Here is a 72,089-nt window from a genome sequence, read left to right as displayed (position 1 = left end):
TCTCTCTCTCTCTCTCTCTCTCTCTCTCTCTCTCTCTCTCTCCTTTGTCTTTATAAGGACCCCCCTCCCCTTGCAATTCAACTTCTTGTTTTTTGTCCCCTACCTTCAATACAGTTCCATCTCACTCTTCCCCCCTCTTTGTCTCTCTCCACGCCTCTCTCTCTAACACAATATCACATACTCTATCTCACCATTCTATCCTAGGCTTTTCCCCTCTCTCTCTCTCTCTCTCTCTCTCTCTCTCTCTCTCTCTTCCCACCTTCCTCCCTCTCTCTATCTCCTCCTTCCTCCCCCCTCTCTATGTCTCTCTCCCTCTCCCTTGCTCTCGCTCTCTCTCCCTGTATCTGCCTCTCACTCTCTCTCTATCTCTCACTCTCTTTCCCAATGTCATCTCTTCCTTCCCCCCTCTCTCTTTCCCCCAATGTCATCTCTTCCTTCCCGCCCCTCTCTCTCTCTCTCTCTCTCTCTCTCTCTCTCTCTCTCACAATTGGTATTTCATTGGCAGGAAATTGAGGAAGTGATATATCAGTAAGAAGTAACCCTAAGCCCCTCTATCATGGCCAAATCTGATTTCAAAAGACAAGATCATGTCACCCTTTACGAGGGCGATGAAAGGATTGCAGAAGGTTTAGTCCAACAAGCGTTCCCTCACCGAGCTTGCTCCTTGGACGAGTGGGAGTTCTTATCACCATTGTGCATCAGAGGGTTGTGAAGACCTGTGGCAAAGGCAAAACTAAGATTGACGTTGAGGAAAACACAATTGTGCAATGGCCAATTGAACAAACAGTAAGCATATCCTCTCTTGATTTTTGTTACAATTGCTCTATCTCCCCCTCTTATCCTATTTCGGATCATTGTTTGCAAGAAAGAGAGTGATGACCAGCTGAGTCTCCCGAGAACTCTGACTTGCCTCCACAATCTACAACAAAACATGCTATTGTCGCCGGCAACATGCAATCACAAGGGGAGAGTCGCCCTTTAAGAGTGAGAGGAAGAGTAACACAAACGTGATCATTGACTTTTGTCAAGCTACAAGCAAACGTTGCAATTGCATGTGGGGAAGGAGTGACATCAGGAGAAGGTGGACACACTTCAATGATGCAAGCAAGGAAGGGCAAGAGAAAGCTCGTACTATCAGAGAGTGATACTAATGAGGAAAGCAATGACCATCAAGGCATCGAGTCCTTTAGTGCACAACAAGGGTGTGGATGTACGCAACCCAAGAATAATCGAACACAAAGAATCGAAAAGAAGTGCATGATATATGCCATTGAAACAACTAGCAAGACCGCTCTCACAGTCACTTGCGATAAACGTATTGTGCAAGCATGCATAGAAGACCAATTGGAAATGTTGATTGTGAATGCTTGTAAGAGATGGCAGCATGATTTAGATTATGGTTTTTATTTATTTACATTGATTGGACATTAATTACTTCATCATCTCATTCAGATGTGGAAATCCACCCCTTTGCCACCCATCCCATTATGTCATTTGGTTTCCATGCCTACAATTAGACAAGTCACATCGAGGTGCAAGCAACTCTCGGAACCTTTTTTAGCAACGGGTATGTTAGAGGGATGGGTATATTCATAGTGTCATTAGAGACTCCACGACACCAATGCAAGGAAGTTGATGATATGATTAGAACTGAGTGGGATCCCCATTGGCTAAAGAAGCATGAGGACTTCGAGGCAGAAATCAGTGGCACCGATTGGGCCTTTTTGTCAAATTGCATGTTTTATGTTTGGGATGGTAACCATCGGCTCACAGCATGGATGAATGAGATATGCACATGTGAGTGGCCCTAAACTATAGGACCTTAACATTCTACAATGTGTTTATTTCTTACATCATCCTTAACATAATTGACTATTTGCAACATCCTTTCCAAATAATGCGAGGCAACATGTGCACATTGACTGTCGCCTTGTTGTGAAAGTGACAAGTGTGGCAGAGGGTGAGATTTTGTCAGCTATTTCTCGTACAGGCAGGTATGAAATGGACCATATTCATGAGATCCTAATATAGAATGTACATAGGCTGGCACAAAAGGGGGTTGTCCATACCTCGTATCTAGACCTTGTTTGTGAAGCAAGGATGCTAGGGTAGGCTGACCACGCAACTATTTTTGACAAGCTAACTGATGAGGCAAAGGCATGAGTGCAAGCGCACAGAAAGCCAGCGCCCATTCCCGCATGGTACAAGGCACCATTGATTGCACTGGCCCACGTTATGTGGAAGGTAGGTAGTTCTTCAAGCTATCGTAACAATGTTTTTCCTGATGCATTTTTTCCTAATGCAATGATGTTGTCCCTAATTACCGAGTGCAAAACGAGTATGATATGGTAGTGTGATCGATCGAATAGAAATGGACACAGCTCTTCGACTCTGAGTTTAGAACCAAGTGGGGTGAGGCATACTATAGTTTCAATGCAAAGGTCATCAAGAAAACTCGACGTTTGCTAAGAGTTGCACACCCCAGTCTCGGAGAGAAGTGGTATTACTAAGTTGCTACCTCTTTGTGCTTTCTGTCTATATGTACTTATACTACATTTGTCCAAATTAACAATGTTTTTGTCAATGCAGAACTGTTTCATGCTTGGAGTGGGGCTCCAACACAGGGGGTCTATTGAACGAGGAGAGAGTATACACATTGGTACCTCAAAGCTAAATGAGGCAAATCGCGTAAGGATATTGAAGGCCATGGAGAGTTCTGACAAGAAAAATTCGAACGTTGATGGGCATGCCTGAACATAGGTTATTCTTGTTCATCTAAATTATGTGCATCATAAGTTTGACAAATTAGTATTAAACAACATATCTTTGATTCAAGCAAATGGAAATGCACCATTTCGAAGTTGCGTAAGACAAGAGACCTTTTGTGCCATGTTGCAAGACGACAAAAAGAGATTGCTTTTGAGTTGGGAGGACTACTATAACATTCGAGTGGAACATGATTTGTTCTTCCAATACACCCAGGAGATAAAGAGAAAGCATAGAGAGAAAGTGTTTCACACTGTCTTCCATGATTTCAAGCTAGACAAAGATATAGAGTCACAGAAGTCAATGAAGTTGGCAGCATGGAGGCTTCTGTATAGGTAGTTCACAATATCCTTCTTTAGTAGCATGTCTGCGGTGCTATCTTGCCAATCCATTCAAGATTTGTAATGGTGACTTTGCAAGTCAAGTTCATGTATGGGCAGATGGAGAGGAGGGCTATACAAACTCTACCATGAGAGTGTGAGGACTGGGCAAACGTGCAAGAGGATCAGTGCATGTATGAGGATTACTAGATAGAGCAATAGTGGGACGAGGAGGTATATCGAAGATGCCCTATTTTCCTCAACTATCCAAAAGGTGAATACCCCTCCAATGAGAAAAGTTTGTACCAAAAATACTCAAGGAAAAAACAAACACAAGAGACACAAGGATCCAGAGGCATGGTAAGTGAAATGAGTTGCATTCTTAGGAGATATTGCACTTTGTTGTCTCCTAATGAAGAGACTATGATGGGTTCATAGGAAACTGATACTAGTAGTGTGGTTACTATAAAAAGAAAACACAAGAGCAAGTGCACATCCAATATCATTGAAGAGAGGCCAAGCAAAGATCAATCCTCACACCAATTAATTTGGTTTCTCCACACCTAAAAGGTTTGATGTTTTGAACTACTATAGCCAAGACATCTCCTATGTCCCTCCTGTAAAAATATCTTTTTGAATATGAATCGTAACCACCAAACCATGTAAGCCCCTTTGTTGATACCACTGAAGAGCAGATCACAATGGAAGGCATCACCAAGGAGGTCCGTGACATTGGCATGGATAGAAGGATACAACAAGTTCTTCTAGATCTTGCGATGGAGAGTGTTACCTTACACACCGCTATAGAGAGATGCACGACAATGACAAGAAGTAGTGAGGCATCACATGGAATTGACACATGTATTATAGAGCACCAAGATGGTAAGCTTACTTTTGTACAAAACTCATGATGTGAAGGCACGTAATTCTTGTTCATCACCAAAGTAACATCAACAATATTTTTTAACATCCAGAGGGTAGAAGAATTGAGTGTCTTAGATTTGAGGTCACATCGGATGTGGCACGTGCGCAGATAGGTAAAGAAACAATGCTCGTGAATTCCACACATGTCATGATTGGATGATGTTAGATCTTTAAAATATTCTATCATTATTTGATGTTAATAGTGATGTGTGTCCTTGTGTAGGGAAGGAAAGAATGCAAGAACATGGACTAGCAGTGCTAGGGGACGTGGCAGCTACCGGTAAACAAGCATGACTCGTGGTTTTTTTTTCTCACAACACAATGCCAATAAGAATGGTTTGTATTTTTGCAAAGGGGGATACAATTTATTATTTTCAACCTATAATGCTGGAGGATGTGCCAGCCACAAACACTAGTGAACTAACGTGTCTCAATAATACTATCTACAATAACATTTTGAACAAAAAATATGTTGCTAATTATGAATTCATCATACAAAGGGCCAGTCATGTGGAATTCCACTTGCAAGACATCGTCTCCCACAAAGCTACAATGGTGCAAGATGTTCCAACCACACATGCAGGTAAACAAACATGTAAGAAGAATATTATCTATCATTAACATTCAATAAGAAGAATATGTTACTAATCGAGGAGTCAATGTGCAGAGGTCCACAACATTGAAAGCCCTATGGAAGACCCCTTGCAAGTCGTTGTCTCCCATGCCGCTATGATGGCGAAGGTGGAGTGGCGTACTGTTCTTTGCAACCCATTTGAGATCGGACATGCATTGTGAAATGATCAGCCAAGTGAGGCATTCCCTCGATTGGTAGAGGCATTGGAGGAGGTCAACCAAAACAAGATGGTCAAGCTTGACGAAGAAACCACAAACACAGCATGCAATATAATGGTGGTTCATCTCCCTAAAGATAGTGCTATGCATGGAGTGGGGGATGGAATTCCATCATGGAACTCCCATACTGAGGCAGAGTCAATCAATGCCATGTATCTAACTGATCGTGTTCTCAAGGATGCAGGGATGTTACTGTTCCTTGCCCCAACACACTCCATGGTAGAGCTTATCGAGTAGGTTGTGGAGGATGGACACCGATGGATGGAGTCAAGGCAGAAGTGTTGGGCCTTACGCATGGCATAGGTTATTCATTGCGAGACACCTGTATGTGTCATTAGAGATAGAGAGGTAAGAGTTTTAAAGTCATGATATGCTCATGTTATATATTGTTTATGTATCATACTTGTTGGCTCCATTTAGTGAGTATAATTACTAAAATTAGTATTTCAATCTTTAAATGCAGGTACATGTGCTATATATTCTAGTGTACATGGGTTTAGATATCGCTTATAATGGAATCATCCCTCTAGAGTTCACGAAAGTTGACATTACTGCGAATGAGTGGGTGCAAGATACATCATGATCCCCAATGAGAGGTCAATATGAGATCCAATGTTGTTAAACGATTGTTGATATGTTTTGTAAACATTTAGTAGATTCCTAATACGTTATATGACTACCAAATACTATAGGTGGCATGCAATGTGGTAGGGCTTTTTGGAGCTCGTTCTTGCAAATGTACACAAAAGAAGGGGACACCATTTTAGATTGCAATGCAAGATGTGGTGACTTTGCATCGATAGCGCTAAATTCCAAAAGACTAATTGCATGTTTGTATTGCTTTGCCGAAGATGGAAGATATCTAACAGCAAAGGTAACATTTTTACGTAAACTTGTACAATATCTAATTGTAATGTAGCGTTCTTTTTTGTCATACCAATACATGGATGCTCACCCTTCCATGTGTACATGTACAGCTACCTCCCACAACCCGAAAATTAATCGTGTTTGATATGTATGGGGTACTTCTACATAGGCGGTCAAAGCAAAAGGGTTCATTACTAGTGAAGCCCCTAGAAGTGTACAAGTATTGGGTGATTTTGCGGCCAGGGCTTGCCAAGTTTTTGAAGGAAATATCTACATTGTTTGACATTGCCATCTGAAGCTCCATGAAGGAAGAAAACTTAAGTGAGCTGCTCCAATCGGTTAGAAGTGAACGTGTGAAGTCATCAAGGCAAGCACCAATCTTTGTATTCCAATATGGATAAGGAAAGTGCAAAGAAACTCCCACCAAAACTTCTACCAGAAGGAGTTACACAAAGCCCCTTTTCATGAAATGTTTTGATGACATTGATTGGCCACACTTCAGCCCAACAACAACACTATTTGTGGATGATAGCATGGAGAAGATGCAGACAAACCCACCCAACACCTTTATATGCCCACCCTCATTTGAGGGAAACCCCATGGACACTATCCTTGTGCAGCACATGCTTCCCAACTTGACCGATCTAGCGTGCTTGCGTGGTTCAGCCCTAAACTTTGTTAGGGATCGCCAATTCCACCCCCCAACAATGGAACTTGATTGATATTTGATGTGCATGATAAATATGTACTTTTAGAATTATTAGATTATTTTTATTTACAAGAGCAATAAAATGAGGATGAGAGGGAAGATGAGAAAGAGAGAGGAATGTGCAAGTGAAGGAGATTTTGTATAGGCATTTGCTCATTTGCAATACTACAAGATGTGTAAACATAGCATGTGCAAAATATATAGGAAAGGGTGGAGTGTAGAAACATGCATGCATGGGAATGTATGTGTGCACAGTGGATTGAGTAATAATGAGGTAATATTGTTGTCTCAATATTAAATATTCAAACAAAGTGAAAAACAATAGATATCTCATGTTACTGCAGTGAGTGTAACAAACTATTTGATACCCTATCCTCTTGTAGTAAGTCCACACAATAATGCTCGATTGAAAGTAGCGAAAACATGTGCAATGTAGCAATGTATTTTTGCCTATGTGTGCACAATGGAAGTGATATATTAGGATATAATATCAAATCATGCACATAAAAGTGAGAGGTACGTAAATGTATATATGCATGTGAGATAACAATGTGATATTCTTTTCATCCTGATATTAACAGCTAAAAGTATTTAAGATAATTTACCTCATGCAAACCCTTGACCCTTGTAATAATAAGAGGGTTGTGAAAAACGGATGGATGACCCTTGCAAAATTAAGAGGGGCGAGATAGAGAGAAGTTTCTAATTTAGAGTGTGTATGAGAGAGAGAGGGGGGAGAGAGAGAGAGGTTGCTATTTGAGAGAGAGAGAGAGAGAGAGAGAGAGTGTGTGTGTGTGTGTGTGTGTGTGTGTCTTCATGAGCGCATGAGAGAGAGAGAGAGAGAGAGAGAGAGAGAGAGAGAGAGAGAGAGTGTGTGTGTGTGTGTGTGTGTGTGTGTGTGTGTGTAAGAGGGGGAGAAAGAGAGTTGCTTATTTGGTCTAGTGCTCTTTGATCTAATATTCATTAGTTGCTTTATTTAGTTGCTATATTTGAGAGAGAGAGGGGGGAAGGAGACAGAGAGAGAGAGAGAGAGAGAGAGAGAGAGAGAGAGAGAGAGAGAGAGAGTGTGTGTGTGTGTGTGTGTGTGTGTGTGTGAGGGAAAGGAAAGAGGGATAGAGAGAGAGTGGGTGCATATGTATTTGTGAGTGACACAAGGAGAGAGAGAGAGCAAGTGAGAGAGAAGGTGAGTGTAAGAGAGGGGGAAGCGAGAAGTTGCCAAGAGTGAGTGAGTGAGTGAGTGAGTGAGTGAGTGAGTGAGGGGGAGATGGGGAGGAGAGAAAATAGATAGAAAATAATTGGTGGAAGATTGGGGGATAGAGAGAGAGAGAGAGAGAGAGAGAGAGACCTTAATTAACATGGGGGGAGAAACATGGGAGGGGACGATAGTGGTGAAAGCGGTGGAGGTGGTAATGACAGCGGTAGTGGCGGTGGCGGTGGCGATGGCGGTGGTGGCGGCGGTAGTGGTGGTGGTGGTGGTGGTGGTGGCAATGGTGGTTATGGTGGTGGTGGTGGTGGAGATGGTGGTGGCAATAGAGGCAGTAGTGGTGCTTGATATGTGCATAAGAGAATAGGTGGAACAAGAAATGGAGGTTGCCCAAAAAAGCTCACTTAAATGCTCGCTCGAAAAGCTCTCTTCTTGCCCTTCCGTTGAAACCCTTTTGTAATAGTATCAATATTCTAAGCAAAACTTACTATTATAACTTCTATTGTTTATCAAGATCGTATTTTAGATTTGTACATGCACATGAATTTTGTTATCAAGGACAATGTGAACTTGAAATAGTTTCACATTTGTTGTTATGTTGTCATTAACATTCCTATTGTATCAATGCAAGACAACCATGCTTTTTTTAATGTTCAAAGAACTTTAACAAATTGAATTAGAAAGGAAAGAAGTTATGTGAATTTTTTATGTGACTCTACCATGTTACTATATTTTTTGTTATAGTATATTCTCTTGCTACATGCCATGTAGTCTCAAATTTCATATATGTCGTTATACTATCATTAACAATCATGTGGTAGTGATGTGAAATGGTTATACTTTTTTTAATGCTTAAAGAACTTTAAGGGATCGAATTAGAAAGGGAAGAAATTACATGAATTTTGGATATGACTATGGCATGTATTATATCTATTGTAACTTTGAGATAAAGGACTACATGCCAAGTATTTACAAGAACTATAGGAATTTTCATTAGTTACAAGAACTACACACCATCTAGTCTCAAATTGTATATCTATTATCATGTTGTCCTTAACATTACTCTTGTAGCGATGTGAAACAATTGTACATTTTAATGTTCAAAGAGCTTTAATGGATTGAATTAGAAGGAACAAAGTTAGAGAAAATTTGGATGTAACTCTTCCATATTATTGTATCTACCGTTATATTCTCTTATTATACCTTTTATAGCACAAAAGGCATGATGTTGTAGATGTTCTAATGAGGATAGTCTAAAATTATGTGGCTCTCCATCAAGTTTAGTTCAATACTGAATGGCCCTAACTAAGTGAGATGTTAAAGACACAAGTGGCTGGCTTGAAATATACATCCTACTCACCATTAGTTACTTCATAAAAATATCCCTCTACTAGGTAAGAGTCTACTAAAATACAATCGCCTTGCATAGTTCTAGAAGCTTTATATTTTTCCTTAGAATATTTTAAAATGTAGAACTTTGTTCCATCCTCACTAGCATTGGTGGCAAAGTTGTCACCCATGTAAAGAGTGTGTCATGTTCTTCATCATCAAATATATAAAAGTATATTAACTTTTTGGACATCATTTGTCTTCTCTCAGACATATGTTATGTCTACTAGAATGGTGACTTGTAAAGAATGTCAATGCATAGACTAAATTTCATTTTGCTCCTTGAAAGAGTAGCTCTCTACAAAGTTGATGATAGAGACAACCACATTTTGAGGAAACTTTTACATGCAGTCTTTGAATTGTTAAGACTACCACTTAGCATTGAAGTTATGTTGTATAAACCTGATCATGTGAGTTTGAAGCAAGGTTAACAAATCAAAGTGTAAGGAAAGGTTGGGCACCAAAGGCTTTAAGCAAGAAAAAGGTGTAGACTTTAATGAAATCTTTTCAATTGTAGTGAAATTAACTACTCTCTGCACTACTTACCTTAGTGGCTAAGGATGACATGGACCTTGTACAATTGAATATCAATATAGCATTTCTACAAGGCGACCTTCATGATGAGATCTACATGTAGTAGGCCAAAGGGATTTGTAGAAAAGCTTGTCTATAAGCTTAAAAAGAGTCTCTATGGATTAAAGTAGGCCCCATGGGAATGGAACAATAAGTTTGATACCTTTATGCAGTCTCATGGCTATAAGAGAAGTGAGACAAACCACTGGTTATAGACTAGAAAGGCTAAAGATGGTAGCTTGATATTATTGATCCTTTATGTGAATGATATGTTCATAACTAGGAAAAAAAGAATGAGATTGATGCCTTGAAGAAATGGTTAATAGAAACTTTGAAACAAAGGATTTGGACGTGCAAGTCACATTCTTGATATACACAAAATTAGGGATAGAGTAAAGAGATTGCTCTATTTGTCCCAAAAGGATTATATGAGCAAAGTGTTGTAGTGTTTCAATATCGAGGAGGAGAAGGCAATTAGTACTTCTACTCCATTGTCTCCATATGTGAAACTTAGTGCTAATGATTATCCCAAATCTAATAAGGAGAGGGCTGAAGTGGCCAAGGTTCCATATTCATCATGTCTAGGTAGTCTCATGTATGGCTAATAATTATGTGTTTCATGCAAAAACCAAGCATATATAAGTGAGATATCACTTCATTCATTAAGTGCTTGAGGACAAGCAATTTGGGCTTGTCAAATTTTATACCGATGATAACCCTGTAGACTCTCCCGCTAAGAGTCTACCCTCCAAAAAGTTTGCACATTGCAAGGAGTTCATATGCATTGGGTGAGGATACCTCACATGTATTTATCTCACACACTCTATTGTTCTTTTATCTCCCTTAAAGGCACATTGGCCTTTAAGTAGGATATTGTTGGGGTAAAGACCAATGTTCTTCGCTGCCCATCTTACTCACTAACCCTAACTCATCAATATGGTGTTGCTCATAGGAGAGATATTGGAGGTGCCACAAACATAGCATCTCTCTCTATCTCTCTCTCTAGGGGTTGGTGGTTGAATGATAAGGCAATATGGTGTTGCTCGCAGGAGAGATATTAGAGGTGCCACAAACATAACCTCTCTCTCTCTCTCTCTCTCTCTCTCTCTCTCTCTCTCTCTCTCTCTCTCTCTCTCTCTCTCTCTCTCTCTCTCTCTCTCTCTCTCTCTCTCTCTCTCTCTCTCTCTCTCTCTCTCTCTCTCTCTCTCTCTCTCTCTCTCTCTCTCTCTCTCTCTCTCTCTCTCGTGGAGTACTTTATTGAGAATGTTTAAACTAGTGATGGTGCAATGTTAATCCATTATCTACTATTACTCTCTTACTTCTTCTTAGACACAAAGATGTTTTTTTGTTGGTACATTTTGTGTTTTCAGGCTTTCCCAAGCTTCAACTTCTTTTTAGTAGTAATGCAATTGTTGAGATGTGTGGCCAAGGATAGTTAGTCCCATTATTTGACCGAGCAACTTCAATGAGAGAGGTATGCCTTCACCCAATTCTTATCTCAATTGGATATGATGCACAATGATTGGTTGAAGCAAAATTGGACTACCTATTGGGGGAGGGGGGAGGAGAGAGAGGAGAGAGAGGGGGGAGAGGGGGATTGGGGGGCATCCACCTTGGTATAACTAATAATGTATTATATTTGGGGAGAGGTGGTGTGATCATCTCTTATGCCTTCTTAATGTCAAGAAATCCAAAGGGCTCAATTTTCACTAGGCTTTTTTAATTTCATGTCTAATTATTTCTTTTCACCTCAATGATATGTGAAAGTTAAACACAAAATATGAAATCAGCTTACATGTTTTATCATAATTGTATCAAAGGCGGTTATATCAACATAAACATTTCTTTTGGCCTCAATGATCTATGGAAGCCATTGTAGGATGTCATGACATCACCATTGTGTCATTACCTATTGTCATTATTTCATGGTTACTTCCTTGGTAACCAAATAACAGTCATGCATTGCTATCACAAACCATAACGTATCCAACACCACCCCCAATGTTTCACACATGAACGTTTTGGTTAAGGGATGAAATGTTTCAACCATGGGTAAGTCATGGGTGAAACACCATGAAAATATATTCTAAAATCATATACACAAGTGAGATACGTATGTTTGGGAAATTGCATGTTCAAGTGAGCTACATATATTCAAGAATAAAAAATAACAAGGTCAGCAATGCGATATATTACTATTAAATAGTGTCAATCAAAAAGATAAAATCAACATTAAAGCAAATGTCAACATTTAAACTATGCAAATGTAGTTATAGATCCAAAATTCAAATGATGTTGTATTGAATCAATCCTAATTTCATCTCTCTGAGACTGTGTGTGATGTTTAGTTGATCCCATTTCTATTTTCATCCTTATAATTTTGCTTTGCAAACTACTTGAGATCAAAGAACACCTACCTTCTACCTAGTGGAACATGGGAAGCTAGTCAATTACCATATAACTAGAGAAAGGTTAACACAAACTACCCTAGAACCTTGGGATTCTCATTTGCCAACTAGCTAAGCTCACTACCAAATTTCTTGTATAATATTGTCGACTCTCTAAGTTAGAATGCTCAAATCTTTTCATGGTTGCACTTATCTATCATGGATGCTTTCATGATCAAAGCTTTTCATGGTTGCACTTATATATCATGGATGCATTCATGCTTAAATTTACATGAAGGACACTTGCAAGAAGATAATAAGCTTTCAACGATGCATCAAACTTGCCAAATCACATGATGCTTTAGTGTAATGTCAAAAGTCTCATTGTTCATTTACACTTAAGAATGAAAAGGTCTCATTGTTCGTTTATCCTTAAGAATGAAAAAGTATGCAACCATCTATAAATGTCCATAGCTTCATATTTTCGTACACATCCAAAATGTAGGCGTCACACAAATGTTATTAAGAATTGTGTTCCATGTTTTCCCATATTAAATGAAACCATATCTAATATCATTTTAGGTTTCATCTTGTTAAGAATCCTACTACATCAACCTCGTTTTCCAAATGCTCCATGTTTTGGCATGATGAATAAAAATTAATCTAACCAGCAAGCTAAGTAGATAGAACTTGAGTTTATGTTTCGATTGAATATCTTATTGCATCATCCACTTTGTTCCAAATAATTCATTCTAACTTCTCATTAACAAAGCCTCATACCCAACTTCCAACATCTAATTCTTCTAAGTAGCTTCAATGTGTGGCTCTTCTTTGTCATGCTCTCTTTTGTTCTCCTCTTTGGCTATCATGCACCACTCCTAGAACTTTCTTATATCATGCTTCCCTTAGTTCTTCTATATAGTGTTTCGCAACATCCCCTAAAAGCAAATGATTGTACACCACATATAGAGCTTGCCAAGAGACTACTCAAATAGAAAATATTATAAAGCTTGCACTTTTTGCAATGGATTTCCCTCTCATGCATAATAATAATCTTAACATCCATGAAGGGAAATTTTAATTAAGAACATAACTCAGGTTACAACTAGGAGTTCATTTCAAGGAATACAACTTCGGCAACTGTGTGAAGTTGCAATCTAAGAATTCCTCCTTTGCCAATTGGTACTTCACCCATTACAAACATATAATCTTCCCTTCCATAGAATTCATTTCATTACTAAGCACAAATACAATCATCTCAATATTAGAACCAATTCGGTTATTAAACGTAAAAGTAAGTAACCAATGTGTTCTTCACTTCTGACGCTACTTGAAAATAATCACTCCCCTTACTAACATCACTAGCCAACTTATTTTGCTCAACTATGTTTTCTAAATTGACAAGGATCATTGCCCTAGTCTCTCTTCAATGGAAAGCATCTATAAGGCTAGCCCAAGATTTGTCTACTTAGTTTCAACCCTACATTTACAAGAATCATTACCCGAGTCTCTCTTCAATGGAAAGCATCTAAGGCTAGCCCAAGATTTGTCTACTTAGTTTCAGCCCTACTTTTACAAGCTTGTGTTCTTCAAAAATTTTAATCAAACTAGCTAAATACTTCCACTTTAAATGATCAACTACTATCCAATCTATCATTGATTGCTCACTTGCAAGGTAACATTCTTTACCTACGATTTTTCTAACTAAAGAAGCTTTTAGATCAATTTCTTTAAGAGGTCAATCAACACTTCATATAAATAATCAAAAGCAAACCATGCAATAGCATTTGCCCTATTGATTTAAGTGAAGCAATAGCACACTCCACATCTTGTTGGCTTTCTCACTATGTTGTTTTCATTAGTACCAAATCTTGCATATTTCAACTATGTTTTTGGTACCACGTTACTTAGAACTCTACCTAATGATGCTACGTTTTCTCAAGTACAATTGTACATCTAGAGATGATCCATGCAGGCCTTTTGTTGCTACTAGTGTTTCAAGCATGTTTCTAGATATGTGTGTTGCTAGATTTGTCTTGCTGAAATCACCTTATCAAGGAGTCCAGAAAAATAGCTATGCCTACAACTATGATCAGGCAGTACATCCCATGGCACTCAACTCCTAAACCACTTTACATTTTTGGTGGTCGTTGCTGCTAGAGTTTTGGGTGGCTGCTCACAAACAGTTTCCAATGCTACCATCATACTAAACATACCTCTTATCATCATGGCAAAAACATGTGTTCTACAATTGGACTCGATATTGGTTGGCATCTCTAACACATCTTCAAGACATGCAAAGGTCTCAAACAAACTATCAGCTCAATGAGCAAGCTCTGAATTGATTTGGTTTTCACTTACCAAGCTGCATCAAACATGAAATCAATCAAGGCTCCAGGCTTTCCTACTGCCTACATTGGCACATTAATGATCAACACACTATGCCCTGGCCCATCAAAACTTCTTTACGGGCACCATTTCTGCAGTACAATTCGTGGAAATATGTACTTTCATCACTCCAATTATAGTGTCTACAAATGGAATATGTATTGTTTCCACAATACCTGATTCCTATCAAAGCTCTTTTATTTGATTAAGGCTTTTCCTTTTTGTGATAAAAATTTGACAGGGCTGCACCCTTTGTTTCCAATTTTGCATGTCACTTTGCTCCTGCTACACTTCTATCAGCAAAAGTTATTAAGCACACTGAAATGGGCACATCCAGGTATGTCCCGCATAACCTGGTTGCCAAGCCTTGTTCGTCAGCCACATAAGCTCTTGTGAAGCTCGTTGACTGCCAGGCACTCAACAATACAACTTACTTGTGTGCACATTCAAGCAATCTTGAGCTTCTGGGCAAGCCGTTCAGCTCCTTCTCTCATTTCACTTACAACCTTTGAAGTGCCTTCTCTTACACCTGAGGCAACTCCTCCAAGTGCAGTTGGAACTGTTTGCTGAAAAGTTTCCACTGCCTTGGAGGCAAGATTAGAACACCTGTCTCTAGACACGTGATAGTTTTCATCCAATTTCCCTAGAAGCTCAGAAGCTTTCTGCCTAATAGCACAAAAAACAAGATGTACAAAATGTAAAACCCAGATCCATGTGTCCATGATCACCTTCCCTATGTTTTGGCCCTTTTCTTTGAGCATTTCTATGTACGATTTTTGCACCCTTACGTCCTTGCTGTAGCGCCAAGTTGGACCAGGGATGTTTGATTCATCAAGTTCCTTGTCAACATGCACTTGCACTCCTTCATTTTCCCATCGTTTTCGTGCCTGCTCAAGCAACTTGGCATGCGCATGAGCTTTCCGAGCTTCTTCTTCTGCCCAGATTCTGTAAAAAGGGCACAAAGGTGTGGGAAATTATGTCCCATGTAACTAACAATAAAATCAGACCCCTCTTTCACTGCTGTGAATTGAGCAAATGGAACAATAACATTACCTTGCCAAGGAAAGGGCATTCTTTTCAATCTCAAGTTCAGATCGGACCTTTCTGATACTCTCTCTCTCCTCTTCAGCTGCAGCACGAAGCCTTTCTGCCTGCTCTTTTTCTAATGCAACTTCAAACTTTGTATTAGACAAGGTCAATGCATGTTCCTCTACTTCATGCCTCAGTTTGGAGAAAAATTCCTTCTCTGAGTCCAAAGCAGCTCGCTCTTTCAGCAACATTACTTTCTCCTCCTCCCAATCTGCTTTCACTTTCTCAAGCTCAGCACGTGTTTTTTCTACCAAACTTGTGGCCGCCTCTTGCTTTTCCTGCTCTAGCTTCAGAAGTTCATTGAATGCAGCAACCACTTCTTGCTGAGCTCTGCTTTCCAAAGCTAGTTCAGCTGCTACAGCCGCTTCCGCAATGGACTCTGCTTCAAGCCTTGCCAGCTCTTCTGATACAAGTTCCCATGCTTCACCAGTTGCCAATGCAACTGCTGCCTGAGCTTTTGTAACAGGTTTCTCTGGCTGAAACCTCCTTGTGTAGCCTGCCAGAATAACACTCTACAAACTTGAGCATAAATCTGCTTCTCGCAAATACTAAGAATGAGACATTAAGACACCACCTACCGAATGCCAAAGATATTATGCTCTTTTCTCCAGATGAAAGATCAGCAAGTAAAGCTGGCCATGCATCACGATCTACCATATCAATGTCAACAAAGCCAGACACTTTCTGTAGTACCTAAGGACAACAAATGCAAGGGCCTATCGATCAAGACTATACCCACAAATCTCAATTAGGGAAGCAAACAAAGAGCGAAACAAATGTCACATCTGGAACAAGCTGACCAGATAAAGTTCATTGCTTCTCATACCTCCTTTTCAACAGGGGGTGTCACTCCAGGTGGAAGATGATGTTCTCTTTCAAAAGCTACTTTCCAGCTAACTAGATCCTGACGCGTTAACGGACTGGATCCATGCAGAACAGGCAAGTCAGTTGGAGAATTATGATGCCTACATGCAATGTTCAAGTAAAATGTGTAATGAACCAAGCTTTTAAAATGTAGCAACACCTGTCAGGGTAAAATTTGCAAGATTGACTCTCTTGAATTAGTGTCTCTTTACTTTGTCCATCATTTGCTAGAAGCCTACTAGAGATCAGCCCTGCCTCAGCCAAGCCTGCAAAACAGCATCTTAGCTTCATCCTCTCTGCAATTCGAAATGAAGGTTCTTGTATCTAATTTCAACTTGCTCGAACCTTGAATAAAAGGAAAGTCAGGATCTTCAGGCAACACATCATCATATGCAAGTTTGGTCCCATCTTCAATGTACATAGCAGGGAATACTTTATGAGCAGGACTCCTGCAAATTCACATCTATTTTAGCTAAGCCACAGACTGTCAGAATGCCACAATAACAAAACATTTTCATCTTCATATTCAAATACCTAGACAAAATGCCACTTGTTGAGATCAGCCATCGAGCATACTCTCTTCGAGTGCATATATCACCTGCCTGAACACCTGTTTCAATAACCTATACAAGAAACAAAGGACAGTGATCACCAAGACTGCCCGCATCCAGCAGGTGATAGAACAGAGATGTGGAAACCCCATATTTCTCAGAAACTGGAAGCAATAGATGTAGAAGATACAGATCAACCTAATGAAACAAATGATAGCTTTAAGTATTACGATTCACGAAATGAAAATGAAATTCAGAATAATTTAGTTGGTGGCAGCTATCAATATATTTTAGCAACCTGCAAACATCAAACACAAAAGGAGAGTATCCAACATTGGTCTTTTTTTTCAGCCTATTCACAATGCTTATGGTCATTGAGCATTAGATTGAGAGACTATCTTATTGACATGCACTGTATGGAAAGACCGTCATGGCACCAATTGATTGGACCACTAAATTTATGCAAATGAAGGTCTTCCTGTCCTCGCAACCCCAAGTTCATATATATTGAGTAGGCTTTGTGAATAACAGCTTATGGATTTTCTCATAGGCTCAACCTACAATGTCCAAGATTTGCAGCTGGATTTAGCGGGAGGGGCTTAGTGGAGTTAATGCTTGCCTGCACAGTTTCCAGCTCTTCAGAGCAGAGTCAAAAAAGGCAGAGATAATTCCTGGAGAGGTAGATATGTATCAAGTAGGTCACAGGGGAGCACCAGATATCAGGTGAGATACACATTAAGATGTCAGGGATAGCCCACTAATGCTTTGAGAAAAATGTGCAGAAGTCAGTGGTACAGGGGCTCAAGGTTAGTCGTACACACCTCTGAAAAAGCACCAACAGGATTAGAGTTACATGATGTACCTAACATAAGATGATGTTCTGCCTCTACTTAGTCTGTGTACAGCCTAGTAAGTACTAATCTAATTAGCTGATAGAGTTCCTGTTTAGAGCGGTACAAGAAACGTGGACAGGAGATCAGTCATGTCCAGCCTGTGATGCAGCTTATTGGCTTCTTGTTTAGAGAGGTCCACGAAGAGTAGTCCAAGTCATACAAAAATGTTGAGAGATCAGCCGCAGCATATAAGCAGTCTCTATTCCCCTTTCCACCGAACTTTGTAACCATTAGCTGCTATGAAGAATTTAGGCAATTAACTACTAGACATATACAAATGTCCGGGGTTGTCTCCCTACATGGCGTACAGTATGGTACAGTACAGTACAAGTATGAAATCTAAGTATACTGCTGGAAACTATCCAAAACAGGCTGTTGCACAAGAACGGCCATAACTTGAAGAAGAAATGTCTAATCACCATGTATGAGCTATAGAAATGTAGAGGACAATCCCTAGTATCGAGCCATGCTTTAAAATCCAAATTTGATGATCGTAGAGCAATTATTTTTATGACAGAAATTTAGTACAGCAAGCTGTCCTAGGACGTTCAGATATTACTCTATTTCCTACAAAAGCCATGGAAAAGAATCAAGGTATGATGATGGTTTCCAAGTAGACTCCTCCATGGGCAAACCTCGCCATTTAATAAGGTATTCCAATAATGAACGGTTCCTTAAAATCTTTTCTCTTTTGCCAATAATCTTTTCAGGCTCATAAATGATGAGACCATCTTCATCTATGGGAGGTAACTCCTCTAAAACCTTTACAGCTGGAACCCACATATTTCTTAAGTTGGAAAACATGGAAGGTACAATGAATCCTTGTTGAAGGCGGCAAATCAAGCTTGTATGCAAACTCACCAACTCGTTTAAGGATTTGATAAGGCCCATAGTAATGATGAGCCAACTTATTATGACCGCCTTTGAGAGAAGCACACCTAGATTTAGGCACTTTGAGAAATACCCAATCTCCTTCTTCAAACTCCGAAGGCCTCCTCTTTTCATAAGCATAAGCCTTCATAACATCTTGTGCCTTTCTAATGTCTTCTTTGCATTGATGTAAAAGAGCTTCCATTTTCTCAACTTCAGCCTTGGCTTGTGGATTCACATCTTCATGAAAGAGAGCAAAAGGTATTTGCACTTCGTATCCATAAAGCACTTCAAATGGTGACAAGCCAATTCTCATATGATGAGTGTTATTATAACAAAATTCAACAAGATGTAGCTAATGATCCCATGAAGCTTAAGTGTCATGGTAAAAATGTCGAAGATAGACTTTCAACCACTTATTGACACGCTCCGTTTGGCCATCTGTTTGGGGATGATATGCCGTGCTAGGAGTCAAAATTGTTCCCATAGAAGTGAACAAACTCCTCCAAAAACCTCCCATGAACTTAGTATCATGATCGGATACGATTTTCAATGGCATACCATAAAGCTGAAAAATACATTCCATAAATTGTTCAGCCACTTGCTTTGCTGTAAATTAAGCCTTGGTAGGGATGAAATGAGCTGATTTAGTCAAGTACAATTTCAATGAAAATATAGGGTATCTTTTACCACACCCCCCCCCAACCCCCTTTTTTTAAGCATCAAACTTTCACACATGCACGCGTGCGCTCTCTCTCTCTCTCTCTCTCTCTCTCTCTCTCTCTCTCTCTCTCTCTCATTTGTATGATCATTTATGTACAAGGTATCTAGTCCCATCTATGTACTTGTAACTTACATGTTGTAGCGCATATTGTGCATGAGGCATATACTAGAGGTTTTGGCATGTCATGTCTTCGTCGTTTGGCCTGCTCTTGCACATGGTAAGTCTTAACTCTCGACTCATGACAGATTACTCTTTTTTCTTCGCAGGGTGTGCAAGTTTTGTGCAAAGCATCAACACCGTGTGGCACAAAGATTGAAAGCTCATTTTTCACAAACAAGGGGCTTTGGGATTGGGCCTTGCTCAAGGGTGCCCAAAAATGTGTATAAGAGTCTTACGTCATGGCAAGCCCAAATGTTGGGTATTCCCATTGATCGAGTGAATGCATGGGATGAGCCAAGGCCCAAAGCTAAACCTCTCAACAATTCTAGCATCTCTGAGGACCTCTCTTGACGTGGACAATAAAGCTGACTCTATAGAGGAGTCACAAGCTACATGTTCTTCCTCCATGCCGACCATCCCCTCAGCTAAGAGAACCGCACTACCCATACATAAGCAAGGAGACATGAAAGCATCATTGCAAAAGGCAAGGGTTAAGAAAGCTATTAGAAAGATCACGAAGCTATTCGTACAATGTGGTTTATCATTTTACATTCTTCGAACTTCCGATGGAACTCAATGATTTATGCTATCTCTCACATTGGGTATGAATGGGAGGGTCAAAAGTATGAGATATTGCGTACCAAGGAGCTTCGCTATAAGAAAGAGGCCTTGACCAAAGAGCTAGAGCCTTTGAAGGCAACATGAGAGAACATATTGGTTTCTTCTTGCAAAGGCACTATGTTTCTATGTGCCATAGATGCATTGGCATTGCAAGTACGATTGTCACAGGTACATACATATGGTCTCATCTATACAAGCAATGATCGATATAGGTCCAAGAAATGTTATGCAAGTGATTATAGATAATGGATCAAATTGTGTAGCCATGGAAAAGACGCTCGAAGAAGAGTTCTCTGCCATTGTTTTGACACCTTATACTACACATAGCCTAGACCTAATGATTGCGGATCTAGTGAAACTACCTTGGGTGGATCATATTTTCTCCACTGCATGTACCATGGTTAATTTTATTTCCAAGAGACCCAAGGTTCTCAACATGTATAAGGCATACAGTGATTCAGAGCTTTTTAAGCCTTCCAAAACAAGGTTTACATGTATATTTATTGTCTTGAAAAAGCTTGTTGGGATGCGACATGGTTTGCTTATTAAGCCTTCCAAAACAAGGTTTACATCTATATTTATTGTCTCGGAAAAGCTTATTGGTGTACAATATGGTTTGCTTCGTACTGTTTTTTGTCATGAGTAGCGAAACTGGGAGGAAAAAAAGAATCCCAAGACAATTGCATTTTGTTGCATGGTCCTAAATGATGATTGGTAGCAAGACGCAACTAGTCTAGTGAAAAGCATGAATCCCATGTATAATAGTATCCTCAAATTAACAAATATGGAGGAGAGCACCATCGGTCTTCTTTACGAGTTCATGGCAAAATTGAAAAGGCCTTGGACGCAAATGCTACATTGTCAACTTCTAGATATACATTCTTTTAAAATCGAGATTTTGTAAAATAAAGAGCTACTTTCATCTTGTTTTTTCTTTCTCTAAAAATTTGGGATTTCATTACATTTTTCTTTTGTATATAAAGGATTAGGGTTTTAAAAAACATATAGAATCGACATTAAGATTGGTCTCATAAATCCATCTATGCCATTACCCATATCCTTCATCTTTATGAAGAGATAAACAACAATATATTAACAAAGAACTAGAGGATGGATGAAATGAGTATATAAGCAAAATTATGGAAGACAACAATCATATGCTTTTGAAACTGGACAATGAATGTTTTCTTTTTCGCAATTGGAGCAGAGTATTTAAGTTACACACTGCAAAGTGAGGAGAGCCTCGACTGCAACCAATCTCTTGGTGGAAAAAATATGGCATCAAGACACCTATCTTGATAAAAGTAAATATTTGATCCATCACCCAACTCCCATAATACATACTTTTTTTAAAAAAATTATACGAGTATTAAATTTTCTAACATGTCTTCTTTTATAAATACATCGCCATGAGAGTTCCCTTATAAGATTGTAGCTCTAAGCCTTGTGAGAGGAACTAGAGTACATGGGCCTTGCTTCATATCGAGAAGAGAAATAAACTCTCTACACAATAATTGGATATTGCAATCTACGATTACTTGAGCTAATTGACTATCCGATCAAGCCTTATCAAGTGAACCCAAACAAGATAGATGTCACGAAATGCAAAGAGATGACAGATATTCCACACAAGGAAAGAGATATCTATATACTATGATGTACGAGGAGATTACTACACCTTGTATCACATGATCTCGGAGAGAAGCTTTAGATAGTGTCAATACTTCAAAGCCACCTCCAATTATTGAGGATGCATTTGAGGAGTCTTTTGAGAGTAGCAACAGCAATGAGGATGAGACTGATGACATTGAGTTGGGAGATGAGGAGATAAGTATGGATGAGGATATAGATACCACTAAGGCTTGACTCAAGATTTTTAATTAAGGACTTAAGATTTGAACTTTGAGGTATTTTTAAGTTTGGAATTTTTTATTTTATTGTCATTTGAAGTTTGAACATTATTAATTAGCAGCTTTTGTGATTCATGTGACATGTGAAGTATTGCATCTTACAAGGTCCATAGATTCGTTACGATGTCATTTAGAGACATGGAGTAGTATTGTTATTTCAACATTGATTGCAGTTTCTATGTTTGGGCAAATCTATGGCATCATGCCTCTTTTATTCATGAAATGTCAAATCTGAACAAAAAATCGTATAATACGGTGTACAGTATATGTATTATGTAAATTGTTAATCTATTGATTACTCACTTAGATTTGGTATACAATATTGAATCGGATTCAAAATATACTTTGCTATGGTCTTATATAATTTCAATAATTTTGATTTCAAGATAAACTCATTTCTTATATTTTAGGAAACTCGTATGAAACTTTGGAAGCCTGTTTCATACCACCCATTTCTGAAACCCTTGGCAACTATATCTTATATAAATCAGATAAAGTCAAATCCAAGAGGACAAAGAGAGAAGACACTGTAAAAACTGAAGTCTCTAGCCTGCAAGTAGAAGTCTTTGCTTTCATAATGCTTGGAAAACATTGTACTACAGCTAAGGTTGATGACTCATCAAATACCATCAAATCCAGCTTTGACACTGATGCAAAAAAGTTGTAATGCTGGGATAAACATTGCATGCACTAGCAAAAGATTCAGCACACGTCTAAGGATACAATTGAGAATGCCAATCACAATCCTTGCTGAATGTGGCCTAATCTTGTTTGTAAAACTCAGACCTACAATAGCTGGCAATAAGCATGTACCTTGGACGTGAGAGTATTCATCCTTGGCATGGATACCATTGTTGCTCCTCTTCGCTATAGTGATGTTGTCATGAAGATGCTTGGCGTGAAGTGTCAGTGTTCTGATTGCTCATATGTGTTTGACTTGTTAGCTAGCTGTTCATCATGCTTCTTCCTGCTTAGCCCTCAGCACATGCTTAGCAACTGAGTGTGCATTTTTGGCTATCATGAATTTGTTTTGTGTGTTCCCTTGCTTGTGATTTGGTCCATTCTCTTTAAGAATTTTGTGTCCTGGGTTTCCACTTGTTTAAAAGAAACATCCACACACTTAATAATGATGGCTATCTCAACCAAAGTATCTACTTACACTTCTCTCACTCGCACTAGTATTTGCTCCTATGGTTACATTATCATTGAAACCTTTGTTTAGCATCTGATAGATTACTAATCAACCCTTGGTTAAGTGTTATTGTTCTTATATCAATGCTACACAAAAGATCATTTGGCTTGTTTCGGCCATTGAAGATGCAGGTTTTTGGGAGTTGTTCCAGCCTCCTATTCTCATTGGCTCTTAGAGGATTCTATGTTGCATGTGGTTCCAACGACATCATCAGCTTTCCTTTCACAACTTACTAAGGTAGTGGCATTCATGGTCCCACATGTCTCATGGACATTCACAGGTTTCTCCATCCTTCTCAACTGCAAAAGTGTCATGATCTTGGATGATGTGTTGTCTCCAAATTCATGTACTTTTGCACTTGATGTGTTTTATACTTGCTTTACTGAGATAACCATCAGGAATGTTGATGCTTATGGGAGGAATTCATATATGTTACACACGGAGCTTGTCAACAGCTAATGTGACTTAGGTGTGCCACGGCTTGGTCAGCTCCTTCCTATCCTTGGCGCATTGGTGGTCAGTCACTTCATTGGCATTTATATGCATGTGCAACTTACCAAGTGAATATAGTGATTGCATGCTACTAGAGAGTGCATATTGCAAGTTGTAACCTAACTTCTTACTTATTGGTGATCACCTATGACCTGAAAGAATCTTCTTATTAATTGGTGATCACCTATAACCTGAGAGAGGGTCTCAAGGTCATTTTGGCACCTTATATGTGTACACACTAGTTGGACCACTTTTGGTCCTCGTGAGACTCCACACTTGTACTTTGGCATCTTATTGTGAAGTCTTTGGAAATGAGAGCTTTTGTCCTTGGCATACATGAGAGGCTACCACTGTTGCTCCTCTTCACTATCCTGATGGCCAATGTATCTTGTCATCTTGCAGCCAGTGGATTCTGTTCCATTCATCTTGAATTCTATGCATTTATGCCTTTGTGGATGTATTGTACCTTTGTTTTCAGATTGCATCATTCTAACAGCTTTTTTGACACACCCAGCTGGCCACTAGAAAACTCTAGACTAACCAGTCAAATGCAGAGCAAGGCCCTTTAATGCAGATCAATAGATCTTTCAAGGCAGCAGATGTGAACCAGGTGGTAGGATGCCTTTGTGGCTAACTCACAACACAGATTCACTGCTGATGTACGTGTCTGCCTGATGCATCACAATGCCATGGTCAGTGTAGTTGATCAAATGAATCTTAGAGAGTACATAGCTAGCCTTCAAGTCGACTGATCATGTAGCAACTGAAATGCGTCCCTGCTGTTTCTTTTTTCATTTGTTCCCACTTCTCTGGCAGAAAATGACTGACATGCAAGTATTTCACCCTGTTTGATTGACCTACTGGGGCCTAAGCTGGTGCAACTAGTCAACTTGGAAATCCAACATCACTTGAATCACAATTTTCCATAATTCAAATAAATTTCACTTTCAGTTGCAGAAGTTAAGTTACTCACAAGTCCTAAAGTCACACTCAAGCCTAGACTTACAGGCCAAAGCTAAAGTAAGTCCATGTCCCATAAACGACCACGAAAACCTTTCAGACACTTGTAGACAAATGTCAAATGTAACAAAAAGAACATTCAATTGCTTGCTGGTTAACCTAATATGTGAGAATCAACTTTCACTGTATCTCATGTAGCACACCTAGGAACACAAGGAATTAAGAATACAAGCTAGATCTCAGGAGCGTTCCTGCTCTCAGGAAGATTAACAGAATGGATTATGGATGTACTCTAACCATTATTCCATATATGCATGACAAGGCCATCCCACCATGCAGACTGTAAACATCTCTTATCCACTATCTCTTTGCAAATTCAATCTGCAAAATACGAGGATGTAGCTAGTTTTAACAGTATGATTTCTATGCAAAACACACTTATAGAGAGACTACACACCCAGCATCATTCTTCAGTGAGATGAAATCAATTTTATCCAGAAAGTGACAAGACAAGACTGAAAGCCAATCCTCTAAAGAATGCTGCTGCTCCAATGCAGAAAATAGAGTCATTGATGACAGTAATATTATGCTAATTTTCACTGATGCTGTGTCATGAGTAGAAGCTACTCTTTTGAACCTGATAGATCAGTTGCTACAGAGCATCACAAAGCGAAGGAACTTCCTGGCTTAATGTTTACAATAAGATGGAATTCTCTGAATTACTAGAATCTAGAAAGGCACCACACCTGATGCTCTTTTTTTTTTTTTTTGAATACTATCAAGAGCAGATCCAGGTTTAAAAAAAGCATTTTCACAAGGGCTCCTTTTCAGGAACAACAAGAAAGAAAGATCCTGACAAAAGGTTCCAATGCCGACAAAAAAGCAAAAGGAAACTACACAAAAGAGCAAAGCAGACAACAGATTAGAACTTCAAAATTGTGATTTGCCAAGGCTAACCTTTAATGCCTGAAGTGCTGCCAGTACTTGCTCTTGCATGTGGTCAACTGAAGCAGGCACTACTACTCTCCCCAGTGGTTTAAGCCAAGCAGCTGATGAAGCAGATGGAGCAGTTAAGCCAGCAGATAACCACCATCTAGATTCCAGGGTGGAATCAAAGGGTTCAACATCAGATTTTCTTTTGACCCAAAGCTCACGTTGATTAGATTCCTTTTCAGAATTAGTTTCATTAGATGGAGTCATAAATTCTTGAGTTTTGAAAGGAATATCATGTAGAGTTGGCTCCGCATCAAAAATGGAAGATTCAGGCATATATGGCACATTCACAAGTGTTACTTCTTCATGAACTGACTTAGAACAGCTTGCTGATTCAACATTGATATCACTGGACGATTTAGTAGCATCATATATAGCATGCACATCATCAACCTCATCATTCAAGAATTTTTCTGAGCCTGATAAGTTACTTTCACCCAAAGCTGATGTATGAAGAGCACTTAGGCTAGAAGAAACTGTGACTGAGGCATCAGGAAGAGCAACAGAGGACTTCTGAGGGGACGTATCATCACCAACTACCTCCTCTGAAACAGTTGAGAGGGAACTAACCTTATCAGAACTTTCTACATCTAGTTTCGTTTCACCCTGGTTAGACTCAAACAAAATGTTGGCAGAACTTTCTTCTTTTGCAACATCCTCAACAGGAGGCACAATAGAAACTGACGTTGAAATCCCAGGGGAACACTCGTTATGTTCTATGTTTTCTTGTAAAGTAGAAGCACTGGCAGTAGAAGACACAGAAACATGGTGAAAATCTTCCATTTTATGGTCATCTTCAAGATCCTCACTTAAAATAGAAATCTGACCTGCAGTCTTGCTCTCTGGCTCAAATGAGACGTCTCTATCCTGTTTCACAAACTCCTTTTGATCATTCTGCTGCAACTTGGGAATACCACTGCTCTCATCCAAGTTTTCTGATGCCTGAAGTGAATCAGAGGATGCAACGGAAGGAACAACTTGTTCTTTCACAGGAGGAGGAGCAGAAAATTCTCTACTTGCTTCTGTACAAGACAACGATTACATTAGACTTCCCTGCGTCTATCTGCCCAACAGACACAGATAATATGCATTTGCTCATTTTTATACACATGTCCATTCCTTCAAAACACATCAAAGAGAATGACATCAAGGAGTATGAGAAAACATCAATGGTGCAGATTTCAACAAAACTGCGACACCAAACCTAAAGCAAACAATATTACTTCTCGATTAATTGAGCTACCATCATGTGGATCTCAAAGAGTGAATACAGGTGTTGCAAAGAACTGTTGATACAGTTAACTTTCCTATGATGCCCTTTAAAAAACGGAAAGTTTCAACCCTATTCTCTAGTTCAATATGACTTATCCTAATATCATCCTCAAGACAACCATCTGTTTAGCATGATACCAATGTATAAGTACTTATAAAATTAGTTATCCGCTTATTATTTATAATATCCATATATAAAATGCGAAATTAATTATCCCCTTGTTGTTTATAATATCCATATAGAAAATGCAATCCTTGACAAAGATTCCTCATGTTGCATGCAACTATTGACCAGGTCTCCACACTAAAACGTACTGAAAAATCATTACAAACAACACCCTTCAAGTTGGCAAAGTCAAGTATACATTCCTTCATCATACCCATATGCTCGTCCATGAAAAGGTCCATGCAAAGTTCTGAAAAAGCTTGCAAAACCTGAAGAATGTCTAGCTCAAACATATTTGACTTTTTCGGGGCCTTAAAAAACATCATGCCTTTTGAAAACGAGACACTAGCCTCCAAGAAGAGAAGATGGAGACAAAAGGAATGCAATGATGGAATGTAGGATGATGACAAACTGGTATGAGGGCTTGCCATGAGCTGAATGAATGACATGGTTGAGACGAGGGCTGCAATGAATAGGGGAAGGCTGGAAAGATGACTGACATGAATTTAATGCAGATTGGATTGCAGGACTGCCTAATCATAAAAGCTGCCATGCAAATACTGCTTACCCATTGAATGCTGTCCACCTTGCCATGTGGCAATGCTGCTTGCCCAGAACAAAAGAAATCAGGCTGCTGTGAGAGTGCACAACAGAAGAGGGAACAGGAACATGGAGAGAGAAAGAGACAGCAGGAAGAAGAAAGGAAGAAATCTGTACTGACTGAATAATGAATGTTGAATACAAAGAGAGGACTGATCAGTCCCTGCATGCAGCCCGAGGCGTTAGTGAGGGCACCAGCTCAGGCTAGAAATGATGACGGCAGCAGCAACACCTGAGACAGGAGAGAATGCCAAAGTCAAAGGAGCAACCTGCAGAAGATGATGGCCAAAGTGAAGAGCTTTGTGAAGAGATCCATTGCATTTGTCCTCTGTAGGACAGTAAACCTTGGAATCCATGATCCACTCTCGAACATAATGGTATTGAACCTCAATGTGCTTCGTGCAAGCATGAAACACAAGGTTCTTAGCTATAGCAAGGGCACTCTAGTTGTCCACACATAGCTGAGTGGGCCCTATTTGGGAAAAACCAATCTTCACCACACTACCTCCATAGCAATCAAACAAAGAGTGCAATACTCTACCTCTGTAGAAGAAAGCGCCACAATAAGCTACTTCTTATTGCTCCACGAGATAGCTCCCAAACCAAGGGCCAAAGCAAAACTAGTAGTGGATTATCTCGAATCCACATCACATGCCCAGTCAAAGTAACTCCATCCAAAAAGAGTGGTCCCCCTCTCCATACATGAGCCTATAGGATCGGGTCCCCTATAGATAGCACAAAACGCGCAAAGCAGCTCTCTAGTGAGCTTAAATAAGAGTCTTTATAAAAAAAGCCAGCAAAGCCACCACACAAGAGATGTCCGGCCAAGTATGGATCAACCAAATCAAAGAGCCAACAAGGGACCTGTAGTAGGTGGCATCTGAAAGGGAATCACCTGCTACCAATAACTTGGACTTGGGGTCCATTAAGCAAGAAATAGGTTGACACTCGACCATAACAACCTCTAAAAGTAACTCAGATACAAACTCACAGAATCCACCACACATAGGTGCAATGGTGGACACAAACATGTAGCAACCTCCTCTCAACACTAGAAAATAAAGATACCTTGTGCCATTCGATACATCTCCAAACCAAGGAAAAAGTGTAGGATCCCAAGATCCATCATGTCGAACTCCTATGGCAATATCTCCCAAGTCCGCCAATCAACCTCTTGTGAGTCGCTCCCTATGATTGTCACGGGGAAGTGAAATTTTGAGATGCTTCAATCTTGTTGATAGCATTTGATTAAGTTATTAATCAAATGTGCAAGGTTATTTAAGCACATGTGATGCACATAGCAGTTATTTCATGGTAATAGGCCAAGGACCTTGAGGATACAGTGGGTATCAAAGGCAAAAGTTGTGATCAGCTGGGCTTTAGGAGTCGGTCGGTGTCAATTGACCCTAGGATGGTTATTTCACCGATAAGTGTCAGTGGTGACAGTAGGAACTAGTATTAATTAATTAATTAATGCCAATCTACGAATCAACAGAGATTGGGGACCACTCCAAGTTGAAAATGGCCTAGCCAACTTAATTATGAATAGGCACATGCAAGGTCAGAAGGGGTGAAATTAATTTTCAGGATTATTTAATTTTGAAAATTAATTATGCTAAAAAATGGGTTTAGAAGGCAACTACCTAGCAAAAATGCCCATACAAACTGAGAAAACGTTTTTGGGGGCTAGGTCCCAACCATTCAGTTAGTTTACAGCTTGGACGAGAGAGAGAGAGCTGCTGGTCCATTTTCTGATCTATGAACAACAATTTGCTGCAAAAGACGACTATCTATGGACCTCAACAAGTAGGGGACAGCAGGGAGTCACCTTCTAGGAGCTAGCAATAGCATTGTTGATCAGGTGACAGCATTTTGGAGGTGCTTGGCAGTAGGTGACTACATTAAATGCAAACTAGAGCAAACAGTAGGTAGAATTTAGGGTTTTCTCGCAAAGAAAATCAGATTTCTCTCTCATCTTGACTTTCTCTCACCTTCTCCAACCCATACAGGAGATATTAGCATTTCTCGGCCATTTTGATCAGTCCTCAACCAAATTTGGTGGATAATAGAGAGATCTCTCCTGTATACCCTAAATTTCTGCAAAAATTAGGGTTTGATAGCTACATCAGAACTTGTGTCAATTGGTGGAGGCATCGTACACTAAATTCAATACCTGAAATTTGTGTAATTGTCAAGGAATTCAAATGCCAGTCCGTTCATTATAATTTAGGGTAACATTTGGTCAGTTGATGGTTCCATTTGTGCAAGTCCTCGGTGAAAAATCAAGGGGCAATTGGCCCAAATTGATTGTTGATTGTTGCTACAGCAAAGAGGCTTTTTGGAATAACAAAGGAGATTGTGAATCTCAACTTGTACTCATTCCATTAGCAATCAAGGTAAAGAAATACAAAAAGGGGCGCCTGTTTTGAAGCCAATAGGGTGTCCAATGTTCGAGATTATTAAGGTAAATTGTGCATTTCAATTTATGTTTATTTGCTGATTATTGTAATTAAGTGCCTAATTAGGAAATTACCACCCTCTCCAAGAAGGAAGGCTAGTGCTGACTTTTTCTCTCAGCTAAGAAATTACAACAATATATCTTCATACAATGAGATGTAATCAAGCAATGATGATGCCTCTCAGTATGGATGTTCATAGGGAAATGAAGAAACTGCAATGCCCGAAGAAGAGGATCCCTTCTGCGCCTTGGACTTTGCCTTGGCCAGAGGATCGGAATCGAAACCTGAGGCAGAGGATGACTCATCAGAGGAGTCCGCATCCTGCTCGTCTTCTACGCCTTTTTATTACTGGAAGCCGCTAACTCTTTGTAAGCCTTCCTTAAATGACCCTTCTTGCCACAGTGGTAACACTGGGCCTTCAACTTCTTTATCTTCAAACCCCTCTCCAAAGCTGCAAGAGCCTCACCTAAACCTCCATAATGTGACGGAAGCCTCTCCTATAGTCGCAAAGTAGCCTCATGCTCAAGTAGCATCAAGGACATATGAAGAAAACTGATAGAAGTAGTAGACGTTTGTGCCAATAAAGCATTCGCCACTCCATCAAACTCCCGAGGAAGCTTGTAGAGTACCATACCAACAACATGTGCCTCTGATAGGACAGACTGCATAGTGCAAAGCTGGTCCTAGAGTTGGGTAACTCGAAGTAGAAATGATTGGATCGTATCCTTGGGTTCAAACTTCAGTTGCTCGAGCTCGCCATAGAGAGTAACGGCCCTCATGGTGAAAGGAGTCTCGTACATCAACTACAACTTCGACCATACGTCTAAAGCTATCGTACAAGAGGTGACCGCCAATAGGACTTCTTTGGAAATACACCGAAGTAATGCTGAATAAGCACGGGCATCATCCGAATTCCATGTAAGGACTACCTCCTCATAGTTGTCTTCATCAAAATCAGATGGAAGAGGAGAAGGTTGTTGAGGATGTGCCATAGCTCTGCCAACCACGTACCATAACCACTTCTGGATAAACCAAGCCTTCATCACCACACTCCACATGTAATAATCAGGTCCATGGAGCTTGTCATCAGTGGAGGTGCATGGAGGAACCATTTGGAGAGGATTTAGAAAAGTAGAGAAAAGAAGGGATTGGGAGAGGGAACAAAGCCAAACCACAAGCACAGACGGCAAAAAACAAGAGTACACATACAGTATAACCCAAAATCTGATCAAAATAAGCTAAAATCTGTTGCACAAAGTCAAAAAATTAGTTCAAAACTACCAGAAACAACAAAAACGGCCTATTCTGCCAATCACCCAGCCCAAAAGAGTGCTGAAAACAGCAAAACACAGGCTGCACACTGCATAAACAGGTGTAGGAAACTGTTCGCCAGCAGCCTGATGATGAAAACACAGGCAGCAAGAGGTGTTGGACAGGCAGGCGATGCAGATGCTGATCAAAACGCAGAGTATGGAAGCCAAAAACTGGTCGCAATCAGGTTGACAACAGTGACCAGGGCAGCAGAGGGTTAAATCAGTCCTGAAATCAGTAATAAAACACAGCAAAAACACAAAACCTGAAATCTGATACCATGTCAAAAGTAGTGCAGCAATGGAGGCATAAACATGTGCTGAAATAAACTGTTGAACACAAGACAAAAGAAAAGAAAGAGATAACACAATACAGATGAGAACTCAGATGTATGCTCGGGAAATGGAATCCATATACCAAGACATGAGACAGTACAGGTACAACGCGAGTCACCGGCTATGGAGGCACTGGCACCTACTCCCTCTCCCCAGAAACTGTCAAGTGATGAATGAATGGTGGAGGAGGGAGCCAGACAATATATAGAACAAATAAATGCCTGAAATATGACTGGTCGGCTAACATTAAATGTTGGTCGACTGGTTGCAAATAATGCCAATCCACAATAAACAATGGCAAATAAAGTGCCTAAATAATCTCTGATGCCAGCCATAAGTCCAGACTCAACCATGAACTCACTAATTTGCTAACAAAAGGATCCTTAATTTACCTGATTTTTTAATGCTCCGAAGAAGGACAGCAAGGGAAAGAATAAGAAGGCATCTTCTACACCTTTAGGATAGTAAGGTGCACCAAAGGTGATACCAAAGACTTCATTTGAAGCTCCCAAAGATGCAAAAGAAGCAAAACAGTTGGTACCTACGGGGCGAGGAATGCAAACGCAAGGCCATCATGGAAGTGCCAATCCAATAGATTTTGGACAACGAAGTATGCATGCTATGATGGGGCAGCAAAGATACTTTGGTGGAAGCACAATGTTTCATGCTATGGGTGGACATGGACTGCATACGGGAATGTATGGCACAAATCCTTATGGTATGCAGTAGCCAATGCATGGTGTGCAAGGCCCAATGTGTTCGGGTATGCCTGGAAATGTACAAAACCCTTTGTATAGTAGCATTGGTTTGATGCCTAGGGCACAAAGTAACATGTTTGGTAATGCATCTACATCCCCAAATGCTTATGGTACTCAAGGAATGAGTGTTGGCTATGTAAATGCTCCCTTTGATGTTGGTTTTGATGTAAATTCAGCAAATGCGCCCTTTTTGCAGCAGCCACTCTATGACAATCTGACACCCAAAGGGGCAGCAAAAGACTATGATGAGGATGGAAAGGCAGTGAAGTTTGAGTCCTTCAGCATTGCACAAGATAGGCTGAAAGCTTTGACTTCCATTCAAAAATTTGATGCATCCTAGTCAAGGGAAAACTTCACTGAGTCCTCAAACATTCAAAAGGCAACCACTTTCTTGAAAGGGAATGCATTGTAGTGGTGGTTCACTCTTTTGATGCAAGGTAGAGCACCATCAATGTGGGTACAATTCAAGCAAATGTTGCATCAAATTAGTTGACGAGTACCTTTAAGGTGAACATCATGACAGCTTGGAATAAGTTAGATGCTAAGGAATGTAAGAATTTGGAGCAATATTATAAGAAGTTTTGGAATGCATTCCTGCCTATTACTTCTTATCGCCCTGTACCACTTCATGAGCAAGTGGAAATATATATTTGTGGGCTGCCCAAAGGAATCAGGGATTTTTGCATTGAATCCACCAAGTCTAGCATGTCTCACCTCATAGAGACTGCTACTACAGCCGATTCTTTGCTGCATGGGAAGAATTCGAGCTTCCTAAAGAGAGGAGAGAAACCGAATTAAAACTTGTTTCAGGCTAAGAAAAGGGGTAGATCTCAAAATCAGCCTGTAAATACGCCAAAACAGCAAAGAAAGGGCTCGAAAACATTGGCACAATGTAGGGAATTGATGGCTGCAAATAAATGTTTTATTTGTGAATAAAAGAGTCACATTGCAAGGGATTGTCCCAATAGGCAGCAAGCTGGAAAATCAAAAAATCAGGGAGATTCTAAAGGAAAAAAGCCCAAAATATCAATGGGATTGGTGCTTGATGTTGTTAGTGATAAGCCCAATGATGATGCTACTAACTTGTGTAGAAAGCATGGGGCAAAATTAGGAATCAGCATGCATTGATTTTTTTTTATAATGATGCACGAGCCAACTTCATCTCTAAAGACATGGCAGCCCGCCTAAGCATCAAAGAGAATAAGATGGGACCCATGGGGAAAGTTGAAACGGCATGCAAAGGCCATGCATAGCTCGTCACACCACTCATTGGAAAGCTTTGGTTGCATATACAGGAACATGTGAATTGCGAAGAGTTCTTTATTGCTCCACTTGAGGATTATGATGTATTGCTTGGTATGCCATGGTGTCACCGTATGCATGCAGTAATTGATTCTCGTACAAAAGAGATCACTATTCAACATAAGGAAAGGCACTCACACTTGATGTAAAGTTGAAAGGTGAATCCATCCCTATTGTATCTGGAGCTACCATTTCTAAAGTAATGAAAGATCATCTTTTAGTGTACTTGGTTTTTACTAAGGATAAAGAGAATAGTGAGAATGTTGGAAATAGCCAGTAAACAAATAAACACATGCCCAAAAAACATACTATATCTAAGTTAGAGAAGAATCGCATGTCATTTCTGAAAATGTATGCCAATTACTTCTCTCAGCCACTTCTAGGGCAATTACCGCCTAAAAGGCTGAAAGATCATGGCATAGATCTCATCCTAGAAGTAGCCCACCTAATAAGCCACCTTACAAAGTCAATGCGGCCCAACAGGAGATTATGAGTCAGGTAAATGAGCTATTAGAAAAAGGGCTAATTCAACCTAGCTCATCTTCTTTTTATCCTCTAGTGCTTTTGATAAAGAAAAAGGATGGTTTAGGCGTATGTGCATTGATTATCATTTCTGAATAAAATCACAATAAAAAACTACTTTCCAAATTCCCCGGATCGATGATGTTATGGATAGATTGCAAGGGGCAGCCATATTCAGCCGTATAGATTTAAAAAGTAGGTATCATCAGATATGCATTAGATCGGAGGATGTGCCTAAGACAACTTTCAGAACATCTTTTGGGCTATATGAGTTTCTTCTCATGCCTTGTGGACTCACAAATGCTCCTATCGCTTTTAATCGGACAGTGGATCACATTTTCATGCCACATAGAGAATTTGTGGACACTTTCTTTGATGACATAATTCTCTATTCAAAGAACGAGGTGGCGCACTTGGATATTGTATTCAATGAACTGCGTAAGCATACGCTGGTTATCAATGGCAAGATAAGTAAATTCTTTTTGTATGAAATCCACTTTTTGGGGCATATTTTATTGGCTAATGATATTCGCATGGATCCTAGAAAGGTTGAAGCAATACAATCATGGCCATCTTTGAGAAATGTACATGAGATCCGCGGCTTCTTGGGTATATGTTTTTACTACAAGAAGTATGTACGCGGGTTTGCTAAAATTGCATCTCCATTGCATGCTTTACAGAAGAAGGATGTGCCATTTAGATGGACAATAATGAAAATTTCAGCATTTGAAAAGTTGAAGGACAAGATGACTTTAGATCCTATGCTTGTGTTGCCCAATCTAAGAAAGTCATTTGTAGTTCAATTGATATATGTGGTAATAGCATTGATGGATCACATGTATCAGTGGTTGCTTTAATACATCTTGCTGTCCATATCAACTAGCAAAGCCTTCAAATCAATTTGCCCCTTAGTTTGCTTGGGGATTGGCCTTTAATTTTGCTCTTGGGACGACAAACTATGTCCCAAACTTGATGTTGATTGTATGGCGTCTTGAAATTCTCTGAAATTCCCAATTTTCAGTTGCTCAATTTCAAGTGCTAGGCCCCAATTTCTAAGCACTCTTCCCAAGGTGATTGGTAAACCCTAATTTCAAGCAACAGAAATTCTTCAATTGCACCCTCCTAGACTAAATTTGGCCAAGATCTCAAGGGAACCTGTAAACTTGCTAAGAGAATGGAGAGGAAGTTGGAGAGAGAAATTTCAGAGTTTCATGGGCATATATATATATATATATATATATATATATATATATATATATATATATATATATATATATATATATATATATATATATATATATATAATCTTCTAGGCCAAAATCTATCATTGGGTACCACCTAGTACCTGTCAAGTACAGCTTATTATAACTTTTGCCTTTTGACACCCACTAACATCTCAGGGTTCTTGACCCATCATTGTGAAAAACTGACTTGCACATTACGTGCGCATCTCACATTTGCTCATTTGATTTAACAATTAAGCAAATGCTAAGCAAAGCATCAAAATTTCACGTCCTCATGGCATGGAGAGAGGGAGGCCCATGCACACTATCCATGACTCACTACATATGCCATTGTACTATTCTTCAGCCTTGGAATATAGATTCCATTTCCCGACTCAATTCTCTTTGAGTACTTGTGCTCTTGTTGTTCTCTTTCCTGTTCATTTTGTTCATTGAAATCTATATGTGAGAGTGCGCAACAAAAGAGGAACACAAACACAGAGAGAAAAGAAGAAGAGAAAGACAGCAAGAATGGAAGAGAGATATGCACTGAATCTAGAAAGAATGCTGATTACAATGATGAACTGATCAATCTTGCATGCAGCCCAATACATCAATGAGGGCACCAGATCAAGCCTTTAGAAGACACAAGACAATGATTGCCCCAACTAGTGGAGGGGGTATAAATAGACTAATGCCCCCAAATTTACCCAACTGCCCAAAATGGGCCAAAATTATGTTGTCGTCCAGATAAAAGTTTGTTTGATCAACACTAACTGCTGGCAAGATGCTACTGTGGCAGTAATTGGGACTAATCACAATCATTTGGGTTGTGCAGCTTGGCAGGGCTAGAAAATGATTGCCTACACTATGAACACGCCTGACACTGACTGTGGAAAGAAATGCACACAATCTGAATGGGCAAACATAGTCAAAGCTCCAATGTCTCCATTAAACTCTAGCAGAGCTCACAACCAAGAGATTATAGACTAACAAAATGTAGCAAGCTAACACCCACTCTCAAATCCTAGGACTATTTAAAGACCCAACAACCTCGTATGATGAAGCATAGAAGCTTGTGGAAGAGGCTTCGTAAAGAGATCCGTTGTCTTGTCCTTTATGGGACAATAGGCTCAAAATCCATGATCCACTTCATAACAAAACGGTACTGAATCTCTATGTGCTTTGTGCCGGAATAAAACACAAGATTCTCTGCTAGAGCTAAGGCACTCTATTTATCTACACCCAATTGTGTTGGTCCTCTCTATGGAAAGCCAATCTCTGCCAATAAGCGACAAAGCCGAACTGCCACTTGAGCGGTAGAACAAATAGCACAGTACTCGGCCTCCATAGAAGATGAGGCCACTCTAGGCTGCTTCTTATTACTCCATGAGATAGCTCCCAATCCAAGGAAGAAAGCAAAACATGTAGTAGAGCATCTAGACTCCACATCACCTACCCAATTCGAGTCATTCCGTCCAGCAAGAGTAGTCCCCCCCCCTCCATTCATGATCCCATAGGATCATGAAGTCCCCTATAAGTAGCACAAAACATGCAAAGTGGCTCTCCAATGAGTCTAACTAGGAGTCTTCATAAAAGAAGACAACAATGCCACCACAAAAGAAATGTCTAGCCAAGATGAGTTAGCCAAATCAATGGTCCAACAAGACACCTGTACTTCGTAGCATTAGGAAGGGGTTCTCTAGTGGTAACCAACTTGAACTCTAGGTCCATGGGCAAGAAATAGGCTAACACATGACCATGCCAAACTCTAAAAGAAGCTTGGAGATACACCTGTGTTAGGAGATGAAAATGCCCTATGTCATCAATTGATCTCCAAACCAAGGAAGAAGTAAAGGATCCCAAGATCCATCATGTCGCACTCTTGCCACAAGATTTCTCTAGCTTGATCAACCTCCTATGAGTCACTCCCTATGATAATCAAGTCATTCACATACAAGATGACTAAGACACACCTATCACCCATAACCTTGTAATAAAGGTTAGGGTCATGATCTAATTGATTAAAGTCACTCTGTAAGAAGAATTGATCGATCCTCTGGTACCAAGACCTAAGAGCTTGCTTCAAGCCATTGAGGGCCTTCCATGATTTGTAGACATAATCCTCCTTTCCTTACACAAGAAAACCAAGAGGCTGTGAAACATAGATCCTCCTCTAGTATGTTGTTTCAAAAAGATAGACTTCACATCCATCTAAAGACAAGCTACTAGAGTCAAAATAGCCCGAATAGTAGATATATAGGTAGTAGGTGCAAAAGTCTCTGAATATCTAAACCCACCCTCTGAGTAAAACCCTTGGCAATAAGCCTAGCTTTATGCTTGTCCAAGAAGCCATCAGCTAGGTACTTGGTCTTAAAGGTCCACTTAACAACAATCACCTTTCACTTGCATGGACACGGAACCAACTCCCAAGTCTAGTTACACTCGATCGCATCCAGCTCCTCCTGCATAGTATGGCAACATGCATCCTGTGCAAGAGCCTCATTAACTGTACTGGGCTCCTAATCCTTAAGAATCCATGACACAAAAGCATAGTTCACACAGAATGAATTATCCTGATGGGCCTATATCATGGCTAATCTACATGGGCTTCATCTTGTTGCAATAAAGACTGAGAGGCCTCCAATACCTACATTGCACCTATCTAGGATAGCGACAACTCCTCACTAGGTAAAGGTGCATACCCCTCATTAGAAGAAGACTCCTCAAACACCTCAAGACCCCCTGGGTCTAGTACTTATATCAAGTGTTTTTAGACCCATAGCTCTAATACCATGCAATATTAGGGTTCATAGAGAATCACAAACTCAAAAAAAAAAAAAAATATAGTAGTAAAATTGAATCAAGTGCAACAAGTGCGCCCAATGTCCAATAGCCACCATTTCTCGGAGCATGTGAAGGGATGCTAGGAAGTGTGTCATCCTCCAAACCGACCCCATACGCACTAGACCACCATCTCTCGGTGCCAAAGAAGAATGATATTTCCAAGGCTAAGAGGATGCAACAATGACTATAAACACAACAAACTCTCTGGATATGTGATTGAAGTCAACAACTACGGTAACTCAAAATCAGCCCATGAGCAAGAGAGGTTGGACTATCAAACGCAAGTGTCTAGGGGCTGCAGGAGAGGGATAGTGCTAGTAATAATCGCTTGTTCCAACAACACAACAATTGTGATCATAAAACAAATGAGACAACCTGCTCATGGAGAAAATGATCAGTTATCAGTGAAAGTGACCTGCAGGAGAGATTGATGAAAGGCTAGGTAGGCGAGTCACCAAGCAGCAGCAACTGGTATCAAGCTGGCTAAGGTGGTGCCAGGCAACAGAAGTCCTAACAAAATGTGGCAAATGGCAATGGACTAAAGACCGCGGTTGGAAATATTGCAAGAGCAACAAGGCAATGTAAAGACATTGAGATAGGCTACTGGATGGCAAGAGGAAGGGGGCAGCAAGGGTGCTAGAATAAAGATAGGGTTAACTGTCAAAGATAGAAGGGATGGTCACACACTAACCCTTTCTAAAGCCTTTTTCCATAAGTTGTCTCATGTCTATAAATGATTGATTTAAAATAATTTTCTAGGGCTATTCGAGAGCCAATAAAAATGTATTAAAATTTAGGGCTTATTATGTGGCTTAACAACCCATCTCACGCCCAAAAACAAGATCCCGTGGGACATGGCCTAGTGCCTAAACTAGAAGAGGTCCCACCCCAAAGAGACTAAGTCATAAGACCAAGCATGTCACCCTGTGCTATCGAAGGCCTACCAAGATTGCAAAGGTGATGGAGATATTTTTTCTTTTTTTTTTTTCCTGGGATAGAGATTAGGCTCTTTAAGAAGATATCATCATGCAAGACTACCTCTGCAAAATGTGTGTGAAGAGATGTCGATGAGAGCAAGTGTAACTACTACAAAAGTAGCCTTTGCCTAGCCTAGGACCCCCAAGTGAGCAATGTGCCCACAAATGTCCACTCAATGAGGTGAAATGGGAAGCATGCTACTCAATGCATGGGTTTTCATTTGGAGGGATGCCTACTCTCATAGGTTTTCATTCATTCCAAACACCCAACACATGCATATAGACACAACTAAGGGCTAGTGATGTGACTTAATAGTAGGTCACTTATGCAAAGATCACATCATAAGGGCGCGTTGACAATGGCCATACAGATTGGTAGACAATTAGGTGTTAGATGACATGGCTTCATCGGTACTTTGATCATGTTTCCGTCAAGCCTCTTAATGTTTGGTACCATGGCGTCGTTGAAGTTTGAGAGTCAATTGCTTCTAATCTAGAGTCGGTAAAACCAATCTTCCTCCTCGGATAGGGTGGTAAATAACCTAATTAAGCACTATTTACAGCAATTAAAAAATTCACAAAACTGAAATGCACACTCTACCATATAATCTTGGACATTGGACACCTTGTTGGCCCCAAAATTGGCGTCCCTTTCGGTATTTATTTAACTTAATTGAAGAAGAAGTTGATGTACAATGGGATTCTCCCAATCCCTTTCAGTATTCCAACTCCCCTTGCTGTCCAAAATGACAAGCAATTCTTCAATCTAATTTGCCCCTTGATTCAAACAATCAATTGGCCTTCGCCCGCTTTGATGGAGATGAAAAATGTCCCAAATCCATTCATTTGTTGGTTCCTCCACTTAAATTTGACTAAAAACAACTTCATTCCTATTGAATCCAAGTCTTGGAGCTTCCAATTTCTGACACGCTTCCTGAGGCTACTACTAAACCCTAAGTTCTGCTACAGATTAGGATTCACAGTAGATAAATCTGAAATTTCTCAACCTCTAGTGATCTCAATGGTGTAATCTTCGGAGCAAGGCCGTGGAAAGGCTGGCAGATAAGAGAGAATGCTGAGAAGAGAGAAAATTTAGACTTTCTTCGCGAAGAACTGAAGAAATTATGTCATTTACTGTACTACACTGTCTCAACAGCTTGTAGATGCAAAGAACTGAAAAAATCAGTCATTTACTGTTGTTGCCCTGTCTCAATAACCTGTAGATGCTATCACTTGCTGTTAATTGGTCTTCTCCTGCCCCTGGCTACCTTAGAAGGTCCTCCAATGGCTGCAAATCAGACCGACAACATCTCCTCCCTCTCTCTTGTAGGCTGAATACACTAAAATGTCTCTCTCCAACCTCTACAGACGTTTTTCAGTTTTACATGGGCATTTTTGACAAGTGGTAGTCATCCGAAATGGTTTTTCCAGCATTATCCATAATTAAATATTATTTTTTAATCTTTAAATACTGAAAATTAATCTAATAATTATTTTGGTACCCTAAAAAATAATCTAACTAGTCAATAATTAAATTAGTTAGGTAACTTCCATTTCCAAGGGTCTCTACGCTATCTTTGACCATCACATTGGTATTACGTACCATTAAACACCACTTCTCTAGTGTCACCAACTCATACTTATGGCCAAATAAATGATCTAGACCAACAACTGGCACCAAATACCACCAAGTACCTGTGCGGCATAACTTATAGCAACTTTTGCCTTTGACATCTCGTGATCTCCTCGGGCCCCGAGCTCGTAGATTTGCTCTAACCCTAGTTATGTGCAACATTTACTTAACCATGTGATTAAAAATTAATCCACATATTAAGTAAGGTTTCAAAAATACATATCCTCATGATAGTTGGATTGTTCTTTTATTATGTTGCAACATATTAATACTCAACTAGCATGAAACACATGGGCTTATTTATAACAACTGAGGAGATTGTGGTGGATCATTCAGTGGATTGTGATCAGCATTGTCATCTAGGATGGGGTCATCATAGCAAGCCAGCATGCCTTAGATTGTGGCAAGGATTATGATTTGGATTGATTGTGATCACTAATATTGTCCCAATGAGTCAATAACAAGATTGCAATGCTGAACGGCACAAACATGAGGATGAGGATGGAGAAACGCAAGTGAGATTTAACACGATTATGCGAAATCAATCGAAGATGGATCATAAATGCTCCATAACAAACAAACGTTCATTTTTGTCTTCATTCTGTCGTGAAGACAATGCATAGTTTCCTTGCTGCAACTTACCACTGTGAATATCATCTTTCTTAGCATAACATTGAGCTACAATATGACCTGTTTTGCCACAGTAGTGACACACAATACCAGAGTTGTTAGAACCTATGTTCTGCCATCCACCTCTTCCTCTAAAGCTCCCCCTGCCTCTAAAGTTACCACGACCTCCTGAAACCTGCATATCGCCAAATTGCTGATTCAATCTGTTTTGCTGGTTGTCACTACCACGTCCTGTACCACGGCCTCTTGAAGAGAACCTGCCACGCCCCCTTCCTAAACTGGAGTAGAAAGCTTGGACCTGTTCACCACTTCTTTCAGATGTCTCACTCTGCATGTTGATCTCTTCAGTGAGTAATCAAGGAACAATCCTAGATTGGCCAAGGGCGTATTGTGCAAACTATGGAGTGTGAGAGTCTACTAGATGTGATGCCATTGCAACACAGTGCAAAAACATTGTCATTGAGACCTTGTACACATCCATATTAATGTTGTAATATAAAATTCATGATCTCTAGACTCTTATGCCTTTGGACATTAGTGTCTCACTAAAGACAGACCTAGAAGGGCCAAATTGAATTATTTCTTCATTATGAGTTTATAAAAGGGAGCCAAGGGGGGCAGCCAATTTGACTATTCAGCACCATTCTTCTTGACTTATTCAGCATCCTGCAGCAATCACTATCTACCCTTGTTGTCGATGCCAACTACTTTTTCCTTTTGACTTTCAAGAGCAAGATACACGGGATTCATTAACTAGCATTTCTGATCATTTTAGGTCCAATAAAAATGGGGGTCAATGATACACCTAGAAAGGTTCAATCCACTATTCTTCTGCCTGCATATGCTGTGGTGTACACACATCCATAATATAGGATGGGTGGGTTAAACTCTCATCCTTAGTTAAAACTTCATCAAAGTTGCAGACCTTTAAGACAACTAGCTGGAAAAAAGCCTAGCTAATTCAATGCAGTTTCAGTCTGGCTGCTCATTAATGGTATAATCAGTCAAGATCTGAGACCAAATATAACTACACGGCCTGCAAGCTTGCAAACTTCATGCTGTTTGACAACACTTACACTGCTAAGCATGCTAAGATACATGTATTCAAGGTTGTTGAAGAATACACAATTATGTTCAGAGTCCCATCTGGGTGCTTTTCATGATCTTAAATTTAGGTTAACCCGATGCTCCTCTTTGGCTGCCGAGTAGAAAAGTTCCCTTCAGCCAAACAAAGCCAAACTCAACCCTATATACCCTTTTTTTTTCTTTTTTTGAGCTACTTCTCGTATCCCATACTACCAATGTGATTGTGGTAGCTTTGCATTAGCCCTACATTTTTTTGTTTTATTAGCATATTGATCATGTGTGATCAGTGACTGTACAAACATCCAAAACTGCTTTATTTTGATGCCCCCATAAAACCTTCACACAACCACAAGCAGATTAACGGTATGACTACCTTTCCGAGTATACAAAAAGCCGGCACCCAGTGCAAGCCCGATTGATAGGATTGTAATGGTGCCAATCTTCATCCAGCCTGGGAAGAAACAACCAAATTTTAGCAATAATTCTAGTCCAATGGCATCATATGATCAAAGTCAAGGGGAAGGACAAAACCAAAGTATCACACGTACTTGAATTGCCAGATTTTGAATCCTTTACATAATCATCAGCGGAATCCCATCCTGCATATGGATCTGATGCTTTGGTCGAGGGTGACACCTGAGGCAAGGTCGACAATGGCTCTTCAGGTGGGGTTTCTTGAGGCTGCGGTGACGCACCTGGTTTTTCCTCAATACCAGGTGCTCTGTCTGCCTCTCCAGCCGCTTCTGATCCAGCTCCATCTGCATTGCAATGTGGGATGCGCAGGCGCGTGTGCACTCTTTGAAGGTGCGGCAACTTCTTACACGCAAGAAGGCAGTGCTGGGAAGAAGAGAATCCGAGGGAGCCTGCTGTGGAGATGCGCTGGACATGGAGAATGTGATGATGGCTCTGCGATGGAGCCAGAGGCAGAGTACGGATTGCCAAATCCATGGCGGAAAAGTAAACCTAGGGCTTGTCTCTTAATCTGCCACTGCCATGGCAATCCTCTGTTGTTTGCTTCAACCCGCCCTGGAGCCACAGCAGGATTAGGGTTTTGCAGCCACGATCGCAGACAACGAAGATCTGCAAAGTGAGACGGCAGGACGAAAAAGAGCAAAAAGTGCATGAAGTTCTTGTCTCTCGATGGCATGCCACGTGACCTGAGTGGCCTTTACTTTATCTCTGACTCTTGAGTCTTACGCCAAGCGCATGAGTGCCGGCGGCGGCAACGCACCGGGGTCCGGCAGGCTCGGAGGTGGGGCCTATTCTATGGCGCCGGCACGTCACCAGGGGCACGTGATCGCAGCCATTCACGTGATCGCTTTCCAGGTGTCAATTTCATGTGTGATGGCCTTACATGTGGAAAGAGAAGATTGCAGTATTGCACGTTGTCCAGTAGGATTCAGACGTGATTGTACAGCTTATCTGGAGGGACGGTGTTCACCAGCATCACAAAGAAGTTTAGCATTTTTCCTATATGGTAAAAGGAGCTTTTTCCCCTTTATTTTCCCCCATAGTGTTCGACGTCATGAGCTTCTATTCTACTCTCAAGACATCTCATACCTAGCTAGCTCCATTCGGCACAAGGGGTTAGTCGCTCCCCCTACCCCCCAGCAGCATAATGTGAGTATTATAGTGGGAATTTTAAATTTTCTTATAAAGTAGTAGGCAATAGTACAAGTATTTCAATGTTTGGGGTATAGTCTCACTATAAGTTTTTGACTAATTCCCACATTGTGAATTATGACAACATCATCAAAATTTGTGAGGGAGGGACCACATATGTAGCTAGGGGGCACAAGGCTACTAAGCCAAGCTGGGGACCCACGTCCCCATGCCCCTAACTGCACCTAACTAGGTATACAATGCCTTCGAAGAAGATGCTCATGATGTTGTGCACTACAGAGAACAAGAAGGGAAACATGCCCCTTTTCCCACATAGGAAAATGTAAAAATCTTCTTGTGAATCTTGGCTCAATTTGCATTTGAGGCTCCTATAGAAACCCTTACTTGCCCTAGATCCTTCTGTGCCATCTTTGACATGTGTCTCCATATATGTACATTTGTTTATTTGAGTTGAGATCCATAAGCAATCCTCTAGCTTAATTAAGGTGAATTTTATGTTTGCATGTAGCAATGACCTCAACAATCACAACTTAATTCACCTTATTTCACTTGCCTCGTCAAATCTAAATGTCGCATAGATATTGGGTAGACCCCATGTTAGCAATGTTGATCGAGTCCATTAGGCTCTTGCATTGTCATGATGTGGCCTCTTGTATTGGCATTGGCAAGTTATAACACAATGCATTATATATGGCTTCTAGATCATTGATGTTCCTATTTTCCTTCTTTTACTTATTGATGTCTCATTGAGAAAATTGCATTACTTATACTATTTGCAGTTGTAGTGGCTTCCTCTAACCAAAACATGAGCACTAGGTATAGTTATACAATGTCTACAATGGAAACATTGTTACAGAAACATATATTCATGTCATTTTGCTAAACCGTACTTTCCCATCATATTGTCCACGTATAAAAGGAAATAGAAAGGAAATTGTAACCAACCTTTTGTATATCAACTATTACCAAGACATATTAACATTTATTTTGAAAGGTGATTTATGTTCTTTGAGGTTAGCTCTCCAAAATCTAAATTTGGCAAGTCCTAAAATTTAGAAGGTTACTATTTTTGGAAGTTACTTAAATAAAAATTATATTCAAGTTAAAGGATCTAGAATTTCTCAACAAGGAATGATTTTGTCTTTAGTAACTATCTCAATTTCTTATCTAATTGAGATGTTTTTAGAGTAGAAGTTTTGGATGTTTCTTTCTCTAAAAAAGTGACATGTGGCATCCAGAATATGACGTGTCATTTTGAAGAGACAATTGTAGGGGTCGTTTTCAATAAACACTTGTCATTTGTAGCCTGTACTTTCCACTTGAGCACCCAAGCCCCACACTTGTATATTGGAGGTCTCTCTTTTCATTTTCAATAAGTTATGCTGAAATTTAAGCCACATGCTTAGTACTCTCATATCTGTCACTTATCCAAGAAGCACTTTCTATTTAGCTTGAACTAGTCCAAGCACTAAAGAAGAAAACTAGCTTGCTACCCAAAGTATACTGAAATTAGGGTTTCAAAAATCCTAAATTTTCTTAATTGCAACAAATCAGCCCTTTGTATATGGTTTAAGCACTTGGTGCCCATGGTTTGTTTCAATAAATTCATGTAATGGGGGAGGGTCGATTCCCCTCTCAACATAGCTCTCTCTCTCTCTCTCTCTCTCTCTCTCTCTCTCTCTCTCTCTCTCTCTCTCTCTCTCTTCATGGTGATAATTGATCAAGTTGGTTAAGCTCAAAGTATTGTCATATGCACGTTCTTCCTCACACTCACATTGGCATTAGAGTTTCTTTGGGCCCAACTTTCTCACCATGTTAAGAGACAAAGAGGATAATTTTAATGAGCAATCAAAAGGATCTTGATACTTTGTATCTATATGCTCTCTAATTATGAGAAGATACAAAGGTAAACAGAGTTGGAAATGGATCAAAAAATTCAAGCTTTGATGGAGAGAAGGCCTAAAGCACATGCTAAAGTGAAGGTATTTGAAGATTTTCTTTTTGAGAAGGCTGTTGCGACAAATGGTATTACAGCTACAAGGGTCTATCTCAACATGAAAGTTATCAATATTATTAATGCAACTAAGTCTATGAAAGGTAACACATAACCTATCATTTGATGATCTACCCAAGTGATGACTTCAAAGTCTCACATACACAAGCTACCTTCTCTTGTCCCAAGAATCCCTCCATGGAGAAGGGCGAGGAGAAAGTCAAAGAATTGGCTATTTCCATGGTGGTTAACTCTCCAAATATGCTTTTAACAAAGAAAAACGATGCTAAAAGAGACTTCAAAACTAGAGAGAAGAGCGTTAAGTTTGACATCTTCTATGGTAATAGAGATTCTCAAAAAGTTGTATCTTTTACTAGACAATTTTTGTTACTTTTCATAGTGAAGATTATACAAAAAAATCAAAGATTAGGATGGTGAAAGTGCATTTGAAGGATACCACTTTAAATTAGTGGCTCAAAGTTTTTAAGAGGGAAAGGAATCCAAGTCTTGAAAAAGGTTTAAGGAGATGTTCAGCAAGAAGTTTCTACCTTCATCCTTTGAAGTTGATGTGCAACAAGAATGGAATGAGCTAAAGCAAAGCCAAGGAGACAATGTTGAAACATATATCAACACGTTTGCAGCTCTTTCTCTTAATTTCACATCTCTTAATGAAGTTCATTGCAATATGGAGATGAGGAAGTTTATCCATGGATTATATCCAATGGTATGGCAAGTTGTCATGACAACAAAGCCTAATACTTTGGAAGTAGCCCAAGATGCGGCCCTAGAACCTAAAGGACTACATATGCCATGGATGCTTGGTAAAGCCTTAAAAGAAGAACCACTCAAAGAAGACCTATATGTTTGATCAAAATAAGTCAAATAAACAAAAACCAAAGCATAAGTATAGAGGGACACCATATTTGTCATCCAAAAAGAAGCTAACATATTAGCAATTTTAGTAGAATATGCAAGAGAAGGGTGATGTTTCTCTTGTGGAGAAAAATGACTCATGATTGGTTAATATTCTAATAAGGCAAAGAAGGAAAACCATCCCCATAAAAAACACTTCCAACAAATGTTGTACCTAAGGAATCCTTGCAACCAAAAGGATGAACTCCATAAGAGAAAATAAGCTTTTTATGGCTTGGGGTAAGATTGCTAATCAACCTATTCTTGTTCAATTTGATATAGGGGCTACATATCATTATATCCATCCTTTGATTGTTGAAGCTCTACATCTACCAAAGGAGAGATTTAAAACACCAAAAATGTTAAGTGTTGCTTTTCAAGGAATGGAGTCTCAAGTTACTCCCATTTATGGGAAACTACGAATTGAGATAGGAGATTGCGTAGATCATAAGAGTTTTGTCGTGGGAGATCTTGGAGGTCATTATTGTGATGTTGTATTAAGAATACATTGGCATAGAAGAGTAGATCTAGCCCCATTGATTGGAATCCCATTAGAATCAAAATAATTTTAAATTTTATTTTAAGGATAAAAATGTATCTTTTTATGTGGGAGTGGAAGGAAACTCTATTCCCAACTTATCCCATGTACAAATTTGCAAAGCAATGAAAATGTCTATTTCCTCCTACTTGGTTTTTGTCAAAGATTCTAACAAAGAATTTAGAATTGAATATTCCATCTCAAATATGAACAAGGAGTGAATGAAATTCTTAAAGAAACATGAAGATTGTTTTACAAACACGTTACCTAATGAGTTACCACTAGAGAAGCCAAAAGATCATCAAATCGACCTCATTCCTAGGAACTCACCTCCAAATAGGCCACCCTATCATGTGAGTCCAACGTAACAAGAGGATATTATGAATTAGATGAATGAGCTCTGGGAGAATGGTCTAATAAGACCTAGTTTCTCACCTTTTTGCTCTCCAATCCTCTTAGTGTAGAAGAAAGATGGATATTGGCAAATGTGTGTGGACTATAGGGCCCCCAACAAAATTATAGTTCATAATAGGTTTGCCATTTCAAGAATTGATGATATATTGGATAAGTTGGATGGATCCAAAATACTCAATTGGATTGACTTGAAGAGCGGCTACCATCAGGTAGGGATTGCTCCTCAAGATATTCATAAAACAACATTCAAGACAACTTTTGGTTTGCATGAGGATCTTTTGCTAGCATTTGGTCTCACCAATGCTCTTGCAACTTTTAATAGAATTATGGAAAGAATCTCTAGAGCACACATGAACTTTGTAGGTACTTTCTTTGATGATATTTTTGTTCATTTAAAAGATAAAGAAGGGCATAATCAATACTTGATAATAGCAACCCATAAACACAAACTTTATGAGAATAGTAAAAAGAGTAAATTTTTCCTAGAAGAGATTCACTACTTGTGTCGTATTGTATCCAAATTTGGGATTTGAGTGAATCTAGAAAAAGTTAAGGCTATTGTAGAGAATGGCTAGAATTGATCAATGTTCACGAAGTTCAAAATTTATTACCATTGTGCTCTTATTAGAGGAGATTCATTCAATGGTTTGTAGTAGTTGATGTGGACATTGAATGATTTGACAAAGAAAGAAGTGGTATTTCAATGGATCAAACTAGATAAGTATGCTTTTGAAGCTCTAAAGTTCTATATCAACAAATGAATTGTTTTGATTATACCTAATTTGTTAAAGCATTTCTTTGTGGAATGTGATATTCAAGAGACTGCATTGGTGCAATCTTAAAGTAGGAAGGGCATGCATATGCTTATGCAAGTAGAAGGTTGCAAAATGTAGAAAAGAATGCTACTATTTATGAAAAGGAGTTGATGGCTATCATTTGAGCTTTAAAAGATTGGAGATGCTACCTTTCAGGTGGAGAATTTCTCATCAAGACAGAGACCATGACAATTTGAGACATTTTCTCAACTAACTAAAGATTTCTAAGAATCATATGCAATGAAACAATTATTTAGCTCAATTTAACTTTCAAATATTATATATTCTTGGAAAGTAGAATAAGGTAGCTAATCCCTTATCAAGAAGACTTGAAATTCATGCAATGTCCATGATTCATTATACAAATTTCACTAGTATGAGAGATATGTATGCTTCTGACAAAGACTTTAAAATCACTTGGGAGAGTTTACAACTTGGTAAAAATGTAAACTCTTATGCTATCAAAGATGGATTTCCTTTTATGGATAATAAGTTGTATGTTACTAAATATTTCAAGGCTAAAGTAATGAAAGAGTGTCATGCTAGTCGTTACATGGCTCATTGTGGTATTTTGACCACAAACAAGGCACTTGAAATGTATTTTCTTTTGACCAAGCCTTTGATAAGACATTGAATACTTTATTAAAGAATGTATTGTGTGCCAAAAGATAACGTTTGATTTTACTTACCAAAAGCCTATAGGGATTTTGTAGTCATTACCAATCCCAAGCCAATCTTTGGAAAAAATTGCTATGAATTTTATTTTTGGCTTGCCACAATTAGTAAATGGTAATGATGACTAAGTTTTTTTCACTTAGGTAGTCACATTGACTAGAAGCTCGTAAAGTGAGTGGTTTTAGAAAGTGAAACCAGATGCTCATGATCAAAGAAAGTGAGTGGTTTCAGAAAGTGAAACCAGATGCTCATGATCAAAGAAAGTGAGTGGTTTTAGAAAGTAAAACCGGTTTCAGAAAGTGAAACCGGATGCTCATGAACAAAGAAACAAACAATGAATCGATGAACCTATACAATTAAGCTCTCTAAAATTTGAATTTGGCAACTCCTAACATTTAGGAGGTTACTGTTTTTGGAAGTTACTTAAATGAAAATTTTGTTTGTATCAAAGGATTTAGAATCTCAATTCAAGGAACAATTTTGTGTTTAGAGGCTATCTCAATTTCTTAACTAGTTGAGAGATTTTTAGAGTACAAGGTTTACAAGCTTCTTTCTCTAGAAAAGTGACATGTGGCATTTAGAATAGGACACGTGTCACTTTGAAGAGACAAGTGCCTCTATACTTCTCATTTTCAAGAAACACTTGTCATTTGTAGCCTCTACTTTCCACTTTCGAGCACCCAAGTCCCACACCTTTATGTTGGAGGTCTCTCTTTCTCTCTCTTCATTTCCAATAAGCTCTCATTCTGAAATTTCAACTACATGCTTTGTACTCTCCTATCTATCACTCATCCAAGAAGCACTTTCTACTTAGTTTGATCTAGTCCAAGCACTATAGAAGAAAATTAACTTGCTATGCAAAAGTATATAGAAATTGGGGGATTAAAATCCTAATTTTCAAAATTGCAGCAAAGCAATCCTTTGTATATAGTTCAAGCACTTGATGCCCATGGTTTATTTCAATGAATTCCTATAAAGGGGGAGAGGTTGGTTTCCATCTCAACCTCTCAATGTGGTTGCATCTCTCTTTCTCTCTCCTATCTACTGATTTTCATGGTGATAATTGATCAAGCTGGTTAAGTTCAAAGTATTGTCATTCTTATATTTTCCTTGTGCTTATATGAACCATTCCTCTCTTTATAGTTATATATTTGAGTCTTGAATTGTTGTTGAGTGGGCCATTGTACCTAAATGAGGTGGCTCCATTTTTTATCATTTTAGAGTCTTGTAGTAGTATCGAGCATATTTTGTGGCTATAAATTCTAGTGGAAGCATGTTGTCTTGATGGCTCTATCATGTTTTGTAATGCAAGAGTGTTGTTATGCATCTCACTTCATTAATGAGCTAAAAAGGTTGTACCCCACCACGGTGTCTAAATCATTTTCATGAGCAACTCCTCACTTAGAATGCATATGCCCAAGCGCTTATGTGCCATTTCTCCCATTATCTTGCATCCTTTTACAATTGAATCATTCTGTAACTAGTAAGCCAGCACATTTAGAAATCATATAGCTCATAGGTTGTTGCTTTGTTGAGGCATTGTTACATATCATTGTCTGATATATCAACAAGTTATCGAAGAATGATCTCCTTTCAAGCATCTTATTGGCAAAAGCATATGTAGTGCTAATAATTATGTTAATAATATCGCGCAATTTGTGTAGTTTTTTTACATTTAAAGGTGTCATATGCAATCCAACACATGGATGATGATGTATAATACTCGACTATTATTACTGTTGTATAATAGCCCATCTTATCCACGTATTATAACAATTAGCATCATCTAGGAACATTATGGATATTAATGCAATGTGAGAGGAATGTTCAATGGTAGGTTATGATTGTTGCTCTTTATAAGTGAAGCTGTAAACATCACAATGTGGGCACAACTCCATATTGTGAGCAAGGAATCACATTAGTTGACCTAGAGTTGATAAATCTCTCTAATCCCAAATGAAGTTATTGCATAAGGCCAATGTGTTCATTTGAGGTTCTAAGTCATCATCCTTTTTGTGCCTATCTCATTTGCGACTAAGGGAGTATAATCTATGGAACATCATTTTGTCCATAAACAAACTAAGAAGTGTTAGATTAAGTGGAATGGTGCCAACATGTATGAGTATTTATGACTATGTTCAAGCATAAGGATAAAGTTTTGGGCATCAACAAATAAGGAAAAGGAAAGTATCCAACTTTGAAAGGAGATCCATCTAAAAATGATGGAGGCCTGATTGTGTGTAAGTAACCTATGACCTTTTGAATGTGAAAAGGAAGAGTTATTGAAGAGTCCCTTGCAATTAATGAGAACTTCTAAATGTAGATGCTCATTGCTGAATATTATTGCCAACAATGATTGTGATGTGAACAAAAAATGATAGTTGATTAGATATTGCACCAAAGAGAATGCAAATAAATAAGGTATATTGCATATAGCTAGTTTAGTGCCACATAAAATGTATGGTGTAGAGCAAGCACAATTCTCTCTAGAATTTACAAAGATGAGAGTTGTCCCTTCCCTCACTAGTTGAAATGCATGTTGTCCTAATAGACATGCATCAAATCTAACCATTAGCTCACTAACCTAGTTATATCAATTCCTTCTATATGATTTACTTATATCTTCTTACTATTTTTAATTTGTTTACTCTTGCTCTCGCTTCTATACCAAGATTTTTCATTGTAAAGATTTGATTAGAAGGTTTTCAAGGTTGGCATTAGAAAAATTTGCTATGATCTATAGTTTAGATGTAAGGTACCTTCCTAATGATCCAAAAGGGGCTTGAAGTTGATTTTGCAATTAGCAATTGTCTAGATCATAAAAACATACATGGACTTTGTTGACTAAGAAAACTCTAACTACCTTGAAAGGGAAGTATAGTCAATTCTAGGGCTATCTCAAGCTGAAAGACATGGCATTGATAGGAGGAGTTTGTAAGGCAATATCAACTTAACACTTGGTTGAAGGTTGTTGATGCTTTCCTCTAATGAGTAAGGCACAACCATTAACACGGTTCCCTAAAATAGAGTTGATTGGATTCTAGCATTTACTTTAAAGTTTTGTGTATATAAGTTTCTTAGCTTATTGATGCTTTTCTCTCTAATAAGTAAGGCACAACCATTAACATGGTTCCCTAAAATAGAGTTGATTGGATTCTACCCTTTACTTTTGGGTCTTATGTATATAAGTTCCTTAGCTTAACATTTAGTGGGAAAGCTACTTGACTTATTAGATCCACATGTCTTATAACATGAATGTCTAGCTCTTATGATCTTTGTTTTATTACTATGAAAATAAGACATTGTTTATTTATCTTGTGTACTTTCATTATTATTTTCTACTCACTACATAATAGTGACTTGGTGCCACACTCACATATGCATAACATTGTTTGTATTGTGCTAGTTGTATAGATAACAAGGAATTAATGTGTTTTGTGTTCTTAGTGAGTCATTAATTAAATAGAGTTATAGAGATGTAATTATTTTTATGTTTACTACATTAAATCTCAACTCTGAAAGCTCTATAGCTACTACAGTAACCTTTGGGAGACCTCATACATTTTCTATCAATGTTTGTATCTCCTTTACATGTAGGCATGAGATGGATGTATATTATCTATGTAACTAAACATTTCCATAATCAAGAATGGTAAACCATGGCTCTCATTATGGAGTGGGCCATATTATGTGTTATTTCTCTATTCTTCTTAATTTGCTAACTTATGTAATTTATATTATGTTTTATGATGTTGTATGTTTTTTATTTTTAAATGTTAGGCATGCCATGTGTTTTGTTTTACAATAGTGGTATTAGATCCTTACTATACAACCTTCAAATCATTTGACATCTTGCATAAAGATGAGCTTCTTGGAAGAATGACTCTACATTCCATCTCATGACAAACAACTATAACCATCACAAAGAGGATGCTAAAAAGTATCAAAAGCCGTAGTTTCAAAATTTGAGTTTCTCTCTTTCTCATCTTTTCTTTCATCTCACCACATGATACCTTCTTGAGGTGACGATCTCTTTCTTTAAGAGAGGTTAGGTTCAAAATTAAGAGTAAAGCTTAAAGCTTAAATACAAAGTTAAAGCTTTAAACTTAAAAATAGAAAACATTGATTAGTTAGCCTCTCATGCATTCATGGGCAGCCTAATTTGTGTTTGAGCATCAACACCTAGGTCCCAAATTTTAGTTGTCATCATTCTACTCATCTACATCAACACAACCTCACTTAGGATACACTTTTCTAGATATTGTAATTTTTTACATGTTTGAAATTTGAGAATACTTTACGCTAACGAAGGGGTTTTAGTCGAAAGGTCGTATCCACCGGGGACTAGAGAGAGAAGGAATTAGAGAATAGGAGATAGAAGAGAATAAAAAGAATAGACAAGAGGTACACAAGATAAAGACAAAGCTCAATGAATTAATGTATTATGTATTGATAGAACCTGAGAATATAAACAAAATTCTTGTGTGGGACTACTTGAAAGCAATCTCCAAGCATTAGATCTCTTGGTTGGTAGAGCAAAAATGTGCACCAAACACTAGCTTCTTCTTTGCTCCTTAGACGGCAAATTTGATGGTTTTGTTGGCTTCGGAAGAGGTGTAAAACTTTAGGACACCTCTTTAGAATTCTTCTAGATTACTCCTTCTTTTCCCCATTCTCGAAGTGCTCTTTGTTGCCTAAAAACTACGATTGTGTACCGACACGATTTTGACATCCCTTCTTTCTGCACGAGATCTTCCAAAACTAGTTGAAAAGTGAGAAGTTTTCTACACATTTTTAGGATATTTACAAAAAACAATATAAAAAAAAAGCTAAACTTGTCCAAAAATCCCGTATTTTGGAACTAATCATATTATGGATACTAGCACTAATGACTAAGATGACATTAACTCTCTAGATTAATAAGAAAGTTGAATGATGATGCACTCTAGAGTTTTTCACACTATATCCATGTGGTGGCATGATATCCACCTCCTCTGAATCTGCACATCCTCCGGTATGTGCCAAAGTCCTAGTTGTCACCTGATTTAGAGTCCTCATCCTTTGTAACTATATCCTTTGCTTCTCCATCTTCCATACCTTCTTAGCTAGTCCTTATATCATGGCCACTATTTTTTTCGAGTTCTGGCAACTCATAGGCACTAGATTCCCACCTCTTGAATAATTCAATACTTTTCCCTACTATCGAAAGTTTTATGGTTGTCCCATCTAGTTGATTTAACACATAAATAGCATTATCAAATACATGTTTTACCACATAGGGTTTGAACCATCGTTTAGAGACTTTATGCATGCTATGCTAGTTCTCTAAAATTGTTGTCATAAACCAATACCCAATCCCCATCTTGTATGGCTCTTGGCCTCAATCTATGTCTTTTGTCAAATCATTTTTGTTTTGTATCCTTGTTGCTCTTAACTCTGCAATTGTTGCCTCTATGTCTTTTGACTTTCTTTCCAACTATTTAATATGTAAGGCCAATAACTCTTCTTGATTCAACTCCTCTTCCCAAGGTAGCACACTCCATGTGATTGTCATCTCTTCTATTGGCATGATAGGTTTTTTACCATACATCAATTCAACATGCATATATCCTATAACGGTACTATGAGTTATTCTGTCAGCATAATAGATTCGTTTTGGGCATAATGACTACAGGGCTGAAAAGGGCTCCAAGTTCTTCATGCGAATCTTTTCAGTTAACAAATCCATTAGCTTTGACAAGTAAGCTTTAAGCACTAGAATAGGCCTCAAGTTCCATGGTACATGTGGCATAGTAAATATTACCATAGGAGAGACAACATTTGGACCACACAACCTATTTCAGCTAGCTGAAATGCAATTGTTTTCCCATGTTTAGACAACATCTGCATAAAACAATCTCTTTTAGCCAAGCAAAAGAAACCCCTATGCACCAACTTTTAATTCATGTAATGTTTCAACTATAAATTGATGATTGTTAACCCTTAGACAAACAAGGTGGAAAATTCGGAAAATCTGAAGCAGAAGACAAGGTCAAGGCAAAAGTGAATTGGAAGATGAAGGTGCGCCAAGGAAAATATGGAAACACAAGAAGTGCATAAAAGTCCTAAATTAAGGAGAAAGGCGCACAAGAAAAAGCGCAAGTCAATACTTTTGTAAAAGAGCACAAGGCACACCATGATTTATTTTAAGAGCGGCGGGCTCTCACCCATGCGAATTGTAAAGGTAGATGGGCAGTAGGAAGGAAGCTAGGAAGATAGGAGGACAATGGGAAAAATGGCCTAGGCTATGTAAAAAATGGGATAAGGGGATAATCACCCAAAAGAGATTTAAGGTTTTGTATATAAAGTTGAAAAGTGAATGAGAAGCTCATTCTTGTGTGTGACCAAAAGTAGCTCTCCTCTTCTTCTTGTTCTTGCTTGCTTGAGCTTTTGCTTGAGAGAGGAAGTGTGAGAGTGTGAGGGAGTGAGTGTGTGAGGGTGAGGGACTGTGGTGGAGAAGCTCTTCATCTTCTCCTCTCTTATTCTGTTCTCTTCTCTTCTCTTCTCTTACTCACGGAAATGGAGCTTAAAGTGTGGAGCTTGAAGATCAAGCTCTGATGCCAAGAGGCATATTCCATGATAGATTCCATGAGGTTTTGCGGTGGATTCTGTAAAATTTTATTACCGAGGTTCATATAGAAGGTGGATTCTTTGTACGAAAAGTCAATGGGGACGCCTATCGTTTTCGGACGTTTTGTTAGTTTAATGTGTAAGTGGGTGATTCCATAGCAGGTGATTCCACAAAATACATATTTAAATTAATAAACGTTTATGAGTTTAGAGTGCGCACTCGTAATAAATTAAGGTTAGGATTGAGTTCTAACCAGTTTATTTTTGTAGCTAAAGACTGCTAGGTATTCATTTTTGTCAGTTTAATTGTATTATTTTTCTAACAATTGTGAATGCTTCAGTTGATGTGTAGAGCAAGTAGCGATGGCATTGGGAAGCATTGGAGGACAACGTGTATTCAAATTATCATCAATTTTTTATGGGCGCATATCTTAGGCATGGCGTCCATATTTTAATGCGCTTATTTATTAAAGTGCTTGATATTTATTTATTACTTTTGTATGCGCATGGACGCACGATTTAAATATTTATATTGGACATTGTATTTGGGTACCGCTTGACTCCTTGGGCGCCCAATAGCTTTAATTCTTTAGTGGCACAAAAGCAAACACAAAAGCTAAAGCGTGCTAATTGTAAATTGGGCTATTTTTTGAGCTTGAAGATGAATAATATATAAAAATACATGCTTTGTGGAGCGCTCACACAAGGCATGGGGGGAGATTGCACCCAATTAGTCTCTTGCTTCATGTCGTGCAAGCTTTCTTCCTTGTTTTTTGTGCAAAAGTAGAGTTCTTTTGTTCTTGGGGACCTTCTGACGCTCACTACGTGTGCATACGACATTCGATCTGTGCACCAAGCTCACTTGAAGCTTGCACTTAGATCATGGAGCTATCGGAGTGCTCGGGAGAGGAGGCAACTCGATCAGGCATGGAGATAAGTTCACTACACTTGTAGAGAGAGATAGCGTGTTGACTATGTGAGAGGTAGCCATTAGTGATCGTCGGCTTGAAATGCTTGACCAATAAGCGGTCCGTGGGTCTTAGCAGTTGAGCGTGAGCTCGCGCCTCTACATTTTGGTTCTGCTGTTGGGACCAACAGATTCAAGCTTGAGCACTTGCATGCTTTAAATCGAGCATCGAAGTAAGGGTTTCATCCCCAAATCGGAGCTTGAGATAGATAGGAGGTTTTCGGTTTTAATTTGTGCTACAAGTAAGTATTTTTGGTTTTTGATGATTAGTCGAGTAGGAGAAATCATTTTAGTACTTTGCTTTTGATTTTTGTCGCATTTAAAGTAGGATAGATGGGAGAAATCTGTATGGAAAGCTTAGGGTTCATTGCTCTAAAATAGGTTTGAACAAGGTACAAACATGGAAAAATTTAGAAAAAAGAGTGCTTAAATGTGTCAAAGTTGCAAGCGGGGTGATCAGGAAGGCTAAGGTGGTGCCCAACAAGATCCTGGGTGACCAAGGAAAGCCTCATTTGCAGTCTTGGCTTAGAGAGAGAGAGAGAGAGAGAGAGCTTGCAGGTCATGAGTCTACTTTGGATCGATCGGAGCGTGTTGGAGCTTTCAATAAGATTCAGGTGTAGGATGCCCTTGGCCTACACCCTTGCTTGATTTCTGGAAGTTTTTGTAGGTGATGGCGATATTAGAGCATAGATTTGTAGCAAAACGTGATCGACGTGCATTTTCGACTAGCGAAATCAAATGCTTTCCGCAGTGTCTGATTCCCAGAATCGGACTTGAACATACCAATTCCCAGAATTGGACGGTCTAATTTTCAGACTCAGACCAACCCATTCTATCCAATCGGGCATACCTTGTCCGAATTTGAAAATCCGACATCCCAAAATCAGATGCATAAAAATCGGACCAACCAAAATCGAGCATCCCATAAAATCAGACACAAAATCGGACCATCTAGAATCAGACACTCCAAATTGGATACCTGTCAAATCGGATGTCCAATTTCGAGAATTGGATGCACAAAATCAAACACACAAAAATCGGACCAACCCATAATCAGACGACCAAAATCGGACCAAAATCAAACCACTAGAACCAAAATTGGACCACTCAAACTCGGACCGTCCAATCGGATCAACCCAGAATCGCATTAGAATCGGACCACTCGGACTCAGACCATCCGATCGGCCAATCGGACCAACCCAGAATTGGACGTCCGATTCTAATAATCGGACCTTTGAGAATCGGATAGAAAATTGTCAAAATCGGATAGGTGAATAGAAGACAAAATTGACACACCTAACCCTTGAAACTGACCCAAAGACCGTATAGAGCTGAAACCGACCCAAAGACCGTATAGACCTAACCCTTGAAACCAACCCAAAGACCGTATAGAGCTAACCAAAATTGACACACCTAACCCTTGAAACCGACCCAAATACCGTATAGACCTAACCCTTGAAACCGACCCAAAGACCGTATAGAGCTACCAAAATTGACACACCTAATCCTTGAAACCGACCCAAAGACCATGTAGACCTAACCCTTGAAACCGACCCAAAGATTGTATAGACCTAACCCTTGAAACCGACCCAAAGACCGTATAGACCTAACCCTTGAAACCGACCCAAAGACCGTATAGAGCTGAAAGCACATCATATATCTATCACTGGATTGAGATCTAGAGCAAGTAGTTCAAAACTTGGCTATGAACGGACCTTCAATTCACGCATGGTGTTTAGCATAATAGCCTTGCGGGGGTCGGGGGGGACTGCCCCCCCCCCCCTCAAACCCCGCATAGGAGGCTCGGCCCCCTCTGCACCTCCCTTAAGTAGGTTGGAGAGAAAACATGCGTCATGATAGGTCCTCCAAATTAGATCCTAATGTAGTAATGGCTCTGCACAAGCATATATTCTCACTTGCAAAATAGCAACCAAAAGCCCATACCGAAATAAAGACAAACAGATACCCTACAACTCCAATGGGCCAATCTAGCCAAAAAAGGCAAAAAGGCCATACCACAAATACATGTATAGGTTGCATTCGGATTGCATCTAGTCAAAGCACTCTTGACAATAGATGCAACTTGAATGACACTACACACATGACCCAAGGCATCAGTGGAGAATCCACATCTGGTTGTGGAGTTGGGGACTCAAAGGTATGTATCAGAAGGCTTCAATTTATAAGCTAAGATTTGGAAGATGAAGACATAGTACTGCCTGCTTATCTTAAGGTCAAACTCATTGCAAAAACAAAGCATAGTGTCGATGCTCTCATCAATGAAGGAGTAGATTTTAATATCTTGACCTATGAAGCATGGACTCTACTAGGCCAACCAGAGCTCACACTGACTAATGCAACTCTTAGTCCTTACGGGGAACACCCACAAGCACTCATATGGAAGTGCAAAATCCTTCTAACTATTGAAACTGAAAGCTTGCCTATCCTATTCCATGTTCTTCCAAACAGTGCTAATTGTGGAAAGGAAACCCTCATAAGAAGACCCTTCAAAAGGGCGACGAAGTGTGAGGCCGACGTAACATAGAGGATACACTTGGCACTACCAGGTGTGAGGATAATCACAACCTTTAGTAAGGGTAACCTCATCAAACCTCGAGGAAAAGAAAAGGAACATTCTGACATACCAAGCAAGCCTAGTAACGAGAGCAAGGACATTGAAAGAGTTTATACAAGCGCATGTTGAACAGAGAGAACTAGTGAGTGACGCAGAAGACCATAAAAGAAGCCCAAACCTAATAGATGAAGGTATCGATGGAGAGCCAACACAATGCCGTGATGGATATCCAAAGCGTTGCTACGTGCTCAAGGGTATTACGTAGGTAATCAATGGATTTGTGTGCCAAAACCCCCTTCCTAAACCACTTATGTCAGGCTAAAGGCCAGATTGTATCAAAAGCGAAGAAGCGCAGGAGGAAATCTAAACAAAAATCCAAGTCTTCACTCAACAAGGTTGGAGTGACTGAGCCCCTCACAATTGAAATCAAGAAACCAAACATGATTGTTCGAAAGGTAGGTCCTCAGCCTAGAGTACTTAACAAGCGGATATCATATGTAACCATGGAGTGTGCACAAAGACCACTAGTGCCCAAGCAGCCTTTGACTTCCCAAGAGGATAATGAGCACCATAAGCACAACACTGCTCATGATAAGGCTAATTACTCAACAAAGCAAATGGCAGAATCGTTTAGTAGCAACGAGCAAATCTTCCAGCTAGTGCCAAGTCCACCTTGGAGTCCCAAATCTCACACCCTCTTTCCCTAAATGGACATAGGAAGCACAACAACAGTTGTCAAGTGTGGCTACTCAATGCCAATCTCTATATCCATCTGAGCTTCCAAATGTCCAAGGTGTGGGACATGACAACACCCCTAATTCTCAATCTAGGGATATGCTTGTGCAATCCACTGTGGCTAGCTCATCAATCTGCACAATTGAATGCTTAAAGGACAACAAAAGACACGACCACTTCCAATCTGCTTAAGGACTTGACACCGCAATCTACCAACAGTAGCCACTCCACTGAACTAGCTACTACTATTTCTAATCAGGAATCACAGTAGTCATAGCCTTTGGATGTGACAATGCCCCTTACGGAATGTGTCCTTAGTAATTCACATGGGAAAGAGGTGTTGCAACCAACATCCTTGATACCTCCAGCACTTCTGAAGCACCTAAAGCCTAGGCTTGTGGAGAAATCTCTTGAAGATTTGGCCAAGGAGATGGCACATTTGACCAAAGCACATGATGAAGCTTAATCAAAAGCTGATAGTCACATGTGCATATGCCCATGTGGACATTGGAAGGCCAACACCAAAGCACAGAAAGCTCATAGCAAAACCCCTGACTTGGGACGAGCAACAACATGTTTGCTCCCGCTATGTAGTTGTTGTTGCTGAAGAAGTCATAAGGGACATCCCAAAGGCCACATTTAGAGAATTGCACTTGCTATCCTCACTTTATATTGCCCAATGTGAGACAAAGAAGGAAAAGCTCGAAGAAGCAATCAAATGAAAAGGGAAAGGACAAGGCAACTTTGTGCAAAAATGGTACTCCAACCAGAGTTTGACAGCCAAAATTGGCCATTGACTAATGACACTTGTTGAGCAAAGAAAAGCCCTTTGGACATCAATACATGATCCCATGTACATTTTTCGGACCTGATTAAGAGTGTTGGAAATGGTCCATGAGGTCCAACTTTCTACCACTGTCCAAAAACATCTCTTGTACAATAAACTTCTTCTAGAATGGTAGGCCAGGCCTTGAGGCCCAGCCATTTCTCCCTCACGACCCTCAAACCGGCATGCAGAGAGAGAGAGAGAAAGAGAGAGATGCGAGAGAGAATGAAGAAGGAAACAGAATCTTTTTCTCGTGAAAATGTGATAGCATACATTGGTAGATATAGGTGCTTTGCACCTTTTAGCATCACACAAGGTACATTCACATACAATGTAGTGTGCCCATTTAACCCTTAACATAGAAGAAGATCTATACATGGCTAGTAGGCTAGGAGTAGGGAGCATGGTACTTGATGTTAGCGCATATGTCTTTTGCCTCACTCAAAACCCTACAATCCTAGATCTCTATGCTTCCCATCAATACAACCCTGACTTCTTCAACTGGTTTCATCCAAGCTTACATGACAGGAATCCTAAATTGTCTCTTGGTTCTACACTAGAGTCACCCAAACCTCCAAAGCAAGAGAAAAATAGCTGTAAACACAACACCCACTCTAATAAGAAGTAATGGAGGCATATTCCAATGGGTAAGGACAAGAGTCTAGAGCAAGCGCCTGACCAGGAGCAATTTCCAATGCAATTAGATGAGGAGCTAAATGGAGGGGAATTAGCTAAAGATCTAGACTCACCAAAAAGAGAGATAGTTGTATCCTCACAACCTAGTGAGGCTATTCAATAGGCTATGGCTATGTCCCATGGGGACACACCAAAGAAAGAGAAGACTGAGGCCCAACCAAGCACATCAACGGTTGACCTAGTTCAGGGTCCTGAGTCTTTAAAGGGTACGCCTCAATTGCCCAAGAAAAAGAGAAGAAAACAACAAAAGCAATGGCAGTTGCAAGTGGCTATAGATGCCAAGAAGATTAAGACCAAGAGTGCTGAAGATCTTAGGAATAAAGCATTGAGTCCACCCCCCACGAATGAACCCATTTCCATCTCTCCTAACAACGGTGAAACCTCAGACACATCCATGTGTTATGATAAGTCAAAGCAACCTCAATCCACTAACAAAAGAACTTTCATTGACCAATCAAGAGTGAATACAACACTATCACAACAAGTTGACAAAACTATACTAGTCACATCCAAGGAGAACCATGACACAATAGCAGCAAAGCCTCAAGAGAAACATGAAAAACCTGAAAGCATGAGCAATCCTAGCAGTGACCAATCCTACTCGTCTAGGCCTAAGCCCCTAGCTATGCTAAAGCCTAGGGAAATTCCCAAAACCTTGCATGAGATAGCAACCGAGTAAGCCTTCATAGAACATAGAAGTGTCACAGAGTGCTTGACCGAGTTGGAGGCTAAACTCAAATTATTCGCACGTGCTTACGTTCTTGCGGACATGGGCACATTCCCCAGGGAGCATCTTGAGGAATATTTGTCATATCTGCTATCTTAGGAATAGCAAGAATATATTAACAAGCACTAGGACAAGCTCCTATATGAACGCATGCAACTCATCTCTAACGAGGAAGCCGACGAACTATGCTTAATTGTGACATTCAAGAAGTGCTTTTTCAATCAAATCTCTTAGAGATAGAGAAACTAAAGCGACAATCAGAGAGTCAAAGTAAATTTGAAAAATGTTGGTTTGAAAACTGTGCTATTATGGCCGAAACTTGGAGCCCCAGTCTCAAAGGAGCGATTGTCCAAATGGCAGTCTCAAAGAGACCCGACCTATGTGGCCCCAACTTCCTTTCAAGTATTGACTATTGTTCGGGGTATGGACTTAGCTATGGAGCTAGCCAAGAGAACTCTTTGATTGATAAAATTCTCACTGAGGAGGAGCTACATGTTGCTAGTAGACTTGGACAAGGTACCATACTACTCGATGTTGCAAAATATCTGTTGTTATTGAGTAGGTTGCCACGAGTATTAGACGTGTGTGCTACACTCCAGTACAATCTTGAGTTCTACAATTGGTTTTTATCCTCACGAAGTGACATGGATTTATAAACATGTATATAAATAAACAATGTGTTTTGTGATTGTATATAGATAATACTAGAAAAACAAAGCTAGTACACACACAAGCAATGATAATCAATCATAGGCAATATGCATCGAAGTAAACACTATGGGATTCAAATAAGTGATGTCTTTTTGAGTTGCATCTGTTCATTATGATTAAAGCATATGACTTGCATGTACTCTCACGAGTTGTCAAGTGGATACAGGAGGACACATGTCTTTGTACGAAAGCGTTCAATGTCCAAGTCACCACAAGACCACAAACCCCACAAAGAGCCATTACAAAAAAAGCGATAGAAATACCAAGAACAAAGAGCCATGATGGAAGCCCCATTGCTAGAAGACAAAATCACATTCTACAGAAAGCATACATTGCATTTGAGCATGGCCCAAAGTATAGTCATTGGCTACTCTCTCTTTCTTGGCCAAACTTTACATTTGGCTCATTGCAGTTGCTACCTCAATTCTTCCGATGTCTCACATGTTATAAAGAGATTTGCAAAATATGAAGTGTATCTCTTCATCTCAACAAGTGTTCCTATAGCATTGAGACTAGTAACACAATCATACGTGTAATATCCATTGTTCACAACCTTTAAATCTTGACATTTCTCAATCCAAATAAAAGGCTGATAGCCTCAATGTATTGCAATGGTCATATTCATTTTATCCAAAAAGAGAGAGAGAGAGAGAGAGAGAGAGAGAGAGAGAGAGAGAGAGAGAGAGAAAGAGAGAAAAAAAAGAAAAGAAAAGAAAAAAGCACTCATGATCACAACACAGCACCTAAGGGTCCTCAAATTAGGTACAACTAATGACCTTGGTCAGCTGGCACCCTAATCCCCTAGCCCTTTACACGTCCCCCACAATTGTTTAGGACACATCAAGGGCAAGTCATACCTAGGGAGCTCGTCTCACCTATGGTTAGACCTATCACCCTAAACCATTTGCACAATTCTTTTTGCACTCCATCTTAGTGCCATTGCAATTGACAATGGTTAACAAGGCATGAAAGACCATGGAAATTACATTGTACTCTTCAACCAATACAAGTAGCCACCAGCTACAAAAAGCTAAGGCGTCAATGAGCTCAAGTATACTACGTCGTGTTGTCAAAATCACAAATGATGTCTCAAGAAGCCTTTAAGTGTACTTCTCCTTAATATCAACAATTTTTTTCCACCCCATTGAACCCTTGCTTCATCCACACACTATTACAAGGAACCTAACCAACAGTCTTCTAACTACGTATTATCTACGTATGCACGTGCACTCGCATAATATCTACACCACAATCTATACACAGTTTGGGTCCTCAAATGCAGGACAATATTCTCAGCTTTCTTAGAGTTCATCGACCTGTCTCCCAAACTAATCAAACTACATCTTGTGCACGATAAGAAGACTAGTACTACCCCCAAGGAGAGACCACATATGAGAGGTTTTTAATTGTAGGTATTGAAGATTCCAACAAAAATTTCATCAGCTCTTCATCAACACTCAACTCTGAATTCTTTCCTTTATCATCATGCAAGCCCACCAAAGAATCGTCGCTCGCAGAATCCCTAGAACACCAACACTTGTGATAGCCATGAGTGCAACTCCCAACAAATAACAACCCTATCACCATCAAATCCTACTAGCAAAGTACCCCCAACGACCTTCATCCACACCACCACCACAACTCCTTCACGGCAAACCATAATAATCCCTTTCAACCACGTCTTCGGTGCATGCCAAAGTCTGCTACCTACGACAGAGAGTGCTATGGGACTCGTACTCATCTAGGAGGGGGGAAATGTTAATCCTTAGACAAACAAGGTGGAAAATCCATGAAATCTAAAGCAGAAGACAAGGCCAAGGCAAAAGTGAAATGGAAGACGAAGGCGTGCCAAGGAAAATATGGAAACACATGAAGTGCAGAAAAGTCCTAAATCAAGGAGAAAGGCGCACAAGAAAAAGCGCAAGTCAATACTTTTGTAAAAGAGTGAAAGGCGCACCATGATTTATCTTAAGAGTGCTAGGCTCTCACCCATGCAAATTGTAAAGGTAGATGGCAATAGGAAGGAAGCTAGGAAGATAGGAGAACAATGGGAAAAAGGGCCTAGGCCACGGTCGGCCATGTAAAAAAGGGGATAAGGGGATCACCGCCCAAAAGAGATTTAGGGTTTTGTATATAAAGTTGAAAAGTGAATGAGAAGCTCATTCTTGTGTATGGCCAAAAGTAGGTCTCTTCTTCTTCTTCTTCTTATGCTTGCTTGAGCTTGTGCTTGAGAGAGGGAGTGTGAGAGTGTGAGGGAGTAAGTGTGAAAGGGTGAGGGACCGTGGTGGAGAAGCTCTCCATCTTCTCCTCTTCTCTTCTCTTGCTCACGGCAATGGAGCTTGGAGTGTGGAGCTTGAGGATCGAGATCGCTTGAAGCTTGCACTTGGATCGTGGAGCTACCAGAGTGCTCAAGAGAGGAGGCAACTCAATCAGGCATGGAGGTAAGCTCGCTGCACTTGTAGAGAGAGATAACACGTTGGCTATGTGAGAGATAGCCATTAATGCTCAACTTGAAACACTTGAATAATAAGTAGTTCGTGGGTCTTGGCAGTTAAGCGTGAGCTCGCCTCTACAATGACCTATATTGTTATGATCCCGTAAGCTTGGCTTCCATGACACTTTCTCATATAGACCCTCACTGTCTAGTGGAAGTAGCAAAGCAATTGGTTTCACCTTTTTGTCAACTACCTTATACTTTGTTTCCACAACTGCTTCAACCCATTGTAATCCCTCTTGCTAAGCAAACAATGCTATAACATCATACATGTCCAAAGAACATATTGATAACACTCTATTTTCAGCCTCATTTTTTGCATCTATAGTTGCTAAAATTTTAGTCATTGTGTCAGTAATATTCAACCCATAAAAGAGGCCTGAAATGCCATCCTTTTTATCTAACAACCCCAATGCTCTCAGTTCCTTAGTAGCATGTTTCATAGATATGCATTCAGCCTTGCACATAGCTTCCATAGGCTTAAACCAACATGAATTGTTTGTTGTAAACTAAGAATAACCAACATTAAATACATGCTCCATTCCATTAAGAGATGAGTACATCCTTTGAAACGGCACTACTATAGCCGCGCATTATAGGAGTGCTCAATGAAAATTTGAATCTTTGAATTCCCTTGCATTTGGAGGCAAAGGGAGACTCTCGAAGCGTATCTCGATTCCTAGGATGATTAACACAAATGGTAAGAATTTGGATTGCTTTTCTCCCATCCTTGCTTCTAACTCTTACATAATAAAAACCATAATCAAGCACCTTTGTTTCCATATGCACTCCTATAATATAGGGCTGTCCCAAAATCACTGCATGTGAGGAATTATCTTGCACAAAGAAGTGTTGCTCTTTTTGTACATCACCAATTATCACTTTTGCATTAGGACATGCCACATAGAGCCCCCCCAAAAAATTATTTGTAGCCCTCATACACCAACCATGATTAATGTCCACAGGCCATGCACCATTCTCGTACAATCCATGCTCAATGACATTAATATCGGACCAGTGGTCAAGCAAAGCAACACAAGGAGTTTCACCCTCCCCTATTTTCACTACTATTTTAGTGGTAGCCCTTACCTAGTGATTTCTTGTGTAATGACTTCGAGGAATACATCCTGGAGTCTCTTCCCCATATTGTTGCATTCGCCTTACTCCACCATGCTTATTGCTATAAGACAATACATTTTTAGCCACTTTGTTCTCTTTTCCACATGCTGCCCCATTAATTAGTACCATCCTTGATTGATAAACTGGAACTTACATCATGCTCATATTTAGCCCGAATACCCAACAAGCTAGTTTTCTCTTCAAATTACAGCAATGCACTAGTGGTATCACCAAGAAACTGACACTTCCTCCTAATTATGTCAATGATTTCCTCATGAAATTCTTGCTTGTGCTTGGCAATGCCAAGCACCTCTCCCAATGTGAATTCCACCCAGCTGCTTAAAATCCATTCTTTAAGAACCTTCTTAAGATCTATGGCTATCTTATCACATTGCATCGTATATCCTAGTTGCTTGCCCTTCTTTTTTCCCTCTTGTTTACTATCTTGTTTCTGCTCATGCCGCCCAACCTCTTCCATAACATGCTCAGGAGGCGACTAATTTACAACTTTAGGTCAATCCACACTTCTTCTTGTCACTCTCTTAGCTGTCCCTGCATTATCTTCATCTCTCCTTCATTTCTCTTCCACAAGTACATCTGTGTTTTGCACCTTTGCTAAATATGGGGGATCAAGGTATTTCAGGGTCACTTTTTGAGCTGACTTTTGACTCAGAATCTCTCCATCTTTACTAGAGGAGGGGCTCTCTACTGGTGGTCGTAGCTTAAAAGGTAAGTTCATTCGTAGTAGTGGTGTGTCACTCGGTTGGGTTAGGCCTACTTGTTCATAGTTGATTGCACTTGTGTGCTCCAACCAAGTTCAATCGTTGTCCTTATGTCTGACTTCTTTCTCTATTCTAAGGGCATTCTGCCTGTGTGGTCTGGAATCTACTCGTATTTGTTCGATTATACATCCCCCCATGTCGTATTCTATGGTATCGGTTTCCCTTTCGCTCTCATCATTGAAGGAACAACAGTCCTCATATTCGTCATCAGAGCTATCTTTGTTCGGTTGCTCATCATTCTCTAGGTTCTAACATTTCTCTTTTTGCTAGTCGAGGATTAAGGCCCAATTGTACCTCAAGTTTAAATCGTGCACCTTGGACCATTGCCATTCAGTCTCGTATAAGAGGTCTTGGAGTGGCTTGAAGATTCATGGCTGGATTGCCATTCAATTTATCTGTCAGGTATCCTAGGATCTCCATGAGCACTCGTCTATTGTTCGGGGCTCGAAATGTGACCGGGTTGGGTCTTTCGTATAGGTTTCCAGCCATCATGTAGATGGGCACTGAGGATATATCCTCGAATTTGCTAGTTGCCTTGATGGCTTGTTCGTACTCCTTAATGCCTGAGAACGGTAGGTCAATGGTCGCAAGAACATGCATCTAGTCTCGCTCGCGTCCTCAAGGCACGAGATATACTTGGTAAGGGCCCCATAGGATCCCCTAGTTTGTCCATCACCCTTTAGCATGGCGGAGATGGCATCCAAGTCGACATGCGTAGTCTTCCATGTGTCCATCTTCACTCTTACGGCATCTGTTCGATTACCCAGGAATATAAGACCATTGTCCTAATCCTCTATGGCTCTCGCGTTGCACATTCAGGGTCAACCTAGCAGGATGTGGTCTACTTCCTTTATGACTATGAAGTCAACAGACAATTGAATTCCCATGATCTTCACTGTCCAATTTTTCAACACTCCGAATGGTTTCACATTCATTCCATTAGCCAATGTGATGTTGAACTTAGTAGTCTTGACCGATGGGTTATCCCAAGTTTGGAGTATCACATGGCTTAGCACACTCACTCCTGCCCTCGTGTCCACGATCCCTTTTTGGTAATGTCCCCCAATGCTAAGATTAGCATGACTACATGCATTTCCGTGCCTTCCCAAAAGGCATAAATGTGAAAGGATTTAGGTATGGAGTGCAGTGTCAAACTCGATATTTGAGTTTCTATATCGTGCTCAAGCAAGTCTGTGGTAATTGGATCATTCGGTTCTTCAACCCATTGTTTCAGCTCTATCCATAGCATTGAATGTTGCCTAAGCACGTTGCCTAAGCTTAGAGTTACACGGGTGGTCACTAGTGTACTAAGGAGGTTGCTAGTCACTTCTCTCTCTCTCCTAATTCTATGGTTCTTGGCCAATGGCCTTGAATGGTTTGCTGGCCTGGAGCATTTAGACTTTGTCTAGGTGGCCCAGCTTGTGGTGCCATTGCCTCCCTTGATCTTGGTCGTGGGAGAGAGATTGGCATGCTTATCATTGGGAGATCATCGATCGGCTCAACGTCCTTTAGGTGCTCTTGGGCCTCCTTTACCCAAATTTTCACCTTCTTAATGCATTCAAATTGGCGCTTTAGGTTGGCATACTCCCTGACCTTAGCACTTCACTTCCCTTTTCAGCCGTGTGTGGAGCCGACGTTTCTTTCTCTGCATTGATAACTTTCCTTCCAATAGGTAGTATTGTGACACTTTCAATATTGAGGGTGACCTTAGCATCCAGTCTTTTCCTCCATCACTGACTCTTCTTTCCAACTGAGGTTGCTTCAAGGTTACTGGGCCCTGGCAATGATATGTTGGCCTGCTTTGTCTGTGCGTGGGTCATGATATGCAATGGGATAGGTGTGGCCTCCCCATCGAGTGTCTCAACACCAAAAAATCCCAATGGAACCGATGGTTTGTTTTCTAAACTAGAGGATGGCCTCCGCCTAGGTAGTCGACAAAGAGGTAAGTGATTCCACACTCAATGTATCTCAGGTCAGTCTTATCTCTATTTGTTTGATCCCTCTCGGGGTAGTGTGAAGAAATGTGTCATGGGTGATCACATTTCTTCCACACTCAATGTATCTCAGGTCAGTCTTATCTCTATTTGTTTGATCCCTCTCGGGGTAGTGCGAAGAAATGTGTCATGGGTGAACACACAAATTGGCTTGTGGATCTGTGCTCCTAGGCCTCTGCCTCTCCCTCTTCCTAGAACCATAACCGGTATTGGTCGATAGTCCAGGAGGATAGTGTTTCCTTCCTCAGCGTATGACTGTATGGGTTTACATAAGGCTCATCGCCACTAGGATCGTCCACATAGTGGATTGGAGCGTTACTTGGTGGGTGGGTCGCGTAGGGTCCCGGTGGTCTAGGGATACCTGTACAATTTATTTCCATTCTAGGGGTGGACAGCTTGGCATTGTTGGGTGCCAGGAGAGCCAATGGGACTCCCCTTCCAAAGAAGTTCAATGGCATGTTCGCAAGGTAGGGTTGACCATAAGGCTGCGGGTATGGGAGCCTCCAAGGTAATCGACAATGCATGGTGTCATGGCCGAACCTCTACCACAAGTAACACAAGGTCGTAACCTAAGGTTCTAACACTCAGCTGACAAGTGGTTTTTCCCACAATGCACACATTGGACGTGTGGGTGTATTGGTCGTCTCATCATCTCCTATAGTTTGGCTATGTTCATCCTAATCTCTGCTAGCTCTTGTCCCGAATCAGTGCCTTTCCCTTTGTCCTGCGCGTTTGGGTTTGCTCTCTCACACGGCGCTAAGACCCTCTCAAAACTCCTAGCACTATTCGAGCCTCTTTCCTTGAGCTAGTCATCCACTCTAATAGCTTCTTCAAAGACCCTTGTCAATGTGTCTCGCTGTAAGCTCAAGTTGTCGACCAAGGCTTTGTAGAGTTTTTCATTTCTATTCCGTTGATGAATACTGTGGATAGCGTTCTCTTAGTTGGTCTCTCACCCATGGGGATTCTCTTAAAATAGCTCCTAACATGGGTTACATAATCTCAAATATCCTCTTTCTCTCTCTCCTTCACATTCATGAGTCGCACTAGCAAGTTATCCGAGTACCTAGGTTCAAAAAATCTCTTAATGAGATTTTCAAAGCCATTGAAATTGGCACACTCCGTAGCATCCAAACTCATGTACCAAGTTTGGCCCTTGTCACCTAAGCACATTCCGAAAGCTTGGGAGCATTGAGTAGGATCAGTAAGGCCGTTGGCCTCGCAAACCTGCTCAAATTGTTCCACAAAGTTGTTTGGGTCGTCATTTGCTTGGTAATTGTCCAATTGCTTTGCCACCATAAGAATTTTCGATTGGCTCTTAGAGCCTTGGTTAACCCCTAGCCCCACTAGTAGCGATATTGCTAATGCTACAGTGCTTTGCTCTGCTACCGTGCAATCTAGCAGCCGCTTTGTCAGAAGCTCGCTCAGTGTGAGGTCCCGTTCTAGTGCGCTCTCTCGCTCTCCGATCGATTCCTACCCGCTAGGGCTAGCACTCCACATTTCCAAGTTCTGGCAAGCTCCTAGTTTGCTGGTCCTAGGTGTACGCGGCTAAGCCTTTCAAAGCTCTGTGAGCTAGCTTCCTCTCTTCCTCAAGGTCTACTATGACATCCTCTATAGGTCTACTGCAGTGTTCTAGTCAAGTTTGAGCATCATATTTATTTACTAGCTATTGGACAGCTTCTGGTAGGTCTCCTAGGTCGAGCTCCTCGTAGCGCTATGGCCTGAGCTGCCCTCTTCCATGTCTAGGACTTCCTGTTGCACCAAGTTGTCGATCAAGTTAATAAGGTCATGTAGATCCACTTCCCCGATAGGGTTGGTCCTTGCTGTGTCTTGGCTCTTCAGTCACATTATTCGCATTGCCCTACTTTTTGGGATTCGATCACCCTTTTATGTCATGGGTTCTTCTCCTACTAGTGGGTTCCTTCAAAGTTTTATGTTTGAGTGAGTTCCTTGTTAATTACAATCAGTCCTTAACTTACCCTCACTTTGTGCGTGTGGGTGCAGGTATATTCTTTTCAGTGCACTATCGCAACCAGGCTTTTTGCTCTCCTTAAGTTTGTTTCAAGTGT

General features: G+C 39.9%; 1 protein-coding gene across 3 annotated transcripts; it reads right to left on the bottom strand.

The window, feature by feature from the left end:
- Positions 1 to 14,296: 14,296 nt before the first annotated feature.
- LOC148017089 (uncharacterized) lies at positions 14,297 to 43,978 on the bottom strand. 3 transcript variants are annotated; one of them, XM_087662393.1, is made up of 11 exons: positions 43,367 to 43,978; positions 43,192 to 43,269; positions 26,525 to 26,719; positions 25,662 to 25,753; positions 16,867 to 16,955; positions 16,678 to 16,781; positions 16,493 to 16,598; positions 16,295 to 16,388; positions 16,047 to 16,161; positions 15,433 to 15,964; positions 14,297 to 15,324 (listed from the first exon to the last, which is right to left on the bottom strand). In XM_087662393.1, the coding sequence occupies exons 1-11, from the start codon at positions 43,764 to 43,766 to the stop codon at positions 14,826 to 14,828; spliced, it is 2,304 nt and encodes a 767-aa protein (XP_087518519.1). In that variant the 5' UTR covers positions 43,767 to 43,978; the 3' UTR covers positions 14,297 to 14,825. The 3 variants fall into 3 exon arrangements, with proteins under 3 accessions (XP_087518519.1, XP_087518517.1, XP_087518518.1); XM_087662391.1 differs by lacking the exons at positions 26,525 to 26,719; positions 43,192 to 43,269; positions 43,367 to 43,978 and having other exon boundaries at positions 25,662 to 26,518; XM_087662392.1 differs by lacking the exons at positions 26,525 to 26,719; positions 43,192 to 43,269; positions 43,367 to 43,978 and having other exon boundaries at positions 16,047 to 16,152; positions 25,662 to 26,518.
- Positions 43,979 to 72,089: the final 28,111 nt, after the last annotated feature.

This window comes from Lygodium microphyllum, chromosome 22 (assembly GCF_053477565.2).
Source record: "Lygodium microphyllum isolate KBCC chromosome 22, Lygodium_microphyllum_v1.1.10, whole genome shotgun sequence".
Lineage (NCBI taxonomy): Eukaryota > Viridiplantae > Streptophyta > Polypodiopsida > Schizaeales > Lygodiaceae > Lygodium > Lygodium microphyllum.
This window is presented reverse-complemented; position numbering and strand designations above follow the sequence as displayed.

Bases quoted from the DNA above. Each gene is read 5' to 3' on its own strand.
- LOC148017089 (XM_087662391.1), bottom strand. From the start codon at position 26,480: ATGGAAGATTTTCACCATGTTTCTGTGTCTTCTACTGCCAGTGCTTCT. The intron at 16,782-16,866 runs GTATTTGAATAT...GTGAATTTGCAG, and splicing joins ACAAGTGGCATTTTGTCTAG to GAGTCCTGCTCATAAAGTAT. The intron at 16,389-16,492 runs GTGTTGCTACAT...GCATGGATCCAG, and splicing joins TGCAAATTTTACCCTGACAG to TCCGTTAACGCGTCAGGATC.